Genomic DNA, 72,089 nt, shown 5'->3' on the forward strand with positions numbered 1-72,089 from the left:
CCTGCAGTTAGTACCAATGTACCTGGCAAACACTTCACCATTCTGATTCTTAAACAGTATATAGTTTGCATCAAAGGATTCATCAATGATAATGGGGTTAGCACAAGTGAAGCCAGATAAATTGGATGGATCTGCTGAAGGTTCCTTTGCAGCAACCCACTTGGTTTTGGGGTACTGCTCAGGTTTCCAGTAAGAGCCATCTGCATTTATTTTCCTTACGAACCCAACACCCTCTTTCCTAGGGTTTCGGTTCAGAATCTGCTTCTTGAGGACATCACATAATGTTTGATGTCCTTTAAGACTTTTGTACATCCCTGTTTCAAGCAATGTCTTCAACCTAGCATTCTCATCAGCAATAACAGTGGTATCCTCAGCAGAGGGGTTAGTTACCACATCAACAGTTGAAGATATTGCAACAGCAGTAGCAGTGGAACATTCAGCAACAGAAGTAGCATTATCATGCTCAATGCATTTAAGACATGGTGGTTCAAATCCTTCCTGAGCGGAACTGATCTGTTCGGCGCGAAGTGACTCGTTTTCCTTTTGAAGATCTTCATGAGCCGCTCTCAATTTCTCAAGTTCTTGCTTCCTTTGAAGATAATCATAGGAAAGCTTTTCATGAGTTGTTGAGAGAGTATCAAGACGATCTTCAAGTTCCTGATACTTAACATGAAGATTTTTTATGTCTTCAATTAAGGATTCAGATCGAGTCATTTCAGCACCCAACAGATCATCGCTTCTGTCTAACAGTTTTTGAATATGTTCCATGTCCTTTTGTTGTTCAGTTGCAATTTTAGCAAGTGTTTTGTAGTTGGGTTTTGAATCACAATCAGAGTCATCGTCACTGGAGGTTTGATAGCGAATAGTGCGTGTGTTTACCTTGGCACCGCGTGCCATGAAGCAGTAGGTAGGAGTGGAGTCATCCTTGTCATTTGCATCGGTGTCGGTGATGAAGTCATTGTCTTCAGTGTTCAAGATGGACTTGGCGACGTATGCTGTAGCCAGACTTGCAATGCCAGAATCAGACTCCTCCTCAGACTCCACCTCTGCCTCCTCAGAAGCGGACTCCTCCTCAGAATCCATTTCCTTGCCAACAAACGCACGTGCCTTGCTAGATGAGCTCTTCTTGTGTGATGAAGACTTTGAGGAAGACTTGGAAGAAGACTTTGAGTATTTCTTCTTCTTCTTGTCGTCAGAGTCATATTCCTTGCTCTTCTTCTTCCTTCTGTTCTCATTGTCCCACTGTGGACACTCAGAGATGAAGTGTCCAGTTTTCTTGCACTTGTGGCATGTTTTCTTCTTGTAGTCATGAGCAGAAGCTTCATCATTCCTTGAGCTTGATTGTGAAGACTTTCTGAAGCCTTTCTTCTTGGTGAATTTTTGGAACTTCTTCACTAGCATTGCAAGTTCCCTTCCAATGTCTTCAGGATCATCAGAACTGCTGTCAGATTCTTCTTCAGATGAGGAAACAGCTTTTGCCTTCAAGGCACGAGTTCGCCCATAGTTTGGACCGTAGATATCTCTTTTCTCAAAAAGCTGAAACTCATGTGTGTTGAGCCTCTCAAGTATGTCAGATGGATCGAGTGTCTTGAAATCAGGACGTTCTTGAATCATCAGGGCTAGGATGTCAAACGAACTATCAAGTGATCTCAGCAGCGTCTTGACGACTTCATGTTTGGTGATCTCAGTAGCGCCGAGGGCTTGAAGCTCATTTGTGATGTCAGTGAGTCTGTCAAATGTGTGCTGGACATTCTCATTGTCATTTCGCTTGAAGCGGTTGAAGAGATTGCGAAGGACACTGATTCTTTGATCTCTCTGGGTTGAGATGCCTTCATTGACCTTGGAGAGCCAGTCCTAGACCAGCTTGGATGTCTTCAAAGCACTCACACGGCCATACTGTCCTTTGGTCAGATGACCATAGATGATGTTCTTAGCAGTAGAGTCCAGTTGAACGAATTTCTTGACATCAGCAGCAGTGACACCTTCTCCAGCCTTGGGAACGCCGTTCTCGATGACATACCATAGGTCGACGTCAATGGCTTCAAGATGCATACGCATCTTATTCTTCCAGTAGGGATATTCAGTTCCATCGAAGACGTGGCACGCAGCAGAGACTTTAATTATCCCTGCAGTCGACATAGCTAAAACTCCAGGTGGTTAAACCGAATCACACAGAACAAGGGAGCACCTTGCTCTGATACCAATTGAAAGTGCGTTATATCGACTAGAGGGGGGTGAATAGGCGATTTTTATGAAAGTCTTCAAAACGTGGAAGTTATGAAGACAAACAGTAGAGATATGCCTATTACTATGCAGCGGAAGTTAGACTACACTAGGCAAGCCATGGTCAAGTATCAACAGAGTGAAAGCACAGTGACAAATAGCTGTAGTGTAATTAGGATCAGGTAGGAAGATACTATGAAGCCAAACAGATCATACACTCACGTTGTGAAGATAAACGATAGAACAGACACGCAATGACTTCACAATGAGTGATCAGTAGGTAAAAGGAAGTGAAGATGAAACCAGTGACTCGTTGAAGACAATGATGTGTTGGACCAGTTCCAGTTGCTGTGACAACTGTACGTCTGGTTGGAGCGGCTAGGTATTTAAACCTTAGGACACACAGTCCCGGACACCCAGTCCTGAGCACGCAGCTCAGGACACCAAGTCCTCACCGTATTCTCCTTGAGCTAAGGTCACATAGTCCTCGCCCAATCACTCTGGTAAGTCTTCAAGGTAGACTCCCAAACCTTCACAGACTTCGTTCACTGGCAATCCACAATGTCTCTTGGATGCTCTGAACGCGACGCCTAATCGTCTGGGGATGCACAGTCCTCAAGTGTAATAAGTCTTCAGATCACACAGACAAGAAGACTTAAGTGATGCCCAATGTTCTCTGGCTCTGGGTGGTTAGGGCTTTATCCTCACAAGGAATTCTCTCTCTCAAAGGCTTCGAGGTGGGTTGCTCTCAAACGACAAAAGCCGTACTCTCAATCTAAGCAGCCAACCGTTTATGGTTGTAGGGGGCGGGCTATTTATAGCCACTTGGCAACCCGACCTGATTTGTCCGAAATGACCCTGGGTCACTAAGGAACTGACACGTGTCTCAACGGTCAGATTTCAAACTCTCATGGCAACTTTACTTGGGCTACAAGCAAAGCTGACTTGTCCGGCTCTGGACAAGATTCGCTCTCATTGTCTTCACTCGAAGACATAGGTTTTTGGTTTAGGCATCACTTCAGTCATTCTAACTGGTTCTCCTGGACCCCACTTAACAGTACGGTGGTTCCTATGACTCAACACAAAAGAAAAAGAACTACGAAAGATCTAAGTCTTCGAGCTCCATAGGCTTCATAACGTGTCTTCTTTTGTCATAGTCTTCAATGTGAATATCTTCATATACCACCTTTGACTTCAATGTCTTCATACATTTTTAGGGGTTATCTCTGGTAGTAAAACCGAATCAATGAGGGACTTCTACCTGTGTTATCCTGCAATTCTCACAAACACATTAGTCCCTCAACTAGGTTTGTCGTCAATACTCCAAAACCAATTAGGGGTGGCACTAGATGCACTTACAGGGACGTATACGCGATGGAGCCAGTCGCCCCAAAGTTCAACCCATGGTCCTCCTGCCCGATCACTTTTGATCGAAGGGACCATCCCACTAGCACCCGTCATGGCGGCTTCGCCGCATTGGTTCTCGACCCAATCATCGACGGATTTCATCTCACAAGAGTCCTCATGGACGGCGGCAGTAGCCTGAACCTGCTTTATCAGGATACAGTGCGGAAAATGGGCATAGATCCCTCAAGGATTAAGACCACAAGAACGACCTTTAAAGGCGTTATACCAGGTGTAGAAGCCAACTGTACAGGCTCGGTAACACTTGACGTGGTCTTCGGATCCACGGACAATTTCTGAAGCGAAGAGTTAATCTTCGATATAGTCCCGTTTCGAAGTGGCTATCACACCCTGCTCGAACGAACCGCATTCGCAAAGTTCAATGCGGTGCCGCACTACGCATATCTCAAGCTCAAGATGCCAGGCCCTCAAGGAGTAATTACGGTCAACGGAAACACCGAACGCTCCCTCCATACGGACGAGCATACGGCGGCTCTCGCAGCAGAGGTACAAAGTAGCCTTCTCAGGCAATTCTCCAGTCCGGCCATTAAAAAGCCAGACACTGCCAAGCGCGCCTGGAGTAACCCACAGCAGGACCGCCTGGCACACTCTGAGCAAGCGTACCAATGCGGCCCCAACCCCAGCTTTCACGACATAGCGAAACCAGTACCCCGCGTACATAACTACGCCCTTGAAATACCATGGGCACAGGGGAAGGGGCACAATAAAGGCACGCCCAAAATACGGCTTAAAACATACTAGGGGCTGCCGGATTCTTTTTTTAATTTTTTCTTACTTTCAGGACTCCATACTTCGGACGACCTGTTCGGCAATTCGACTGCCGCACAAACGATGCAAGATCCAGGGAGGCAGACAAGCCATGCCGCATTATGAAACTCCTAGGTGGTCTTTGTTACGAGCGGTATACCTGTTTTAAATACAATTCCGCGGCCTGCCCCTGGTCAGGACATACTGAATAGTCCAATATCTTTTGCTTACCGCACTATTTATATCGTTCGGCTTTGATAAATAGCCTCTCTATAAATAATGCTTAGCTTCTTGTCTATTTTTTGCATTATCTTCTTCTCACATTTATGTTTATTAAATGACATGATTGCACCCGTACACCATGGTACGGCAAACACGCCAGGGGCTTCAGTACCCCTCATAATGGTGTGAGAAGTCCGTACACTTTCACAAGTGCGGCACCCCGAACTTATAGCACTATATGCATCGGCTCCGAATCATGATTTGGGTCAATAGTTGGGTTTGCCCGGCTCCTATGTTTTGGTGCCTTACGTTCCGCTCTATCAGCTAAGGTAGCACTAGGAGAACCACTGTGATTGTGCCCCGGTTCAGCTGGGTTAAGCACCTCAGTGGAGAAAGCTAAAACTGACTGTCATGATGAGGCGAGAGACTGGTCGCTGTTCGAGAGGTTTTTCGAGTCCCTAAAGACTTATGCCGCTTCGAGCGAGGAGCTGGCTTTGTCCGGCCAAGGCATAGATAGCGCCCGAACTCGGTCTTCCGAACTAGGGGCTTCGCCGAAATTTAAAATTATAGAGTTCTATGGCTAAGTGAGAGTGTTCAAGCATTATAGTCTGATTGCCTGGTTCGTTGTGCTGAGCGCCTCCCTCGAAGGACCCAACTATGGGAAAAGAGCGCTCAGGTTTATCCCGAACACCCCAGCACTAGTGGCATGGGGGCAGAAGCCGACGACTGGCCATCTCTCAATTTTTGATAAACGGCCGCACAGAAAGTAATATTTTAAATTCAATAAGCATTTCTTAGCGCATATGAACAAGTTTTCAGCACACAGGATAAACACGAGCAAGTTCATTCAAATATCACATCCTTGGTACATTCATCCGCCACAAGGCGGGCACCTGCAAGAACATCCTTGTAGTAGTTCTCGGGCTTGCGATGCTCCTTCCCCGGCGGTGGCCCGTCCTTCACAAGCTTCTCACCGTCCAGCTTACCCCAGTGCACCTTTGCACGGGCAAGGGCCCGACGGGCACCTTCGATGCAGATGGAGCGCTTAATGACCTCGAGCCTTGGACAGGCCTCCACCAGCCGCCGCACCAGCCCGAAATAGCTCCCAGGCAGGGCCTCTCCGGGCCATGGACAAACTATGAAGCCCTTCATGGCCTGTTCGGCCGCCTTGTGGAGCTCGACCAGCTGTTTCAGCTGGTCGCTCAAAGGCACAGGGTGTCCGGCCTCAGAATACTGAGACCAGAACACCTTCTCCGTTGAGCTGCCCTCTTCAGCTCGGTAGAATGCGGCGGCGTCAGATACGCTGCGGGGAAGATCTGCGAATGCCCTTGGAGAGCTCCGGATTCGGGTAAGTAACAAGTAGTTTACTTTTATATTTCTGCTTTGCATGAAGAATGCCTTACCCGCTGCTATCTTCCTCATCTCCTCCAACTCTTGGAGGGCCTTTTGGGCTTCGGCCTTGGTAGACTTGGCAGTCTCAAGGGCCGTCGCAAGCTCGGATGCTTGCGCCTTTGACTCAAGCTCCAAACTCTCATGTTTTTTCATGAGAGCCTGAAGCTCTTGCTGCACCTCGCCGACTTGAGCCCAAGTCTGTCTCGCTCGGTGCGCTCCGCGGCCGTTTTCTTTTCAGCCTCAGACAGCGCCTGCTTAAGGGTCGCCACCTCAGTCGTGGCCCCTGCAATAAGCAGTACAATCCTGTTATTTTTTTTGCAATCACGCCTTTTTGTAGGCACTTTTTCTGTAAGGTATTTCTTACCTTCTCTCTCCTCGAGCCGCCGCTGGGCAAGGCCGAGCTCTCGCTCGGTCCGCTCGAGGTCCTGCTTCAGGACACCCACCTCCGCAGTCAGTGCGGCGGTGGATAGCAGCGAAGCCTGCATACGCATATTGACTCTTTTTTGTTAGACTCCTGCGATATTTAATAGATCCTCTATTCGGCTTTTCTTTCCAAACGCCAAACAGAGCATCAGGGGCTACTGTCTATGCGGTAATATTTTTACATATTTTTACTTACCTCAAAGCCTGTTAGAAGGCTAGCGCAAGCTTCAGTCAGTCCGCTCTTGGCGGAGTGAACCTTCTGGATCACCATACTCATAATAGTACGATGCCCCTCGTCGATGGAGGCGCCGTCAAGCACCTCCAGCAGATTGTCCGGCACCCGCGGTTGGACGGAGGCCGCCGGCTCAGAAGGCTTGCTCCTCTTGGAAGGAGTTCGCCTACCGCGGTCCGAAACTGTGGAAGATTCCGGCGCGGTGTCCGGCACAAAGCCAGACTTGGAGCCCTGGGGGGCCTTATCCCCTTCACTCCTGGAGTCCGGGAGGTTTCCTTGCGGCTCCTCCGGGACCACCTCCTCCTGCCCCGGAGCTTGTTGCGACGCCACTTCGGCGTCGTCTGCAGTGCGGGGGGAGACAGCGGGCGGAACTGAGTTCACGTTCGATGAGTCCAAGGAGCCGCCCGACGATTTGTTGAATTCGGCCCGGGGCGGGCTGCATAATTACGTTTGACATTAGGGAAAGTTGTGCAACAAAGGAACATCATGAGTTACTCTGATATCCGAACTTACGATTTCGCCGGACGCTTGGCCCTGTTTGGCCACTCCTCTCTGCCCTCTTCGGCATCGGGGGAGTAGTCCGGCGGAGGGGTCTTCCTTTTCCTAGACCCCTTGGCCTCCCCCGTTGGGGCGGCCTTCCTCTTCTCTCCTCCCTCCGCTGGGGGGGAGAGTTTTCTTCTTCCTCCTCGTTTTCACGGGAAGAGGGCGTCTCGGACTCGTCGGATGACGAGTCCGACACCACCATGTTGCGGGCACTCTTTCGAGTCCCCGTGGTCTTCTTCTTCTTGGCCTTCTTCTCCGGCACCACATAAGGCACCGGAACCAGCAGCTTCACTAGTAGAGCTGGGGCTGGGTCTTCGGGCAGCGGAGCCGGACAGTTAATCGGTCCGGATATCGCTCGCCAAGCCTGTCAAAGGTAAGGGAGTTTAGATCCCGCATAGAGTCAAACTATGAAAAAAGCTTAACATCTTGTAAAAGGTGAAGATAGCTTACCTCGCTAGCGTGACGCTGCGAGCTGTATCCGCGGTCCTCGGAAGCGGATGCGGGAGCCTCGGCGCCCTTGAATAGCACCTTCCAGGCATCTTCGTACGTCGTGTCGAAGAGCCTGCTAAGGGTTTGGTGCTGCGCCGGGTCGAACTCCCACAGATTAAAATCCCGTTGTTGGCACGGGAGGATCCGGCGGACGAGCATAACCTGGATTACATTAACAAGCCGGATTGGCTTGTTCACCAGGGACTGGATGCATGTTTGCAATCCGGTCACCTCTTTTTCATCACCCCACGACAAGCCCGTCTCTTTCCAGGACATAAGCCGCGTGGGGGGTCCGGATCGGAACTCGGGGGCTGCGATCCAGTTCGGATCGCGTGGCTTGGTGATGTAAAACCACCCGGATTGCCACCCCTTTAGGGTCTCCACAAAAGAGCCCTCGAACCATAGGACGTTGGCCATCTTGCCCGCCATGGCGCCTCCGCACTCCGCCTGGCTGCCGCGCACCACCTTGGGCTTAACGTTGAAGGTCTTGAGCCAGAGGCCGAAATGAGGGCGGACGCGGAGGAAAGCCTTGCACACGACGATAAACGCCGAGATGTTGAGGATGAAGTTCAGGGCCAGATCGTGGAAATCCAGGCCGTAGTAGAACATGAGCCCCCGGACAAATGGGTGGAGTGGAAAACCCAGTCCGCGGAGGAAGTGGGGAAGAAATACTACGCTCTCATGGGGCCCTGGGGTGGGGAGAAGCTGCCCCTTTTTGGGAAGCCGGTGCGCGATGTCCTTAGACAGGTATCCGGCCTTCCTTAGCTTCTTGACTTGGCCCTCCGTAGCGGAGGAGACCATCCACTTGCCTCCCGCTCCGGACATTGCTGGAGAAGGTTGAGGTGGGAAGTGCGGGCTTGGGCGCTGGAGCTCGAGTGCGCAGGAGATGGATAGGCAAAGGAGGAAGAAGGCGTAGGTAAAAAGGTGGATCCTTATCCCCTTATATGGGCGGATGCGGTTATGCGTCCCCACCAGCCTAGTAAAACTCGCTTGCCTCCCAAGTGTCGTGATAAATGGCGCGGTTGGGTTACCCACGTCCGTATTGATGAGAATCCCGTAAAGGGGGTACACGATCTCTGCTTTGACAAGACGTGCCAAGGAAACCGCCTCGCAAAACATGCTGAGGTGGAAAAGTAAAAACGATTCGAGTAAAGGACTTGGTTGTAGTGTGATGACGCACTGCGGAATACGTCAGCAGATTTGATTTGTGTTTATATCATTCTCTCTATGGCAATATGTGGAAGCTTATTTTGCAGAGCCGGACACTACTCTTGGTGTTTACAATCTTCTATGAAGGACTTGGAGGAGGAACCCGCCTTGCAATGCCGAAGACAATTTGCGCGCCGGACTCATCGTCATTGAAGCCTGGTTCAGGGGCTACTGAGGGAGTCCTGGATTAGGGGGTGTTCGGGTAGCCGGACTACACCTTCAGCCGGACTCCTGGACTATGAAGATACAAGATTGAAGACTTCGTCCCATGTCCGGATGGGACTTTCCTTGGCGTGGAAGGCAAGCTTGGCGATGCGGATATTCAAGATCTCCTACCATTGTAACCGACTCTATGTAACCCTAACCCTATCCGGTGTCTATATAAACCGGAGGGTTGTAGTCCGTAGGCAATCAACTCCATATACAACAATCATACCATAGGCTAGCTTCTAGGGTTTAGCCTCCTTGATCTCGTGGTAGATCTACTCTTGTACTACCCATATCATCAATATTAATCAAGCAGGACGTAGGGTTTTACCTCCATCAAGAGGGCCCGAACCTGGGTAAAACATCGTGTTCCCTGCCTCCTGTTACCATCCATCCTAGACGCACAGTTCGGGACCCACTACTCGAGATCCGCCGGTTTTGACACTGACAACGGTCATCACCGAGAGTGGGCCCGGTTGTTGTCACTCCGGGGTTGCCGGATCATAACCATAGTAGGTGACTATAACTTGCAAGATTGGATCTAGAACATGGATATAATGATGATAACATAAACGATTCAGATCTGAAATCATGGCACCCGGGCCCAAAGTCTCAAGCATTAAGCATGACAAAGTCATAGCAACATCAATCTAAGAACATAATGGATACTAGGGATCAGGCCCTAACAAAACTAACTCGATTACATGATGAATCTCATCCAACTCCTCACCGACCAGCGAGCCTACGATGGAATTACTCACTCCCAGTGGGGAGCATCATGGAATTGGCGATGGAGAAGGGTTGGTGATGACGAAGAACGAAGATCCCCCTCTTTGGAGCCCCAATTGGACTCCAGATTTGCCCTCCCGAGGAAGAACAGGCCTGGCAGCAGCTCCGTCTCGTGGATCGCGATAATTCTTTTTCCTTGATTTTTTCTGGAAATATGTGATTTTATAGTATCAAGGGGGTCGTCAGCGGGGCCACCAGGTGGGTACAACCCACCTGGGCGCGCCAAGAGAGGGGGGCGCGCCCTGGTGGGTTGTGCCCACCCAGGGGCCCCTCTCTAGTGGGTCTTGGCTCCAGAAATTCTTATTATTGATATAAAAAAATCCTTGCAAAGTTTATCATGAGTGTTCTCGGTCATCTAGTCAAGCACCCATGAATTGACATCAGCCACATTTCCAGTGAGGTGCAGAGTTGCATAGAATTGAAGAATTAGCTCTTCATTCCAGTGATAGATATCAGCATAGAAATTTAGGAGCCCAGCTTCATGAAGAACATTCAAGATAGGTTGGAAGCAAGGAATGGACTCCATATCCACATGAGGAATTTGACGGTGCTGAAATACCTTGTCCTTATCAAAGAGAAGCGATGCATAGAAATTCATCTGGCTAGCAGTCCAGAACCTCTTGCGCCTAAGTCTTGCTGAGTCATATGGATTTGCATCAATGAAGAAATGATGCTTAGCGAAGAAATCACCGGCCTTGAATTTTGGCCTCTTTGCATGAGGATTTTGTGGCTTGGGCTAAAGATTTGCAGTTGACGGTCTCACAACTTCTTGAGTCACAACCTCTGGTGCTGCTGATTGAGGGATTGAAGCTTCGGGTTCTTTAGCAGCAGTCTGGTTCTCCATTTCTTCAGGTATGGACTAAAGTGAAGCTTGACGTCCTTCAGATCTTGTTAGAATTTCTCCAGTCCACACAGGGGACTGACGAATTGGATGCAGAGGTGTGGTAATTGGAAAATTGGGGTGAAGATTTTCCCAATAGTCATCATTCAGCACAGGAGTTGTTGAGCCAATATCCACATCTTCAATTTCCTCAATGTCGGCCTCTTCAGCTATGAACTGAGGCACAGGCAATGATACCAGTGGTGTGGAAACAACGTCTCCCACATTGATTTCTTCATCCAATTGCTGTAAGGAAGCAGCAGAAGGATTCTCTTCATCAGTGTCATCTGGAATGACATATTCTTCACCAAATGGAATGAGTTCCTTTGATGGCACTATTGATATTGGAACAACATCAATAGGTTCCGTGAAAGAGCTCGTCAAAGTACTCACTTTCTTGGGAGCTGAGGACTCTGCAGAGGTTGATGCTTTCCTCTTCCTTGTGGCTTCCTTCTCTGCAGCTTTTGTTTTCTTCACTTCTGATGCAGAATGAAGAGTGATTTTCTTCACCGTTGAAGATTTTCCCGAAGGAGCAGATGAAGTTGGTGCAGTTTCTTCAGGCACGACTGATGCTGTCACCCTGGCATGTTCTTCGGGAGCTGAAATTTATTCAGCAATCCTGGTAGCTTCAGTTTCTTTAGCAGCCTAATTTTCATCAGCCGCACTTTCATTTTCTTCAGTTTGCTGAGCATATGCTTTAGCCTGAGGAATTTGCTGTTGCGATGATGCTGCAACGTCTGCCTTGAGATTCTTGGCAGTCTTGACGAATCTGACTTTGGCACCGAGCCAATCAGCATGATATCTGTCAAATTCATCACTAAGGTCTCTGATCTCCCTCTGAACAGTTACAAGTTCTTCAGGAGCCAATGTAAGAACGTTGTTCCTCATGAATCTCTCCTTCTTGTAATGGGCCTTCTTCACTTGTTTGGCCTTCTGAAACTTCCACTTTTCCTTGCCTATGAAGGCGTTCAGCATGTGACTTTGACCAGGAGTGAGGTTAAAGTCAGGAAGTGGAGTGTTGGGATCTTTGTGCCATAAGTCAATGAAATCGAGGATCTTCTTTAGATCCAGCATAAGAGGCATGATACGTCTCCAACATATCTATAATTTTTTATTATTCCATGTTGTTATATTATCATTCTTGAATGTTTTATAATCATTTTATAACCATTTTATATCATTTTTTGGTACTAACCTATTGACATAGTGCCAAGTGTCAGTTGCTGTTTTCTGCATGTTTTTTACATCGCAGGAAATCAATACCAAACAGAGTCCAAACGCAGCAAAACTTTTTGAAGATTTTTTTGGACCAGAAGACATCTAGTGGGCCGAAGAAGTGCCTGGGGGTGCTCCGAGGGGAGCACAACCCATCAGGGCGCGTCAGGAGGCCCAGGCGCACCCTGGTGGGTTGTGCCCATGGAAACTTTGCGAATCTCGATTACAGAAACTTTTCAACAAAAATAATTATCCCCTTGTACAACTCCACTGTATTATAAAAATAATGTGCCAATATTTGCCTTTAGGATGATTAGATTGATTGTTTGGTGTGTGCAGTGCAAAAACAGAAACTTTGGCTGTAGTGCGTGAATTTTCATTTTTTACTGGAATGTTGAATGTTTCTGAAACTTTTTGCACAATACTTCTATACAAATTTTTGTCCTAATTTTTTAGAATTTTTGGAGTTACAGAAGTATGGTAGATGTTCAGATTGCTATAGATTATCCTGTTTAAGACATATTCTGTTTTTGATGCATTGTTTTACTAGTTTTGATGAAACTATCATTTTTATCGGTGGTGTAAGCCATGGAGAAGTTATAATACAGTAGCAATAATACAAAAATAAAACATGAATGGGTTTGCAACAGTACTTGAAGTGGTGATTTGCTTTATTATACTAACAGATCTCATGAGGGTTTTGTTAAGTTTTGTGTGATTGAAGTTTTCAGTTTTGGGTGAGATCACGATGGATGAAGGAATAAGGAGTGGCAAGAGCCTAAGCTTGGGGATGCCCCGGAAGGCATCCACTCTTTCTTCTAACAACTATCGGTAATTTTACTTGAAGCTATTTTTTTATTCGTCACATGATATGCGTAAATCTCGGAGCGTCGTGTGCTTTTTATTTTTCCTTTTTTGTTTAATGCACCATGCTGGTATGAGATAGTCCTTGGTTGATTTATAAAATGCGCTTCGCACTTCATTTATATCTTTTGAGTATGGCTTTATAGAATGCTTCACTAGATCATTGATGGCGCGCGTTGCCGCGCCCGTCTAATTTTGCTCTATATTTTTTAGGGACATGAAGTAATCTGTATATCATTGTTTGCAAAGCTTTGGAGTGGTGTTGTGCTTTCTTGCATATCGTGATTCTCTGCTTCATTTTACAAATCATGGTATGTAATTGAAGAGAGGAGTCATATTGGATTGCAAGAAAGTTGTGTGTTGATCTTTTTTCTTAGGTCTGATGAACTTGTAGTTGGTTCATGTTTGGGTCTCAAGTGTATTAGAGCAACTCTAGCAGACCCCGCATCCCGCCGGCCCGCAAAACGCAACAGTTCGCGCAAAACCGCTTTTGCGGGCCGGCGTGGGCTGGCACAAATGCAGACCCCGCATAATGGACCCGTAAAAAAGCATATTCGCGGAATATGCTTTTTTACGAGTCGGCTTCTGCGGGTTCTGATCTGGCACAGCTCCTCCCGGCCCGCAAAACTTAGATTTGCAACTTAAATTGATCTAGCGTAATGCATTTCTTTGCTTTTGCAACAACATTAGATACAAAATATATCACCAAATCTTGGCTAGAATAGCAAAACCAAAGAAAAGAAGAACCACAAGTATGCATTTCAGAAGATTTTCAACTTCCATAACTGCTCCCACAAGTTGGACTAATATCTTCTCCATGCATCCATTGTTGATCTGCGGATTCTTGATTTTGCATTCTTCGTTCTTCATTTTTGGTTCAAAAGAAGTAGACGTTGCTTCCCCTCTAATTCCACATGCAGCCACATCATTGCCTTCGATTGTACTAAAGAGTGCACTAACATCTATTAAGTTTCTTTCTATCAACAAATCAATGTATTGGCCTTCCCAATACCAAAATGAGCATCCATCGTCCTACACAAAAGAATGAGCAATCTCGAAGTGAGCTACCGCAATTGAACTAAAGAATGAGCTATGAAACGAGCTACCGCAAGTGCACGTACCCCGTCATTTTTGCATTTGTAGAACACCCATCCGGGGTGCTTCGGCGTGCCCGAAGTGAGCCGCAGCACTTTCCGCGGGCAGTCGTCGCACTCTATGAGCGGCATCGGCAAGCCACAAAGACGTTGCGCGAGCGCCGAGCCCGGTGGACGGCCGGACGAGTCCTTGCCCGCAAACCTTCGGCAGCGGCGGGCAGACGAACCCGTGCCTGCATGCGGCGATGCGCCCTTGCCTGGGCTGCGGGAGAGGCTCCCCGACCACTCCATCGCCTGGGGCAGCAACCGGCGGCCGAAAAAGCCAAATCCGACAGCCCGCCGATGCAGGGGGAAGGGAGGGGAGGCCTCATGTGCGTGGCGGCCTTCCGGCGTGCTCCTACCGGCTGCTGTCGCCGGAATCTTGGGCGGCGGCCGGCGGCGGCACGAGGGGGGAGAGGAGAGGTGGTTGGTGGGAGAAAGCGCGGGATGAAATGTCTCCGTACCAACCGCTTCCGCGGGAAACCCGCGTTTTTCCGGATTAGGGTTGGGATTTTACCGCGCCCCCTAAATTTTTTTACAAGACGGGGCGGGATTGGCGGTTATTTTACGGGTCGGGGCGGGATGCGGGGTGCTAGAGTTGCTCTTAGTCTCTAGGATGGTTGATAGATAGTTGGATACATGTTGTGATTTATCGTGACCACTTTTGGCTCCTAGAAAGAGTTCTCTCGGAAAGGCCCCCGCCATAAAATCTCAAAAGTAGAAATATTGAGGAAAAATGATATATTTGAGTAAATAAATAGGCACTACAAATACTTCGGGAAATTTGTACAACACATTCTCGCCGGCAAGAGAATTCTACATTTAGTCTATCACAATAATCCTACAAGCTCCAACAAAGAGGTAAGCACAAAATGTCAAATTTAATCGTATTTGGTGTGAAATTGCTTCGCATTGAGGAATTTAAATGCCGATTGTATAGTACCTATAGTATTGGTTTCATGCAATAATACAACATTCAAACCTGAAATTTGATGTGTACCGGAAAAAAATTTGTTTGCTAAGTATTTTACCATGTGTTTTAAGATTTATAATTCGAGTTTAATTGCTAATTACCGCACTGCCTACAAGGGCTAAGTGGCAGAGAGATTGCACTGCTCCACATTGTTGGCTTCTTCTACCAAGGTTGATCAGATCCAGGAGACATGATCAAATATGTACATATATTGCATGGATCCATGGAATCCCAATCATCAGCATTGACCATCAAGCTGTTGAATCTAAGAACAGAAAAGCTAACCATTTTAGCTCCAGTATAAAACCATTGATGAAAATCAGCGATGTAGTATCTGATGGTCTAATCAATTATGAAGAAGCTAAGAAATGATCAGGTTACACTGACCAAAATGTTAAAGCCTGGAGAGCTGGAGAGTACAATAATCAGCGTGCTAATTTCACCGATTAGATAATAAGCTTCAGATAACAGTATATTTGGTTTCTAAACTATATGTTCACAAAGCTAAGAAATTATCGGGATACACCTATCAAAATGCTCAAGCGTGGTGAATTGGAGAGTATGTACGTATAAATTACTAATATGAGCAGTGCTTCTACTAATATAATTGTGAAGTGCACATGCTACCAAAATGTAAGTACACTGGGGAGATCATAAGTTTCAGACAAGTCATTTTGTCTCCAAAAGTATCTACTCGGTCGATCAAGAATCTAAGAAATAATATAAAATGGCGTACTCACAATAATATTTGAGTACAAAGAAGACAAGATAAGCTTCAGATAACTGCATTCTGAAGTGGTGACGCGAATGCTGATCAAGAAATGAAACGGAAAATGAACAACAAAAAGCGTAAGGCATTACCTGCTTGCTCACCTTCCCAACTGACGAATGCTTTGCCGGCGATGGGACGAATGTGCAGCGCGACCCGCATGGCGAAGTCGAGCTGGATGCCTCACTTGTGGCCTCCTTGGCCTCCTGTGGTAATCCAATCGGCACAACAGATTCAGAGGCAACGGACAAAGGAAAAGAATTGCAAGATGCAGAAGAATAGGAGTGGTAAATCGTCGTACCTGCATGGCCGCTCGCCCTTTTCTACACTCCGTGGCCCTTACTAACTGACGCCTCCACGGCCTCGATGGGACGCGGGCGGGCCACGTCGTCGCTGAGAGCTCTGGTCGTCGACAGCGACATCCTCGGAGATGCAAAGGCTCTCGCTGACGCGGTCGCTCAGGGAGTTGTGGCGACCCACTGGTTTGGGGCCTGCATCGGTGGCGGCTAATCGTCCGCCATCTCCTTCTTTCTCTTGCAGTCGACCCTCGTCGTGCGTGTCCGACATGTACCCGCCGTCTCGGGATAGGGCCGCCGCCGCGCCGTGCGCCTTTGCCATCCCCTCGGTAGACTGGGTGGGTGCCTCCTCCGTTAGGGTTGACGAGAGGCACCGTGGAGATGATTACAATGGGAACGTGGGCTTCACCTGATGGCCGGCCCAATTCACGAGAGTGCAGCGATTTTTCCATCGGAGTAGCAGTGCTTCAGTTATATCATTTGAAGTTTGGATTGCCTGTTTCTCTATATATAAAAAACCGTCATTTGTAGAATGCTCTTTTACTTCATTTATATTTGTTAGAGCGCGGTCATATATTTTGTAAAAAGAATTAAATTCTCTTGCTTCACTAATATCTATTTAGAGAGTCATCAGGAATTGGTCATTCACATGATTAGTCATAAAATCCTACATGCAACTTGTAGATCATTGAATATGATATGTTTGATTCCTTGCAATAGTTTTGCGATATAAAGATGGTGATATTAGAGTCATGCTTGTGAGTAATTGTGGATTGGTAGAAATACTTGTGTTAAGGTTTGTGATTCCCGAAGCATGCACGTATGATGGACCGTTATGTGATAAAGTCGGAGCATGGTTTATTTTTGATTGTCTTCCTTATGAGTGGCGGTCGGGGACGAGCGATGGTTTTTTCCTACCAATCTATCCCCCTAGGGGCATGCGTGTAGTACTTTGTTTCGATAGCTAATAAATTTTTGCAATAAGTATGTGAGTTCTTTATAACTAATGTTGAGTTCATGGATTATACGCACTCTCATCCTTCCATCATTGCTAGCCTCTTCGGTATCGTGCATTGCCCTTTCTCACCTCGAGAGCTGGTGCAAACTTCGCCGGTGCATCCAAACCACATGATATGATACGCTCTATCACACATAAGCCTCCTTATATCTTCCTCAAAACAGCCACCATACCTACCTATCATGTCATTTTCATAGTCATTCCGAGATATATTGCCATGCAACTTCCATCATCATATACATGACTTGAGCATTCATTGTCATATTGCTTTGCATGATCGTAAGATAGCTAGCATGATATTTCCATAGCTTGTCTGTTTTTTTTTAATCTTTGCTACGCTAGATCATTCACATCCCGGTACACCGCCAACGGCATTGATATAGAGTCATATTTTGTTCTAGTATCGAGTTGTAATATTGAGTTGTAATATTGAGTTGTAAGTAAATACAAGTGTGATAATCATCATTATTAGAGCATTGTCCCAGTGAGGAAAGGATGATGGAGACTATGATTCCCCCACAAGTCGGGATGAGACTCCGGATGAAAAAAAGAGGACAAAAAAAGAGAGAAAAAAATGAGAGAAAAAGAGAGAAGGGGCAATGCTACTATCCTTTTACCACACTTGTACTTCAGAGTAGCGCCATGTTCTTCACATAGAGAGTCTCTTGAGTTATCACTTTCATATACTAGTGAGAATTTTCATTATAGAACTTGGCTTGTATATTTCGATGATGGGCTTCCTCAAATGCCCAAGGTCTTCATGAGCAAGCAAGTTGGATGCACATCCACTTAGTTTTCAGTTTGAGCTTTCATACACTTATAGCTCTTAGTGCATTCGTTGCATCGCAATCCCTACTCCTCGCATTGACATCAATTGATGGGCATCTCCATAGCCCGTTGATTAGCCGCGTCGATGTGAGACTTTCTTCCCTTTTGTCTTCTCCACATAACCTCCACCATCATATTCTATTCAACCTATAGTGTTATATCCATGGCTCATGCTCATGTATTGCGTGAAAGTTGAAAAGATTTGAGAACATTAAAAGTATGAAACAATTGCTTGGCTTGTCATCGGGTTTGTGCATGATGAAATACTTTGTGTATGAAGATGGAGCATAGCCAGACTATATGATTTTGTAGGGATAACTTTTTTTGGCCATGTTATTTTGAGAATACATGATTGCTTTATTAGTATACTTGAAGTATTATTGTCTTAATGTCAAATGATAGACTATTGCTTTGAATCACTCGTGTCTTAATATTCATGCCATGATTAGATTATATGATCAAAATTATGCTAGGTAGCTTTCCACATCAAAAATTATCTTTTTTATCATTTATCTATTCAGGGATGAGCAGGAATTAAGCTTGGGGATGCTGATACGTCTCCGTCGTATCTATAATTTTTGATTGTTCCATGCCAATATTCTACAAATTTTACATAGTTTTGGCAACAATTTATATGATTTTCTTGGACTAACATATTGATTAAGTGCCTAGTGTCAGTTCCTGTTTGTTGCATGTTTTTTGTTTCGCAGAAAATCCATATCAAACAGAGTCCAGATGCGATAAAAACTTACGGAGATTTTTTTTGGACTATATGTGAATTTTGGGAAAAAGAATCAACGCGAGACAATGCCCGAGGGGGCCACAAGGGTGAGGGGCGCGCCCTGGGCCCTTGTGGCCATCCCGTAAGGCGGTTGGTGCCCTTCTTTCGCCGCAAGAAAGCTAATATCCAGATAAAAATTGTGTTAAAATTTCAGCCCAATCAGAGTTAGGGATCTTCGAGAATTTAAGAAACGATGAAAGGTCAGAATCAGGGAGCGCAGAAAAAGAAAGAAACACACAGAGAGAGAGAGATATCCAATCTCCGAAGGGCTCCTGCCCCTCCACCGCCATGGAGGCCATGGACCAGAGGGGAAACCCTTCTCCCATCTAATGGAAGGTCAAGGAAGAAGAAGGAGGAGGGGGGCTCTCTCCCCCTCTCTCCCGGTGGCGCCAGAACGCCGCCGGGGCCATCATCGTGACGACAATCTACACCAACAACTTCGCCGCCATCATCACCAACTCTCTCCCCCTCTATGCAGTAGTGTAAAACCTCTTCTCCCCACTGTAATCTCTACTTAAACACGGTGCTCAACGCTATATATTATTGTCCAATGATGTATGGCTATCCTATGATGTTTGAGTAGATCCGTTTTGTCCTATGGGTTAATTGATGATCGTCCTCCTTTCCTCTTTGGTGCAAAGGGAGCAAGCGCAGCCACGGAGTACCGAGGCATCAAGCAAATGTTGCCATTTCGGTGCAACAAGACCAAGACCAGGAGGACTGCAAGACGGAGGTCATTGTGGAGCCCAAGACGGCGTCATCACCAGAGCTTTGTGCAGGCGAAGACTACTTTTGTCAGGATAGCTGGTACTAGCTGTTCCCCTTCAAATTAGCCCGCCATTGTTGGCTCCCTTCCCGTTCGATATTTGGGAAGAGGACCAAGGCCTTTATAAATAGGACCAGCCACCCACAGAGTGGACGGACAGCAAGAGATCTGGTAGAACCCTAGCAGAGAGAGAGAAGGGAGACTGAACTCCTCCCAGCAGTTCATCGCCCCAGCCAAGAGCAAACCCTCGCGAGGCTGTTCTTTCTTGTATTGTTCATCATCATCAGCCCAAGAGGCAATCCACCACACCACACACTGGAGTAGGGTATTACATCACAACGGTGGCCCGAACCAGTATAAACCCTGTGTCATTCGTGTTGTTCTTTCCATTGCTTAGATCTTAGCGAGGCGGAGGGGCGCAGTTAGGTAGGAGGCGAAATCTCCGCGCGCACCCTAGTGTTCGAACCTCAAGGGTCTGCCGAAACCCAAAATCCGACACCGGTCTAGTTATCGATTGCCTAAGGACAAATAACTTTCTTGTGACAAAAATCTCTCTACTAAAACTAACTTAGTTGTTTCTTTATCTAAACATCCCCTAGTTTTTATTTACGTGCTCTTTATTATCTTGCAAACCTATCCTACAACACCTTCAAAGTACTTCCGGTTTCATACTTGTTCTAGGTAAAGCGAACGTAAAGCGTGCGTAGAGTTGTATCGGTGGTCGATAGAACTTGAGGGAACATTTGTTCTACCTTTAGCTCCTCGTTGGGTTTGACACTCTTACTTAACGAAAGAGGCTACAACTGATCCTCTATACTTGTGGGTTATCGGACAACAATTGACACCTTCATCCACAATGCACAAGACCCCTTGTTCTGCCACAAGCTTGGCAAGAAATGGGGAGAAGGCAACCTAACCTCCATGGCAACACTCATGAAGGTCGCCACAAATACGCTATCGGGGAGGAAACAACTCGCACAGGTCGGCGACCCATGCCAGCAGCAGAATAACAGGAGCCCGCCGATGGTGACAGCTCTAGGGGAAGAAACAAGAATTGCAACAGAGACCACCAGTGCAAAGAGGAGCAAGATCCAAAACTTGTGGCAGTAACACACAGCGTTAGCCAGGCCAGCAACAAGAAGAGGGGATGGGAAAATAGGCCCCCGACGGCCAACACGCACGTATGAGGATATCTTGAGCGACCCCTGCCAGCACCACAATCATGGGATGTACATGGCAAATTCACTCATCCAGAGAGTGCTAGCTCAACGACTAGCTCACAAAAGAGAAGAATGAGAAAACCGGCAACGGAGAAGTCACCAATGACGATCAGAGCCCTCCACCTCCGCTAGCCTGGCCCGGATCCCAGGCCTACGACACCATATGTAGTCATTGACACCATGTGTCATAGGCCTGCTAACCACCTAAGCTTTTCCTCATGATTTTTTCGTTGTTGTCGACTAGAGCCCTGGGTGATTAGTCCAGTGGAGCCATGTACCTAGGGTTCTTACTTAGGTCGTCTTTTGATGTCTCCATAGAAAATGATAATAAATTGAAAGTTACATCAAACTTATTCAAAGTCATTGTCTGAAGTTTCACCTTTTGCATATCGACTTTCCATCATGATTCATGTGAGTAATTCAGTTGAGTAAACTTGCACAAGTTTGATTAACCTCGAAGGTCTTGACGACATGGTATATGGGCAATCAAACTTTGGTAAGAATCTCAAAGGTTTTGAAAGACCAATAAAGCCGCAACCCCACTAGGTGACCAAAGTTCCGCATCACTCTAAAAGGGGTTGAAGCGCCAGATGACATTTGGCCAAATCTTAAACCTCGTTTTGCGTAACCAAAATGCCACATGCTCTAGGTGCATGTCCAACAATGACCCAATGATTTGGTGCCCTAAAATGGTTTTAGAGGAGGGGGAGAAGGTTTTGGTCACCAGAAAAGTTATGCTTTTCCAGCAGACCAAAAACTAGGGCCCTAAAATTTGGCCTTCTTTTTCTCTACTCCAAAATTGCACACATATTAAAAAAACTATGACATGGCAATTAACACATTGCAACCTCACAACACATATAATCAACAACATTTCAAATTCAAGTTCAAATCCAAAATATTCCAAATTAAACTTTGAAGTTAAGCATAAAATCAAAAGCATTGTGCATCATAAACACAATCAAAAGTGCATAGAACATGAATGCACAGAGCTCTCAAATGTCATTGCCTTTACTGTCATGAGTAATGCTTGCATTCTCTTCATTTACCCCATTCTCTCAATTGCCACCATTGTTTCCATTTCCACTCATTTAACCCATGCCTCTTCTCATGAATCATCCAAAAGCCTCCAAAACCTTCTCAGAAAGCCTCCCATTGACCTCATCGTCGTCACTTGATCGTGACAAAGCTCCAACCATGTTCTTACCTTCTCATCGAGAGTACTTGTGCCCATGAAGTCATGAACATGAGCTTTTGCTCGTTTTCGATGTTCTTGATTATTTCTTTGTAGCCTAGCTTCCTCTCCTCGACCTCGACCACCGACCTCCACACAAGTGTATTTCCCCCAAAAAATCCAGCATCCATGCCACATACATCAAATTTGAAGTAAATACACACACATCACATGACAACTACATACAAACTGTAAAATCCCATAAAAATAGTTGAAAAACCAAAAAGGAATTTTTTAGCTCCGATCATTTCACTAAACACGTTGGGGACATCGGGGGTTGTGGCGACGAGTGATGTCAACTTGTCCGCATATGACGGTGAGATGGGAGGGGAAGAGGCCCCAAGCGGTGCCGGAGGAGTCACTGCCGTCGTGGAAGGGATCGGTGGCGGCGGGGCCATTGCTGTTGTCTTCTTCTTAACCATGCCCGATGGTTCCCGTGGCGACCTCTTCCCGATGACCTTCTTCGTGTACGCCGGAGCCTTAGCGGCGACGATGGGGGTCCTTAGGCGCATCCCCGCTGACTACGACGGTGATTCGCGACGGCGCAAGCTTGCAGCGGATGACCTTCAGCTTGTTGCACTGCCACCGGGAACCACATGAGGGACGATTCCGGGTGCGACGAGGGCAACGGGAGGTCGGCGGTTTTGACGGTCGAGTTGGAGATGCGTTCCATGATGAACTGGTGGCCTGCGGTGGTCGCGTCGGAGATGCCTTCCACGACGTATTAGTTGTTGGCAGCGGTCGTGGCGGGAGGCGATTCAGTGACAACAATTTTCAGTTTCAACGGTTGAGGCTCTTCTGGCGTCATTTCTGATTTTGCGTCGGCGGCTAGCGGTGATGCAAATATGCATCACTCGTAGCAGTTTTTTGGGCAGGACCTAAACTTTTTCGATATAACTATAGGGCTGCTGCTGGAGCCTTTTTTTATCTAAATGATTTTTTTTTGCACAGGTGTGCTTTAGGGCTGCCGTTGAAGATGTTCTAAGCGTCGGCAAGCAAATCAGGCAATTTTATCGAGCTAAACAGAGTTCAGATCAAAGTAGGTCAGTTATGCGAGGTTATCTTTTTGGAAAATAGTGATAATAATAATCTGGAATCAGTATTAAGAACCTCCGGACGGAGCTCAGTTGCACAAGCAAAGGACTTGCTGCAAACAAAAACAGTTTACAGTTAGCGTAATACTATTCTGATGCCATTTCTCTTCGCCCGGAGTCCTTACCTAGCAACGCGGCTCCAAATCTCTCCTGCAGCTGCCGCCGTGCCGGACCTCAGCGTCACCGCCGACGCCTCAATCCCGCTCCGCCTCGCACCCGACGGCTCAGTCCCACGCCCCCCTCCCCGACGCCTTCTCCCCACCTCCGACACCCCGGCCTCTCACGCGCGTCGCTGCCATCGCCGTTCCCGTTCTTCCTCGAGGGGACATCGCGTCTCCACCCCGTCCACAGTTTCGCCCATTGAGTTTTCAGGTACGTGGTTGTTTTCATCCAGCGATTGGTTAAATCCAACCGACCTTCATAACTTCTGGCTGCGCAGGTGCATACCCGGCGCACCATCTAGATCCGCCCCTGTCCCCGTCTCGTCGTAGCTGTGAATAAAAATGGAGAGCAGTCAGACCGAGAACCTCACAGACACTAAACAAGATGACGATGCGCGCCAAAGCAAACAGGAAGATGAGGTAATCCTGACACGCCACTGCCAGCAATATCTTTTGCGAGGAACCTCTGTTTAGTATTGAGATTTGGCGAGGTTGTTATTTACCAACAGAAATTATCCACGCCGTGAAACGCAGTTTACTCAGCACTGCACACACAATTGCTACTTTGCTACTTGGTAGGTTTCTAGTTTCTATAACTCGAAATTGTTTCTTCAAATTGATTATTCGTACAGTTCTGGTGGTATGTTTCCTAGGGTTTTGTGACAGATCTTATTCGAAGATTCATAACTCATATTTGATTCTTTACATTGGGTATCTTAGCTTTCTTACTTTGCAAGTCACTGTGTGCAGGAGGCCCGCATTGAAGAATACAAAAGACTAATGGATCAAAAGATTGCCCTTCGCCGAAACAATCAAAATCCTGAGAGACCAGGTAGTCATCGTTTTCTCCCATTAATGGCCATTCCATAGAAGTTGTGATGAAAGTTACGTTTTTATTTTTTTGTTTTGTTTGAGAAAGTGCAAAGGCTTTGCGTCTCGTTGTATTGAATGGCAGGAACAAAGTATTTTACATGCCCAAGCAAGTTCTGTTCCATTTGAACACGTGAAATTTATCTGCTTAAAGTCATATAGATGTATAGCATGTGCACTGCACAAAAGAGGTCAAGTGAAGTGCCACAAACATTCTTTGTTCTTATTCTTGCTAGCAGTTAAGTACTATATTCTTGAGTGATAGTGTAGATGTTGCAGAGTGCAGACACTGAGTTTCCTGCCATTGTCTCCTTGCACTTCAATTGCTAGACCAGTGCCGTACCAAACTACCAATTAAATTATATTTCGAGCCCTATGTAGTAGTGTTCAAGACTATTATAGTAAACCAAGGTTCCTTTTGACATTGTGTTGGATTCCTAGAAGCACTTCTCTATCCCTGCTTCTGGATAAGGCAATTAGTTTAAACTATCTTCTTTTATAACCGTGATAGCAAAAACTTACCCCAGTTAGTATGCATTGAGACTCTATAACTAACTAGATGGCACAACGGAACAACACAACAAACCAACTGCAAGTTGTCCATGAAGCTCTGCTTAAGGGCAATTTCATGTGCATGAAGAGGGTGAGTGGGATGAGGCTGTTCAATACCTGTTGCGCTTTGCTACACCCCCCTTTAAAAAGTTTACAGTTTTCGAGGCAAATCGACGACGGAGATTAGAACTTACCCCTTTGTTAAAAAGGGGTATTTTGTTACATGAAAATATCATATATATGGAAAGCCTGATCATCTGTTTGATTGCCCATGGGTATTCCTCTCCCAAATCCACCGCTGATCTAAATACAACATGCTTCGTCGCCATTGACGTCGTCCACGATGCCTACGTTGGCTTTGACATTATCCATGGCGCCCGTGGCCTCACGATGGTCTCCGGATTCACTGTCGGCATGGACTCTGTCATGCGCGCAGCTGCCGCCATTCATGACGCCCATGGCCTCGCCGCGTGGCTGACCGCGTTGCCCGGGTCCGGGACGCACTGTGGACCCTGGGATGTGTGTTTGCATCATCTGGCTTGCCGCGTTAGGCATGACACAAATGCGCCACGGCCTTCCCTGGTGGCAGGCATCGGATAGCCAGGCCACTTGCCGTTCTTGCCTCGGTGTCTGTAGGCTGCTGCCGCCGGACACGCAGCCTACTTACAGCCCTCCGCCATGACGCTCGTGAGATTGCCTATGTCCGGGACGCTCGCCTGGGATGTTGAGGAGCATGCGGCCGGCTGTTGGCCAAGCGCTGGCGAATTTTTTTTTTTTTTGCATTCACTCGATCACAGTGACCCAGTCCCAGACGACACACGTGGACCCCAGTGGCAGCGGCATCGTCGCAATCATGGTTTTGGAGACGATGAGTTGTTCTGGGGTAGCGACTTGGAAAAAGTCGAGCCTGCAGTTGCGACTAGTCGCGACTCGAGTCACGAGTCGATATTTTTTTGCGACTAGTCGTGCGACTTGAGAACCATGGTCGCAATGGCCGTTCTGGTGGCAGGATCGCAAAGATACCCCATTGGGTGGTTACCCAACCGTTTCAATTAGGACAAAAGGACAAAAATACTTTTTTTGTGTGTGCGCGCGCGCAACTTCAAAGGCATATGGACGTAGGAGGAACTCTGTGAATTTATGTCCAAAGCAGATGCAGATGTATATGTATATTGTAGGTAGAACACGACTAAATTAAGTAATATAACTGCATCTCAGTCCCAGGTTGAACAAGCCTATTTTGTTACCTCTCTACTTGCCTTTCAGCCATGTTGATAAAGGAAGTTGTTCCCCCAATCTCACTCTTACAACTTGTATAATTTATGTGTATCATCTATTAGCTTAGCTATTCTTATTTGATCACATGTTAATTTTGTTATTTTTTTGGTTCTAATTTTCTCTACAACAAACATCTCAGTATGAGCTTCTGTTGCAGATGGGGCATCAGAAAATCTCTGTAGTTTATATGCATAGCTTTTTGAGCCATATAGCAATAAAAATAAGCTAGTAGTTACTCAGCTGCTCCATTTTCATAGTCAAGTTTTTCCTTTTTACTTAATTTCATTCCATTCTTGGTTCTTCAGATTAATATTTATAATTTTGAGTAGACAATTTCTGATCTTGACAAGTCATGCACATGTTTCTGCGGCAACATTATGATCTGACATTATTCATTAATTTCAGATGCAAACTACCTGAGGACTCTTGACTCAAGTATTAAACGAAATACAACAGTTATAAAGAAGCTCAAAACAATAAATGATGAACAAAAGGATGGATTAATGGATGAGTTGAAAAGTGTGAACTTGAGCAAATTTGTCAGTGAAGCAGTTTCTTATATTTGTGAGGCTAAACTTCGTTCTGCTGATATACAAGCTGCAGTTCAGGTAATTGATGATTGTAATGTGCATTCGCCTCAGTACATAAGCAAATATGCCAGTGTCATAGAGCCGGCCCCTGTGCTTGAGCAAGATCTTTTGTTTATTGGACTTGTCTGTTTCAAGCCTCTGGGTTACATAATAGGACATGTTCCTGCTTTAGTGATATCTTTTACACTGTGTTGCTGCATATGTTCTCAGTCATTTCATTTGGACTTATTGGTCAACGTCGTGCTGTTGCATATTGTGGAATGGAAAGAGCTCACCACACTGTAGCTCGAACATTCCGGCGGCTCTGTTCTCTGTTGCCTGGAGCTCGACCTGATATGGGCCTGGGCCTCCTGGGTCAGCAGTACATGGTCATTTAGCACTCCCCCTCAAGAGGGGCGCCATCTTGTCACACGTATTGCATTCTTTAGTCTCCAATCCTTTAGTCAAGCAGTCTGCAATCTGTTGTCCTGATCATCTAGGCAACTTTCCCAATCTGCATTACAGCACCCATCCACCACGAGATGCCTGTTACTCTCAAATAATAGTCCCTTTCCTGGAGTCACCTTCAAGTACCTCAGAATTTTGTACACCGCTTCAAGATGATCACTCCTAAGTTCATGCATGTATCTGCTTACCACACTTACTGCAAAAGCAATGTCAGGGCGTGTATGACATAAGTACAATAACCTCCCAACTAATCTTTGATATTTCTCCTAATCTACTGACTCACCTGACTGAGCTATCACTTTGTGGTTTTGATCAATTGGTGTTGAGGCTGCCCGACATCCTAGCATTCCTACATTGCCTAAGAGATCTAAAGTATACTTCCTCTGTGATAGCGCAATCCCCTTGGCAGACCTGGCTACTCTGTTTCCGCGAAGTATTTGAGTCGGCCCAGATCTTTGACTTTGAAGGCCTTACCCAAAGACTCTTTCATTCTTGTAATTTCTTATTTGTCATCCTCTTTGATAATAATATCATCCACATATACTGCAAGTATAGTGATTTTCCCTATTCCATGTTGTAGAATAGTGTATGATCACCATTACACTGCCCATATCCCATATTACGTACATCATGTCTGAACTTGTCGAACCATGCTCTCGGGGACTGTTTCAAACCATAAATAGCTTTCTTTAACCCGCATACCTTGCCAGCAGTCTCAGACCTAGAGAACCTAGGTGGGATCTCCATGTAGTCCTCCTCCTGCAGGTCCCTATGCAAGAAGCATTCTTCACATCAAGTTGATGTGAAGACCACCCGAAATTCGTAGCGCAGGAGATCAAATCCTCACAGTGTTCATCTTTGCTAATGGAGCAAAGGTCTTATCATAGTCAATGCCGTAGGTCTGGCTGTACCCCCCGCCACAAACCTTGCTTTGTACATATCAATCTTTCCTTTTACATTCTGCTTCAGAATGTATACCCACTTGCAGCTGACTACCTTCTTTCCTGTTGGAAGAGGTGTTAGTACCCATGTCTTGTTCTTGCAAAAAGCCTTCAGCTCCTCCACCATGACCATGCACCATTCTTAGTCCTTCTTTGCCTTCTTATTTTTAGTCGGAATTGAAACAGACTGAAGAGAAGCAACAAATACTTTGTAGGCTGGAGATAATGCTTCATAGGAGACATTTTCCAATATCACTGGCATCGAACCCATATCGTTCCTCTGGTATCCCTGCTTTTGCTCGACTACCTTATCTCAAAGCAATTGGCAAATCAATTAACCCTTCTGTAGCCACTGACTCATGTTCAGCCTGATCCCCATCAGAGGAGCTTGAAATCACGTCAGTAATACCCTGTTGTTCCGCCTGTGGCTGATCTAGTTGCTGCCCATGATGTGCAACACCATCACCTCGCCTCCGTGAATACACTTTAGCTGTGGCTGATCTAGTTGCTACCCCCTAATGCGCAACACCAGTACCTCACTTCCTCAAATACACCTTGAGCTGCTCCTCTTGTTCTGCTGTCCACCTCGGCAAACTACCGATCCAGGCGGGAGCACTGCCTGCCTGTCTGGGCACTCCATCAGTCACAAACCGGCCCTTAGCTCGGTGGCGTTATCAATTGCTGAGACTGTTGCTTGCTTCGCTGTACCAGAATATCACCCTCAATTAGTTGCTGCAACACCAAATCGGCACCACCACAGCGACCGTAACTCTCCCCATCTTCAGTCTGGGTATGGTCAAGACTGAAATAAGCCACTAAGACCAGTTTTCTCACCATAAAATGGTTCGGATTCCCTGAAGGTGACATCCATGCTCACAAATGTCCTCCGTTCAGAAGGACTCCAAGTCTCCAACACTTGTTGCCTCGCTGCCCAGAAGAATACCCAATGAAGTTACACTTGACAGCCTATGGATCCAGTTTGCCCACAGATGGCCTGTGATCCCTGGCAAAGCAGACAACTGAACAACTTGGGAGGAACCTAGAGATCATTCTTTCCCAGTAGTAGCCCATGAGGTAACTTCATACCCAGTACTCTCGATGATGTGTGATTGATCAGGTATGTCGCAGTCATCACAGCCTCACTCCACAAGAACTTCAGCACATTCATAGTGAACATCAGCGATCGAGCAACCTCTAGAATATGTCGATTCTTCCTTTCTGCCACTCCATTCCGAGGAGTGTGAGTACACGAGGTTTGATGCAAAATCCTTTGCTATGATAAGAAAGTCCCAAACACTTTGTTCACATACTCAGTGCCATTATCAGTTATTATCATTTGTACTTGAACATTGAAGTGATTTTTCACATAGGCGTAGAAATTCTTGAAGCATTGGAAAGTTTCATCCTTGTGACACATCAAATAGACCCATGTCATACGTGAGTGGCAGTCAATAAAGGTCACAAAATACTTTGCACCACTAACCGACACCACATGATGTTATGACCGGCTTGGTCTATTCTAGGAAGAGGCCCACCGGGCATTACTATTAGGGGCTTGGCCCACAAGTTATCTTAGGCAAGTTATCTTAGGAAAGTTATCTTAGGCTAAAGTTATAAATACTCATGTAAGACATCGTTTTGATGCAGGCAATAAAGACTATTATTATCTTTTGTTGCCCGGCTCCTAGAGGAGCCGGAAACCCTAGCCGCCGCAGCCAAGCCGCCGCCGCCCTCAACCCTAGCCGCGACGGCGCCCTGCCGCCGGCGCGCCCGTTCCTTGCCGCGTCCACTCCCTCCTTGCCCCTACAACCTTCGCAATAGAGCCGGTAGGAACCCTAGCCCTACCAATTTGGTATCCAGAGACACTAGGCCGATCATGTCCCAATCTCCATCACCGCCGCTACCATCCACCTCCACCCCGCTCTCGCTGCCGCCGGCCACTGCCACCGCGATGGCGGAGATTGCATCCGGCACCACCATCACCACCGCGCCCATCACCATCACGCCGGACCCGCCTCCGCTCCTCTCGCCCGAGGAGATGTCGGGCACCCTGCGGGAGCTTGTCCAGGCGGTCAAGGGTATTACCCTCTACCTCGCCGGGAACCAGCCCCCGCCACCGAGCACCGGCACCACCGCCTACGGGCCACCGCCGCTACAGTGGCCCGCCCCGGCCTTCCAGGCGCCCTACGGAGGGGCGTCCCAGCCGCCGCTGCTGCTGCTGCCGCACTACTCGGCTGCGGGACAGCCGTGGCCAGCATGGCCGACCTCCACCGCGCCGCTGGGGGGCCAGACCCAGCAGCTTCTTCCGGCGTCACTGCCGGCCCCCTCGCCGCAGGCGCCGGTGCAGTAGCTCCACCAGGCGCCGCCGTCATCGACAGTACCACCACCCGCGCCTAGGGCTATGGGTCGGCCCCTGCACCAGGTGCAGTTTCCACCGTCACCATCGCCGATTCCCGCTTGGGCGACCGGCTTGTCTCTGGGCCCGGTCTACTCCACGGCGCCGGAACGCCGGACGCCCTCTCTGCGGTTTGATCACCCCTCCAGCTCGGCGAACTACGCCCCAGCGTTTCCCGACCCAGCATACGCACCGGCGGCGACTGCGGCCGCCCCCGGGCACGGCGGGCCGACACCCCCTCGCTTCGCCAAACTGGACTTCGCCACCTACGAGGGCACGAAGGACCCCCTCAATTGGCTCAACCAGTGCGAGCAGTTCTTTCGAGGGCAGCGGACGCTCGCTTCGGATCGCACCTGGCTCGCGTCCTATCATCTTCGAGGCACAGCGCAGACCTGGTACTACGCCCTCGAGCAGGACGAGGGCGGCATGCCACCTTGGGAGCGCTTCCGGGAGCTCTGCCTCCTCCGTTTTGGGCCTCCTATCCGCGGGAGCCGCCTGGCGGCCCTCGGCCGTTTACCATTCACATCTACGGTGCAGGACTACGCCGACCGCTTCCAGGCCCTGGCGTGCCACGCGCCGGGCGTCTCCGCGACCCAGCGCGCCGAGCTCTTTGTGGGCGGTCTGCCGGACCATATCCGCGTGGACGTCGAGCTCCGGGATCCCTCCGACCTCCAGACGGCCATGTACTACGCCCGGGCCTTCGAGCAGCGGGCCCAGGCACTGCAGCAGCCACTTGGACGGAGCGGCCGCCAGCCCAGTCGGCCAGCACCGACTTCCTCAGCCCCGGGTCGGCTTCTCCCAGCCGCGACGGCCACACCCCCGGCCGCCACACGGCCCTTCTGTCGGCTGTCACCGGCCGAGCAGCAGGAGCGTCGCCGTCAGGGTCTCTGCTTCAACTGCGATGAGCCCTACACGCCGACCCATGTCTGCCCCCGCCTCTTTTATTTAGAGACGGTCGACTACACCAAGGAGGACGACTCGCCCGACCCGTTACATCCGCCTGCGGCGCCCGAGGACGCGGCCGCGGATTCCGCAGCGACGGCGTGTGTCGTCTCCCTTCATGCCCTGGCCGGCATCCGGGGCGAGCGGACCATGCTGCTGCCCGTGACGATCCATGGCGAGCGACTGGTGGCCCTGCTGGATACGGGCTCCACACACAACTTTCTGCCCGAGTCGACCATGCGTCGGCTAGCCCTCCCGACGACGGGCGGGGAGCGCCTGCGGATCACAGTGGCGAACGGCGATCGCCTCCGGTGCCATGGGCTAGCCCGCAACGTTCCCATCTCCATCGGTGGCGAACACTTATCCATCACCTGTGCAGGGATCGATCTGGGCTGCTTCGACTTCATCCTCGGGGTGGACTTTCTCCGGACCCTCGGCCCCATCCTGTGGGAATTCGACGCGCTCACGATGACATTCTGGCGGCAGGGCCGCCGCATCCGGTGGGAGGGCATTGGGGGTGCCGCGCCTGCCGTGCCACACCTCCAGCTGGCTGCCGCGTCTTCGGAGGCCGAGCACCCCCTGCTGGATTCTCTTCTGCAGCAGCACAGCGACCTCTTCGACGATCCGCAGGGTCTTCCGCCTGCTCGGGTGTACGACCATCATATTCACCTCGTACCAGGCTCCACTCCGGTGGCGGTGCGACCCTACCGCTACCCCCAGCTGCAGAAGGATGAGTTGGAGCGCCAGTGTGCCCTGATGCTCGTCGCAGGCATCATTCGGATCTCCACGTCGCCCTTCACGGCGCCGGTGCTTCTCGTCCGTAAGTCAGACGGCACATGGCGCTTCTGCATCGACTACCGCGCCCTCAACGCACTCACGCTCAAGGACAAGTTCCCTATACCGATGGTCGACGAGCTCTTGGATGAGCTCCATGGGGCACGCTTCTTCACCAAGCTCGATCTCCGGTCGAGCTATCATCAGGTGCGCATGCATCCGGATGACATCGCCAAGACGGCGTTTCGCACCCACCATGGCCACTTCGAGTTCTTGGTGATGCCTTTCGGCCTCGCCAACGCCCCGGCGACGTTCCAGGCCCTGATGAACGACGTACTTCGACCCTTCTTACGGCAGTTTGTGCTTGTTTTCTTTGATGACATCCTTATCTACAGCGCCACCTGGGCCGAACATCTCCAGCACGTCGCCATCGTCTTCAACGAGCTTCGGGCGCACCACCTCCACCTTAAGCGCTCGAAGTGCTCGTTCGGGACGCCTACCGTCGCCTACCTCGGCCATGTCATCTCGGCCGACGGGGTGGCTATGGACGCCGATAAGGTGGCGGCCGTCTTCGCCTGGCCGACGCCTCACTCGTCGCGGGCCCTCGGCGGGTTCCTCGGACTCGCCGGCTACTACCGGAAATTTATCCGGGAGTTCGGACTCATCGCGGCGCCCCTCACGCGGTTGCTTCGCCGCTACGCCTTCGCCTGGGACGACGAGGCGACGACGGCGTTCGAGGCCCTCAAGGGGGCCCTCACGACGGGCCCCGTCCTCCAGATGCCCGACTTCGACCGGCCGTTCGTGGTGGACTGTGACGCCTCGGGCGCCGGGTTCGGCGCCATACTTCATCAGGGCGATGGGCCCCTCGCTTTCTTCAGCCGGCCTTTCGCTCCGCGCCATCTTAAGTTGGCAGCTTACGAGCGGGAGCTCATTGGCCTCGTCCAGGCCGTGCGTCATTGGCGGCCATACTTGTGGGGGCGGACCTTCCACATTCGCACGGACCACTACAGCCTGAAGTTCTTGCTGGATCAACGGCTGTCGACCGTTCCGCAGCACCAGTGGATCAGCAAGCTCTTCGGCTTCGACTTCTCCGTCGAGTATCGGCCGGGCCGTCTTAACACCGTGGCCGACGCGCTGTCCCGTCGTGACTCCGACCTCGCGCCATCCGCCGACGCGTCCGCCGGGATGGCCTTGTGCATCCGCTTCGGGCCATCGTTCGGTCTCTTCACCGACATTCGACGCGCCACTGCGACGGCAGATGACGCCGCACGTCTTCAGCAGCAGCTCGCGTCCGGCGACTTGGAGGAGCCCTGGCGCTTCTCTGACGGACTGCTCCTCCATGGGCGCCGGATCTTTGTTCCGGCGCATGATGATCTCCGTCACCAGGTGTTGCAGCTCGCCCACTCGGCGGGCCATGAGGGTGTGTAGAAAACCCTCCATCGTCTTCACGCCGACTTCTACATCCCTGGTGATCGTGCCCTGATCCGCGACTGGGTTCGGTCTTGTCAGACTTGCCAGCGCAACAAGACAGAGACCCTGAGGCCGGCGGGGCTCCTTCAGCCCTTGGAGGTGCCGTCTCAGGTTTGGGCGGATATCTCCTTAGACTTCATCGAGGGCCTTCCCAAGGTGGGGGGCAAGTCCGTCATCCTCACGGTGGTCGATCGCTTCTCTAAGTACGCCCACTTCATCGCGCTGGGCCATCCATACACGGCGGCATCCGTGGCCCGGGCCTTCTTCGACGGCATAGTCCGTCTACACGGGTTCCCGACGTCGATCATCAGTGATCGGGACCCAGTCTTCACGGGCCATGTCTGGCGCGACCTCTTCAGGATGGCGGGTGTCCAGCTCCGCCTGAGTACGGCGTTCCATCCTCAGACGGACGGTCAGTCTGAGGTGGTTAACAAGGTCATTGCCATGTATTTGCGTTGTGTGACAGGTGATCGGCCTCGCGCTTGGGTGGACTGGCTCTCTTGGGCGGAGTACTGCTACAACACTTCTTATCACTCCGCCCTGCGCGCGACGCCATTTGAGGTGGTCTATGGTCGACCACCCCCGCCTATACTTCCGGTCGACCCGGAGACGGCTCGGACGGCGGTTGCGGGTGACCTTATCCGCACCCGTGATGAGATGCTGGCTGAGGTCCGTTAGTGTCTCCTTCAGGCCCAGCAGACGGCCAAGCACTACTACGACAATCATCATCGCGAGGCGGAGTTCGCAGTTGGTGACTGGGTGTGGCTGCGTCTTCTCCACCGCTCTACGCAGTCACTGGACCCGCGCGCGAAGCGCAAGCTTGGCCCTTCCCTGTCGTGGAGCGCATTGGGAAGGTGGCCTATCGTCTTCAGCTTCCAGCCCGCGCCCGCATCCACGACGTGTTCCATGTGGGGCTGCTCAAGCCTTTCCGTGGCGAGCCACCGGCGGCTCCTCCGGCGCTTCCTCCAACCGCCGATGGTCGCATTCTTCCAGAGCCAGCAAAGGTGTTGCAGGCCCAGCTCCGTCGTGGCGTCTGGTTCGTCCTAATTCAGTGGGCGGGCCTTCCGGAGGAGGAGGCTACTTGGGAGCAGCGTGAAGATTTCCGTCAGCACTATCCAGACTTTCAGCTCGAGGACGAGCTGTTTGCGCAGGCGGGGAGAGATGTTATGACCGGCTTGGTCTATTCTAGGAAGAGGCCCACCGGGCATTAGTATTAGGGGCTTGGCCCACAAGTTATCTTAGGCAAGTTATCTTAGGAAAGTTATCTTAGGCTAAAGTTATAAATACTCATGTAAGACATCGTTTTGAGGCAGGCAATAAAGACTATTATTATCTTTTGTTGCCCGGCTCCTAGAGGAGCCGGAAACCCTAGCCGCCGCAGCCAAGCCGCCGCCGCCCTCAACCCTAGCCGCGACGGCGCCCTGCCGCCGGCGCGCCCGTTCCTCGCCGCGTCCACTCCCTCCTTGCCCCTACAACCTTCGCAATAGAGCCGGTAGGAACCCTAGTCCTACCACTTGTCCACACATCCGAGTGAATAAGCATGAATGAGGATATACTCCCAAGTCCCTTACTCACATAAGACGTTCTCGTGTGTTTTCCAAACTCACACACATTACATTTCAGCTTGTTCTTATCTACTCCATTCATTACATCAGGAAACAACTTGTACATTTTATCAAACAATACATGCCCCATTCTACAGTGATGTTTCATCACCGAGGATTCTTTTTTTTCCACAATTGCCACAAACACAAAGCTGCCAATCTGACCAAGCCTCTCACGGTCCCTGAACGACAAGCCCCCTACGCCTTTTTCCAGTCCCCGTCCTCCTTCCAGTCAGCCTGTCCTGAATCAAGCACAGTCCTCTGTCAAGTGTTATCCTACAGTCCACCTAGTCGATCAGAGCACTCATAGACAGCATATTGACCAGGAAAACTGGCACATGTAGGACTGAAGATAACTTAATAGCAGGTGTGCCTCTTCTGCCATGTCAGCCGATGCCAGCACCGCCGCCACCGCGTGGCAGAATAGCCCCGCTGATCGCTCTGCCTCCTCTGTCGCCCTGTCCTTTGATACCATGTGGAACGGGTGAGGAGCTCAACACACTGTAGCTCGATGGTTCTGGCGGCTCTCTTCTCTGTTGCCTGGAGCTCGACCTGAACTAGGTCAGCCACCACTCTGGTGTGGGCCTGGGGCTCCTGGGCCAGTAGTACATGAGCCACTCATTCAACACATATGTTTTCAGTTTTTTTTGGCTTATTGTCATCTTGCTGTTACATGGCTTCATCACGGCACTTTAGAATTTGAGGTTTATTTGATGATGAACATGTCAAGTTCCAAATACATCACTTCTATGCAGCTTTATGTGTTTTATAACCCTTCTAGCAATGTAATGTAGGTTTGCTCATTGCTTCATCAAAGATACAAGGACTTCTCTCCTTGTCTTATACAAGGTTTACTGAAGGTCTTCTTGCCTGGTAAATCTGGAGATGATTTGGATACAGACAAAAACTCAAGAGCTATGAAGAAGAGAAGCACCCTGAAACTACTGATTGAACTGTACTTTGTTGGAATAGTTGAAGATGCTAGTATCTTTGTAAACATTATAAAAGATCTTACATCACTGGAGCATTTGAAGGACCGGGAAGCAACTCAGACAAATCTGTCTCTTCTCTCTTCCTTTGTTCGTCAAGGGAGGTTATTTATAGGGTTACGGTCTCATGGTCATGAATATTACGATGAGGTAAGAGATTGAAGTGCCAAAATAATTTTATTAGGTATAAAATGGTCTCAGTAAAAATGATCATGACATTCGACTTCAACTGTAATAAGTAGAGCTAGCTGCTTTTACTGAGTTCTAGGCACATCCTTTAGCCGAAAGTTACATTTGTTTTTTGTTTTGAGTAAGTGCACATGATGTTTGCAGCCTTTAAAAATGATCAGTGAACACTTAAATTGACGAGTCTCCAACTAATGTCAAAGTGGGCTAACACAGATCAGGCTTTTAAAAAGCAGATGGCTGCCTTAAGTGAAAAATGGTTGGGAACTTCAGGTACTTTAATTGATTCATTGGTGCACAAGCCTAAGCATGGGATGGACCTGCATGCATGAAAGTATGAGTGTGATAAATGTGCCTGCTCTCACCATCCTATGCTGTTCTATATACTATTCTCAGGAGTCTACCAGTGCAGCATTCCTGCACTTATATGCCACCTATTGGTCAGAAGACTGATATGTTTCATTGCCCATACTGAGCTAACCTACCTATAAAATGTTGATTGATGCAGTTCTTTAAGGACTTAAATGTTACTGCTGATCAGAAGAAATTCTTCAAGAAAGCCTTGAACTCTTACTATGATGCTGTGTCTGAACTACTACAATCAGAAAATGCGGTAACTACTACACCCTTTCTGTTTATTACTTTGTACTTTTCTATTTGTTATCCTTTAACTATCTTCTGATATCTCTATGCATGTACGCAACCATACACTATATCCAGTCTCTTCGTCTGATGGAGGCAGAGAATGCAAAAGTTTTGAGTGCCAAAGGTGAATTAAGTGATGAGAACACAGCTTCATATGAGAAGCTCCGAAAGTCTTTTGATCAGTTACTACGTGGTGTATCCTCGTGAGTATCTATTCGAGAATGCTATTATTAACCTCTCTGTTCACTCGTAGCAGCATAATTTGCAGTTTGTCTAGTTCTGGTATTTGTAGGTTGAACACTGTGGCATATGCCCTTTTTGTAAGGGATGTATGGTTATCGAACACATAAGCACATGTCTGACCCTTGTAATTTACTAGCTGAATTTGTTGTTCCAGCAATACTATGCCACCACTGGGTTCTTACCTCTCATGCCCTATAGCCTTGATAATGTAACAAAATAATATGGTTATGGGAATATTGTATTTACTAAAACGGGAGTCATCCATGCTTACTGCAACTAGGAGACAACATTAGCTGTGTTGATAGGGTCGGCTTCCCTCGTACGTACCTGAGAAGTTCAGCGGAGATTTCCTTTTGATTCTGTAGTCTACTATCGGTTCTTTCTTTATGAAAATTCAAACAATATTTTCTTCCTAGTTCATATTTCCTTCTAAGGAAACACCTGAAAAACTGAAAACAAGTATTAAGCAAATGAGGACACATCTCGACTAATTTAAAGCTAATACTATTTTATGTTCAGCTTTGCAAAAGACCATAGATGTTCAGTTAGCTGTATCTTTTAGATGTGTTAGAAATGAATAATTGTTAACGCTTTGCCTAATAGTATGTCAATTTTTTCATTCGAATATGTATTTACTATTTATGTATGATTAATGAGGATCTGCAACCTTTTCCTTTGCAGGTTAGCTGAAGCTATTGACTTGCAGCCTCCGGTGATGCCAGATGATGGGAATACAACAAGGGTTACTACGGGAACTGATGTCACCCCCTCTTCGGGAAAAGAACCATCTGTGCTGGAACCTATTTGGGATGATGACGATACCAAGACTTTTTATGAATCTTTACCTGATCTAAGGTTCCTCTTCATTTTATCGCCAATTCTCTAGCTTGCCAATTATGTTATTTTACTAGATTCTTCTTCTGAAACTACATAGTCTACTTTCTGAGCAGAGCATTTGTACCTGCTGTCTTATTGGGAGAGGCTGAACAGAAGTTGAATGAGCAACATGCTAAGGGCCGTGAACAATCTAGTGTAAGATTCTGATACCTTAAAAGCAGTTCATTCTGCCAGTTCACTTGGCACTGTCCGAGAAGATTTTATAATACCTTCCTTTCTTTTATAAACTGAACTGTTTTTGAAGCGGTGTAAACTGGATTGTTAGATGCCATATGTCATTCTGTGATTATATTGCTTGTTTGCAACATATCAGCAGTTAAGAACTGATCTTTTCCTTTTTGGATAATTGTCTGACATTTTGAGTACATCCTCTTCTCATTTCTTCTGGATAGTAAGTATGAATAACATATAGTTTGTTTTTGAAGTGGTGTAAAGATAATTTCTATTTTCTTTTGGTAAGCATTATTCTTTTCTTTGGGTTCAGCAGTAAATCATTGTATGCATCTTCTTTTTGAAGGAGTCGAATGCGGAACAAGAGACTGAAGTGCATGATAATGCTCAGACTTCTTCTGCCACTGAAGATCAACTTGAGGGAAAGGCAGATGATGTAGCGAAAGATAGTGAAGAAAAAGAAAAGGATAAGGGAAAAGAGGCAGAAAAATCGAAAGAGAAGGATTTGGACAGGAAAACTGAAAAAGATAAAGAGAAAGTAAGAGCCTTGGATGGTGGAAGTTTGGACAACCTGCTACAGAGGTTGCCAGGATGTGTGAGCCGTGATCTTATAGATCAATTGACGGTATTTACTCCTGCTGTATTGTCTGTCCTTTTCACAGAGGCTCATTATCATTCTCAAGCTACTTTGGTTTCACCAGGTTGAGTTTTGCTACCTGAATTCTAAAGCAAGCCGGAAAAAACTTGTGCGGGCCTTATTCAGTGTTCCAAGGACTTCTCTGGAGCTTTTACCTTATTATTCTCGAATGATTGCCACATTGTCATCATGTATGAAAGATGTCCCTACTATGCTTCTCCCCATGCTTGAAGAGGAGTTCAACTTCTTAATAAATAAAAAGGTATGATCATAGTAACTCTTAGTTTCTTTGCTTTTTCTTCTTCTCATTGCTAAGTTCTTGTTTCCTATCATACTGATTTGTCTTTCTATCCCTGACAATATTTGCGATTTATTGTTAAGTCTAGAACCTAAGCTAAGATACTAACATCATTATAAACAGTAATTCATGGATCAAACATCTCCAGGACCTCCCTCACATCCTTTAAATTAGGAGAATCTTGGAGTTTAAATCCAGGGGGACAGGATATCTACATAAACTGATGTACTGTGACTAACTATTCTTCTCTGTTCTGTTTACAGGATCAGATCAACATTGAAACAAAAATAAAGAATATAAGATTTATTGGAGAATTGTGCAAATTCAAAATTGCACCAGCGGCTCTTGTTTTTAGTTGTTTGAAGGTATTGTCTTATACATGGAGTAGTAATTTCTAGGCTTTTTGCACTTCCACCTGTTGCTTAGAGAAAGCTTATTGTTTAATGTTGCAGGCGTGCCTAGATGATTTCAATCATCATAATATTGACGTGGCCTGCAACCTTCTCGAGACATGCGGACGTTTTTTATATCGTTCACCTGAAACTACAATCCGCATGGCTAACATGCTGGAGATACTGATGAGATTGAAAAATGTTAAGAATCTGGATCCGCGCCACAGTACACTTGTAGAAAATGCCTACTACCTTTGTAAACCACCTGAAAGATCTGCGAGAGTTTCAAAAGTTCGCCCACCTTTGTATCAAGTAAGATTTTACTTCTTCTCTGACCCTTTAAATTCACTTATCTATTGAGTGCAATAATGAACAATGCTTCTTTTTCTTCCTATGCAGTACATAAGGAAGCTGCTTTTCTCAGATCTCGACAAATCAAGTGTTGAGCATGTTCTTCGCCAGTTACGAAAGCTACCTTGGGTAGAGTGCCAGCAATACCTTGTAAAGTGCTTTCTAAAGGTTCACAAGGGAAAGTACAGCCAAGTTCACCTGATTGCTCTTCTCACTGCTGGGCTTAGCCGTTATCATGATGACTTTGCTGTTGCAGTGGTAGATGAGGTCAGTTCCTATAATTGATGCCTTAAATGATGTTTTTGACCCCAAAAGAAAAATCTGGTTGATATAATTTACATTCATTGCACAAGCATATATGTGACAAACTCATAAATGTCAATGGCAGGCAAAGTTACCTATTTTCGAGAGTTACCTATTGACCTATGAGAATGGCTGTATCTAGTTTATTTTGGAGAAGGTGCAATCAGCTAGCATCCAATTGAGTTAATTTATTTATCTAATTTGATTTAGGTTTTGGAAGAGATAAGGGTTGGGTTGGAGTTGAATGACTATGCGACGCAACAAAGACGACTTGCACACATGCGATTTCTTGGAGAGCTGTACAGCTACAAGCATATTGACTCATCAGTTGTATTTGAGACATTATACCTTATCATTATGTTTGGTCATGGGACTTATGAAGTAAGCACTTACATCCTTTAGTAAGATTGAAACTTTTGCTAACCTTAATTCATTTTCCGGTGCTAGTCCTTATCATCGTTGAAATGTGGTTCAGATGCTGGCATGTAAAGACGTGTGTGATTCTCGTAATAATTTTAGATGTTAATAGAAGTGTTACTTAGATTTATTGGGTTTGGCTATAAGTCGGTATATCCTCTGCAGTTACCCTTCATGTAATTGCTTTTGGTTCAGACACCAAAATCATTTCCCCCAAAGGTTTCTAAATGCACTTCTCAAATTAGTGTATCTATGTGTAAAATTTAAAGTCAAATCCATTCTTTTTTAAGGGTACAAAAAATGAGAAAAACTATTCACAGCAAACTTGCCTCCTTTCCTGGCTAAGACATTTATATTTGATGTTGTATTTTAATAGTGCTAGAATACTAAAAGTGGCATCAATTTTTACTAAATTTCATGTTGATTTAGTGCTCAAATCAAAGTGCAAAAAGTGATTGCATGTTATGTACGGCACGATCTAAAATTGTCAATTATAAAGAACTGTTAAATTATTTCTTATGTGTGATACCTATTTGCACCCTAGAAATTTGATGACATTAACCTTAATTCCTCTTTTTTATCATACTCCCTCTGTCCGAAAATAAGTGATTCAACTTTGTACTAACTTTGTACTAAAGGTACAAAGTTAGTACAAAGTTGAGTCACTTATTTTGGGACGGAGGGAGTATTACTTATTGCAAGCGTATGTCTGAGAATGATCAATCACTCTTAATTTCTTTCTTGCACAGCAAGATGTGTTGGATCCACCAGAAGATTGCTTCAGGATCAGGTTGATCATAACACTTCTGCAGACTTGTGGCCACTATTTCACTAGAGGCTCGTCCAAAAGAAAGCTTGACAAGTTCTTGCTACATTTTCAAAGATACATTATTATGAAAGGGCCCTTACCACTTGACATAGAGTTTGACATTCAGGTTAGTTTCTTTCTCATGTATAACTTCACAACATGCATAAATACTTCTGTCAGTTTCTTTCTCGTGTGAACAGTTTGCCAACATGCATAAATATTCTGTGAGTTTACTCTATTATAAATGCCAATGTTCAGGAAATCATTAACTGGTAACTGCACTGGCGAGTAGGGGATTAATAGGTGAATCGGCCAATAAATTGGTTAACTGGCTGATTAAATCGGACGAGATTTTTAACAGTGATAATTGCTGAGCTATAAAGTAAAGAAATAACCATTCCCTCTAAGATGGATACAGTTAAATTTCTTTTCGCAAAAAAAGGATACAGTTAAATTTCTATTGTTGGTAGACGAGAATATTTATCTTGTGAGTTTTTTTGCCTTGATAACCCCCCCCCCCCCCCCCCCTCTCTTAAAATTCGAAAATGCTAAAAGTCTGATGTCAGATTCTTAGACATGGTAAATTGAATGTTTTTCATGGCAATTTATATTGACACGAGTATGGCAAATTTAGTTTGCAAGCACGGCAATTCCCTGGAAAAAAATTAAACTGAGACGGATTTGCCATGCTCGCCAACTAAACTTGTCATCCTCGAGGAACATAATTTGCCATGAAAAACGTTCGATTTGCCATGTCTAAAAATCTGACGTTTGCTGGATATTCGGGTCCTAAAAGTTTGCATGAATCTTAAAGTTACTTAAAAAGGCTATCACCATATTAGCCTGCAGATCAAACGTATTGGATAGACTGATTTGGATACAAAAGCCTATATTACCCTTTTTTTATTAAAGGGATACCTTCTAATCTCTACCTTTAATCTGCATCAAAATCCATAAACTTTTCTAGTGGGTGTCTACCGAAGCAAAGTTCCTATCTTGTAGGTTCTACATTTTGATAATGAGAGAGAAAGATTCGATCCTTTGAGTCAAAAGACTTTACTGTAGCAATCGTAGCATTCACATTTGTAATAGTTAACCAAAGGAATGTTTTCGACGTGCATCTGAAGATCAGTGGAGCTGTTGATAGTTGAATATATTTTGATGGGCATCTGAAGATCCATGCACTTACCAATAGGAGAATATTCAGGACTTGCATTTTTACATTCACAATGTTGCATGCTTATAAATATCATCATGCTTCTGAAGATCAGTGGACTTGTTGATCGTCAAATATAGGTTACAACTTTATACCTAGTAGATGATGCAACCCTTTTGCTTCTGAGAATCAGGGAACCATGTGGGTCTCGCTCCTTTGTGACTTTGCTTTTTCTGAATTGGTGGAGCTAATCCAAAAAGAAGAAGGAATAGGAGGAACTAAATTAGTATACCCATATTACTGAAACCTTATTTTTCATTGAAAAACAGCGGCAAAACGGATTTTACTGAGCTAAAACTTGACTGTCTCAACCCAGGCTAGCACATAACCAATACTTAACAAGTCTCTATCAACCATCTATCCCACTCCCACAACTAGCTGATGAAAGGTAGCTCAAATGTTTAAGTAGGGAAAAAGACCTCCCAAGTCCCATGAGGTGGATTACGGATTAAAATATCTCATAGAACAAAACACAGCAGCACTGAGCTAGCGACAACATGGGGCCCACTGCTTATGTTTGAGCTTGGCGACAGCCAGCCCTCGTTCTGAAAGCCAGCTCCACCTTGTTGAAAATTATAAGAGTGCACACATATATCAAACGACGTGTGTTCAAACATTATCGTATTGCATGCTATATTTGATATTCCTTTTGCAACCAGGCAGCAAAGACCTGAACCATTCAAAATATTCATACCAGTGCACTAGGCCGTTTTTTGCCCTTAGAGAATGTCGAACAACACTCTACAAAAGCTTTTGGCTTCTGGATGCTATTAATCTTTTAAAAATAGAATGAGTAAAAGAAAATAAACAACGATAAATGTATGGTGTCGAGCCTTGACTTTTGTAGCAGCAGCAAGGCACATGGCACATGTTCCAAAGTAAATGCTATACAAAAGAAACAGGGCAATATCTTAGATGAACCTATTATTTTTGTAATAAGGCAATAAATACTGTTTTATTGCTGTTGTTTTTGTATTAGGAGTTAAAAGAAAAGTCAACATGATAGTTTTAATGTAGAATCGAATATATTCCATAGCTCTACTTGCACAACCCTTCAGTGAGCTCATCCATATGTTCTTTCAGGATTTGTTTGCTGAGCTACGACCAAACATGACCAGATATTCATCAATAGATGAACTTAACTCTGCATTAGCTGAACTCGAAGAACACGAGCGTGCGGCCTCAGTAGAGAAACCTGAGAGTGAAAGGCACTCGGACAATGAATCTCAGAAAAGGCAGCCACATGATGATGGCAGGGGTTCAGCGAATGGAGCTGAGGGAAATGGTAAGGATCATGGAGAAGGCGCAGATAGTGAGAGCTATTCAGATAGTGGCAGCATTGGTGGTCATGAAGATGAAGAAGATCTTCTGTCTGAGGAGAAATCAAATGATGCATCGGAGAACGAAGGTGATGATGAGGATGATGGGATGCCTGTTGGTTCTGATGAAGATGAGGGTGTTGAGGTTAGGCAAAAGGTCGTGCAGGTTGATCCCAAGGAGCAAGAAGACTTTGACCGAGAGCTGAAAGCCCTTCTACAGGAGAGTTTGGAGTCACGTAAATCGGAGGTGCGTTCCAGGTCCAGTTTGAACATGAAGGTACCAATGAATGTCCTTGAAGGTTCAAAGGATGCAAGGGCTGTGGAGTCAGAGAGTGGAGAAGAAACTGTGGATGAAGAGGGTGGTAATGCTGGTGGTGGCAGCAAGGTGCGTGTTAAGGTGCTAATGAAGAAAGGGCACAAGCAACAGACGAAGCAGATGTTCGTCCCTGGCGACTGCTCTCTTGTACAGAGCACAAAGCAGCAAGAAGCTGCCGAGCTTGAGGAGAAGCAGAACATTAAGCGGAGGATCCTTGAATACAACGAGAGGGAGGAGGAAGAAATGAATGGCGGATCGTCACAAATGGGGAACTGGGGCCAAGGAGGGAGCAATACCAGCAGCAGTATTAGATCAGGTGGGCGGGGCAATTGGGATGGTTGGATCAGGGGAGGCGCTCGGCGTCACCACGCCGCTGGTGGTTTCTACCAAGGATATGGCAGGAGAAGATGAATGCTAGTTGTCCTGAGGTTTTTGACAGGGCAACGGTGTCGAACTCCTAATGGAGAAGAGGATGCCTTGAATTTGTTTGACAGGACATGAACAAGATGATAGAAAGGCTTTTCACCTCTGAATATGAGTGTTGCGTCGACTATAGAGCCGACCCCAGTTGACAATAAAACGACAATACTGCCGACGAAGGAGCAGAATGTCTGAAGAGGCTTTCTTCTGTTGAAGTTGTTCAGTTGGGCTGGTTTGTGAATGTGTACATGAAGGTTTTCTTTATCTTGGAGGGACACCTTGCTTCAGCTGTAAACTTAGAGCGTGCATATCTACCTGAATGTAGATGTGGTGCTGCTATTTGCAAATCTTCCATGTACCAGAATTGTTGCTTGGATGCTTGTTAGTGTGTTTGTATAAACAATAGATGAGAATAAACACCCTGCCTTAATGTGCAACATTTGACATTGTATAGAGGCTGCGTCATTTAATTCGGATGATTTGACTTTGTATAGAGGCTGCGTCGTTTAATTTGGATCGGAGGGAGGGAGTAGTTATGTAAACAGGATATATAGTTCCCTGCAGACAGTAGTGGTGTAGCTGCAATATATGTGGCACTTTGAGTGGCCCAATAAAAATCAGAAACTGGGAGCGATCATATCGACAAGCTAGTTCCTCCTGATGTGATGGAATGATCAGTCCGCTCGCCACCTCCTGGCGCACTCGCGGCTCTCCTCACTTCCATGACCGTTGGCGTTCATCTGTCTGCCACGAGCTGGTTGCTGCTTTACGAGGAATAATTGCGACGGAGAAACCTTACCGAGTGACCGGCATGCCCGATCAAGCATTTCTACGTAGCGGTAGCGTAGCAACAGCCAGAGAGTCGGGGTGAGGAACAAACTACCCTGGCCGTCCATAGTCGCGGCTAGCTAGCCCTAGCCATGATCTCTATTCTCTTTAGGGAGCTATAGCACTGAGAGAGGGAAAGAAGCAGTTTGCCGGTGGCATCGATCGATACGGCCGGAATCTCTGAGCATCGTGTCGCCTCCCCGCAGCCTCCGCGAAGAATCTCGCGCGTGTGGGTGGGTGGACGGGGAACCTTTGACTCCCTCGCCGCAATCAGTGCTTAGATTCTGCATCCGCATCGCATTACCGGTCCGGTGGTGGCCTAGCTAGCCAGTATCCCGTCTAGTTGCTGTCCGGCCGTCTTCTTTTTCGTTTCAGTGCGTGCCTAGCCTTCTTTCGGGCGCATGTGTTGCCGTCTGCTGCTTTCTGCTCCTGCTCCCGGCCGCCCTCTTCTCCCTAGTTGGATAGAGATGCATTTCCCTCTCACCGGCCCTATTGACGTACGTGGAAAAGCAAGGCTCTGTGCCTTTCTTCGTGTGCAAGCAATCACCATTCACCGGTATATGCATGCATTTCATTTCCCCCTCTTTTACACATGGCCCAAGGGCCAAGGCTCGCCCCTGGATTTTGTTGCAGCAGCTTATCCCCTCCTAGCAGTTTCAGCTTGCACATCTAGCACAAACCATGATCGCGACAGGCCGGGGTATATATAGTTAAACCTAGCTTTGCTTCTTGCATGCATGGATGCTGCTGGATACTATATGCACTACTTGCTGGATTTCCTACAGTGGATGCAAAATGGATGAGCATGCAAGCTGCTGGATACTATATGTACTACTTGCTGGATTTCCTACAGTGGATGCAAAATGGATGAGCATGCACGCGGTGGAAAGCTGGCTCATGTTTGTGGTGGCAAACATTCTTTCGATGGATGATTAAAATGTCGACTGAAAGATCTGCATCACGCACGCACTTGGCACTGCAGGGCGTGGCTCCTTTGCGCGAGGGTTTTGATTTGATCAGTACGTGTATTCAGGTAGGGTCAAGCTCCCACCTTGAAGGGACTTGAAAAACCATGCCTTTTCTCTCTGCTTCTACCTTTGTTCAGCCTTGTGCTTGCTTAGTGGCAACCACTACAGAATTGCAATTCTAATGCACTGATGCAGCGGTTCTGGCAATCGGCTCGGGGTTTTCACCGTCGCCTGACGGAAAGTGAGCTTACATTTTTTAAGTTTATATAGGTACCAAACATGCTCGGGCAGTGAATAAGATCTCTCCTTTCTTGACTACACATGGAGTTCCTTTCTGGTGTCCGAATATAAAACGGAATTTCTTACGTAAGCATACCAGCATAATTAGATATTTATAGATGTAATAACATAACAAAAGGGCTCTCTTTCAGCATCGATCCGAATCAACACATGTTGCTCGACTAAAAATACTGTGAAAACACGTCGGACTGACTAGGGTAGCCGTGGAATAAAGCACTTTTCTCCCTCAGAAGAAAATAGAAGGAAACAAAGTGCTTTAGCTTCACCACCTCTAGTGATGAACACGCATATAGCTATTGCTAGGACGTTGCTAGCTTAGAAAAATCATGAATAAACTTTAGACCGGAGGAAGAAGAACCACTGTTCTAGTTTCAACCATTACTGCAAAAGCAGCAAAGCACTAGATGCCTTGTACCTGCATGCATCATGCATATGCTTGGCTTTCGCGCTCGATCGGCACACCATGTAAAGGTCTCTCGAATTGCGATGAAAAGATCGTTTGTGTGTCCACACTCGTAGTTTTTTCTTTGTAGTAGGGTGGAATTATTCTCATGTTTACTTAGTTTGCAATTATGACGATCTATTACGTAGCTTTGTCACAAATGTTTCTCTTAATGACCATGGAAAGAAATTTAAAACAACAAGTTACGACTAGGGTCTAGGGGCGTTGTATTGTGCGTTGGGTGTGTGCCTTGCTTGGGCTGTTGTAAGTCAGTCCTGTCCCTTCTTGGGGCTTGTAATGACTCTTTTCTCTATCAATGCAATGAAACACAAAGCTTTTGCCCTTTTTAAGAAAAAAAAGAACTAAAAACAAATTGCAACATCCCAAAATTCTAAATTTTGGAATGTATATTAAATAAATGATTCTGATTGTTTGTATGATTGATTGTGTGAAAATAAGTGGGATTTGAAACTTTTTGAAGTTAAATGAGAGGAAATAAAAGGACATTCCCAAACTTTCATATTTGCAATTGGTTTCAATGAATTCGAATTCAGTTCAAATACAAAACCTTAGAGTTGAAGATGACATGACTTCTTACATTGAAGAAATGAAAAAATGGGGGTTGAGAAGATTTGAATTTGATTTGAAATATTTCAAACCAGAAACTTCATGCCACTCAAGGATTTTCATGAGGAAAGATAGATGACTTCCTCAAATTATGAAATAGAGTGGGAAGTGATGAGTACCACTTTCAAAATGTCATTTGAGAAAGTTTCCCATGTCAGTTTCAAAATCATTTCCATATATTCAATTAAAATAATGAGAAAGGAAATATAACTCCTTCAAATATCAGAAATAAAATATGGAAAATAAATTATGAAACCAACATAAAGTGGTTTGAAAAATATTTGAATTTATTTGCATAGCTATTTTCTGGAATTATTGAATACTAATTTTATTAGTTCTATGAAATTTATTTTCTCCTATAGAATAAAAATATGAGAATGAGGGTAAAATGACTCCCTCCCATAAAAAATAGAAGAAATCATTATGAGGCTATTTTGAATATTTCAAAAATCAATTTGGATTATTTAAATAGCCACAAAATGCTTTTGTATTTATTTGAATTTATTTAGATTTTATTTGGCAACAATAAAAAGTGCACAAGGGCCTATGTATGCTAAAAGTAATTATGTGCAAAATTTCAATTTATTTGGATTTGGTTTAATTTTGCTTTGGAGTGTTTTGTGCCGCTATACATAGTAAATAGAAAAAATAAATTAAAAAGAGGCTGGCCAAGCCAGTGAGGCCCAGCACTGCCGTGACCCACCTAGTCCTCGCTCGCACCCGATTTCTTTCCGATCCGCCACCCGCGCCTTCCTTTCTCTCCCTCTCGCTGATAGTGGGGCCCACTGTCCGATCTCGGATCCCACCTTTCCTTTCCTCCCTCCCGTGACTTTCGCCGGAGTCCGCCGCGACATTGAACCCTGTCGCGATTTCCTGCCCTTTTGAGCTCGCACCCTCCCCCACGACACCTCCTCTGTAAAAGCCGAGCTTCCCCGCACTCGTTCCGCCCTAATTGCTCCTCACCCGACGCCTCCCCTCGCCGTAATTCCATGCCGGAGTTCGCTACTGCCGCCGCCGCCATTGACCTCACCCCACTCACCTCGGCCACCCGAACCTCGCCGTCACCACCATCCGCTCCGCCGTTGTCGACTTCATCACCCCGACCGCTTCCTCGATCTCGAAGATAACCAGAGACGCCACCCCATTCGAGCCAAGCCGCCGTCAACGTCGAGCCTCGCCAAAGTTCCTTCCCTCACCTTTGTAAGCCATCGGAGCAATCCTCCCCATCAGTTCTAAATCATACGGCTCAGATTAGATGACTTAAAGTCGCAAACCGTTTTTCTTTTCGGATAGGTCGTCCGCCCGTTTCTCTGTTCGGTCGATCCCTTGCCCATTTCACATCGCGCCACGTAGCAGTAGCCGATCCGTAGCATTTTTTACTTTTTCTGTTTTTATTTCTTTTCCAGATTTAGTTCTGTTTTTTAGAATCTTAATATCCTTTAGAGTTTTAAATGTTTTTGAGTGATTCTTTTGGCACTAGTTTCAGAATTTTATAAAGTTTCTATAGATTCATTTTTTTTTCATATTTGAAGTTTTTAAATTTGAATTTGGTCAAATTTGCTTCAAACCTTGATTTACTTATAATTTTTCAATAAAAATATATTTTGGATTGAAACTTTTTGCTACTGGTTTCTAATGAAATTGATTATCCAGTGGTTTAAATAAATTAATTTGTAATGTTTATTTAGATTCGTTTTAAACATATTCAAAACAATAGCATTTATGCCTAGTTTTGTTAATAAGAAAAATGATTTTGTTTTATTTTAAAAAGTAATTCTTTTGCCACTTTAGATTGATTCTAGTAGGTTTTCACTTTGACACTAGTAGTTTTTCACCAAAAGTATTTTTGTTTTGTTTTAGTTTAGTTTTGAGCTTGTTTGCATAAGATCAATTCTAGTTTCATAATAACTTGTAACTGATTTCTTTGCAAGTATAGTTTTTATTTTCAAAAAATAATAATTTAGTTTTGCAAGTTTTATTTTCTGTTAAGTTTAATTAGACCAGAAACAATTTGTATTGATAGTTGAAATTGGCTTTGGTTTAATTCTAAGTAAATATTGTTTTGATCATAACTAGAATTGTATAATAGCCTTTGAATATATTCTTTTTTCCTAAGAAAACTTAAGAGTAAAATTCTTTCTGTTAATTTAATAAAAATTAATTTTTTTTTCTTCTGTTAAGAACTTATTTACATAACACTATTTCTATTTTGTTTTACAACCAGTGGAGTTTTCCAAAGTGTTTTTTAGAGATTCCTTTAATTTGATCTTTGTGTTTATTTTGGATTTCACTTTTGCTTTACTTGTATATTTCTTTTGATTGCTAGAGTGAATGCTTATATGGGTACAATTATGTGATTAATATAGATCTCCTGAAGAGCGATGAATAGTACTATCAGGACATTTCTGAGAGCGATAAAACTTCATCAACTATAACAGGCAAGTTCACTTTGATCATATTTTGAATACATATGATTTTATTGCATTAGTGCCATTTTTACTCTTGCATCCGATAGGAATATCGAAACTTGTAGCTTCAGTAGAATCATGAGGTAGGAACCCGTACCCTTGTCACCAAGCCCCGGGAATTGTTGTTAAGTTAGTTTAGCTATGCTTCAGTAGACGAGGATTGGTATGAGTGTTTCATGTGAGATGTGAGTGTGATAATAATATCTGGATCAACCTCAAGACTACAAGACTTCAAGATTTCAATACACCTCTAGGTGGACTGCTTGCAAGAAGAGGGGATCCTAGAGATTGACTAGTGATCACACAGTTCTACAGACTCAAGAGGGGATCCTAGGGATTGACTAGTGATCACCCAGTTCTACAGACTCAAGGGGGGATCCTAGGGATTGACCGTGATCACCTAGTGCTACAGACTCAAGAGGGGATTGAGGGAGTCCTGGATTAGGGGGTGTTCGGGTAGCCGGACTATACCTTCGGCCGGACTCTTGGACTATGAAGATACAAGATTGAAGACTTCGTCCCGTGTCCGGATGGGACTTTCCTTGGCGTGGAAGGCAAGCTTGGCAATGCGAATATTCAAGATCTCCTACCATTGTAACCGACTCTGTGTAACCCTAACCCTATCCGGTGTCTATATAAACCGGAGGGTTGTAGTCCGTAGGCAATCAACTCCATACACAACAATCATACCATAGGCTAGCTTCTAGGGTTTAGCCTCCTTGATCTCGTGGTAGATCTACTCTTGTACTACCCATATGATCAATATTAATCAAGCAGGAGTAGGGTATTACCTCCATCAAGAGGGCCCGAACCTGGGTAAAACAAAGTGTCCCCTGTCTCCTGTTACCATCCGGCCTAGACGCACAGTTCGGGACCCCTACCCGAGATCCGCCGGTTTTGACACCGACATTGGTGCTTTCATTGAGAGTTCCTCTGTGCCGTCACAATCAGGAAGGATGCCTTCTCCCGTCTTTAGAGACGGCGCCATTGCTAAGGGAGCCTTGGCTGTCGGCCAAACCCTCTGGCTAGGTGGTTTCCTCATGACCGCTTGTTCGGCTGTTGCGCCGACGGTGACCTCTCGGGTCATCAAAAGCAACCTACACGTCAGCTCGGAGCTCGTCGAGCAACTAGATCCAATGGAGCTCTCTTCCGTAAACGAGCTCTTGGATCGCATCGCCGCCCTGGGGGTCGCTACAGATTACGACCAGGTTGGGCTTAAACCCGATCTAAGAGAAATTAACTCTCCCCAAGTCACCCACCACGTTGCCATGGTAGAGGCGCAGTGCGGCGACCCTTCATCTATTTTAAGGACTAGCTACGTCCGAATTCCCGACTCCTCCAAGCCGGATACCCGCGGAGGGGAGGATGTAACTCAAGACCTGAGCTTAGAATCAGGCAACGGGCTAGATTCGTTGGACAACATCCAAGAATCCGAACTTCAGAGTTCGGAAACTCTTCGGCCTCCGAATCTTGGATTGGGTAAGGTTTCAGATTCAACGACACCCGCCCACCCGAACATAAGAGATCTCTCCCAAATCAGGCAGAAGCCCGAGGAAACAGTACATCATTATTGGGCCAGATTCCTCCTGGTTATGAACAGGATAAAGGATTGCCGCGAGGAAGACGCAATCTCAATTTTCTGCAGTAATTGCATGGACGAGGGAATCCTTAACGCCGTAAGTCGTCGTGATATTACACGCGTCGCTGACTTGGCATCCATAGTACAAAAATATTGTGCAATGGAAAGCGCCTGGAAAACCAAAATAAAATTTTGGGATAATCCGGCCTTGAAGAGTAATCCCGTCCGAACTAAGAGGGTGCATCATCATAGGACACCCGGGATAAACATGAAAAAGCCAAAACCCTCTACAGGGCATGGAACCGTACTAGAAAGGTGGCTTGATGGACCCTGTAGAATTCACAGTACAGAGGACGCCACACCAACTCAGAGCCTTAAAGCATGTTGGATACTCCGGCAGGTGGCCAAAATTGGCGAGGACCTCTTAAAACTGGAGGCCACAGAAAGCCAGCCCGAGGACACCAGTACTGTTCTCACAGTCTTCGAGACTTTCGCATCAAACAATGTGCGAAAAAGAACACTCCGCAGCCTCGCCGAAGTCTATCAAGTCGCAACAAATCCATGGAGTGACACTACTATTACCTTCAACCCAAGTGATGAACCTAAATTCCGAACAGCCCGAGCACCAGCCGCATTGGTCCTCAGTCCCATAGTGGACGGCTTTCGCCTCACCAAGGTGCTCATGGATGGAGGCAGCGGACTGAACCTCATTTATGAGGAAACCCTTCAAAAAATGGAAATAGACTGGAGCCGCGTCGAGCGAAGCAGCACAACCTTTAGAGGAATAATCCCCAGTCGGGAAGCGCGCTGCACAGGAAAAATCACACTAGATGTGGTGTTCGGCACGCCGGATAATTACAGGTCCGAAGAAGTCACGTTTCAAGTGGCCCCGTTTAAGAGCGGACATCACGCTTTACTGGGACAGGAAGCATTCACAATCTTCCAAGCAATACCCCATTACGGGTACATGAAGCTTAAGTTGCCCGGGCCGAACGGAATTATCACTCTAGCTAGTGATCCGGACGTCGCACTCCGCGCCGAAAACAAGACGGCCGCATTAGCCCTTGAGGCACTATCCGAAGCCCTAGCGGCCGAGGAACTGACTGTGCTGTGCTCCACGGTTAACAGGGATGATGTGATACTCGATAAGATATCCAAATCCACACCCTTCAAGCCAGCTGACGAAATAGTCAAATTCCAGGTCCATCCAACAGACCCCAATAAAACAGCTTCCATCGGGGCACGACTGAGCCCTGATGTCGACGCCGCACTGCGAGAGTTCCTACGAGAGAACTGGGACATTTTCGCCTGGCACCCTTCAGACATGCCAGGAATCCCACGCAAGCTGGCCGAACACAGCTTAAATATCCTAAAAGGATTTAAAGCTGTCAAACAAGCCCTTCGGCGTTTTCCGAACCCAAGAGACAGGCTATGGGAGAGGAGCTAGCCAAGCTATTGGAGGCCGGATTCATTAGAGACATAAAACATCCGGACTGGCTAGCAAACTTGGTGATGGTACCAAAGAAGGACAAATCCTGGCGCCTGTGTGTCGATTTTAAAGACCTTAACAAGGCTTGCCCAAAGGATCCCTTCCCCCTCCCCCGTATCGATCAAATTATCGATGCCACCGCAGGACACGAATCGTTGTGTTTCCTCGACGCATACTCCGGTTACCATCAAATCAAGATGGTAGAATCAGACCAAGCTGCAACAGCATTCATCACACCATACAGCCCATTCTGCTTCAACACAATGCCCTTCGGGCTGAAAAACGCCGGCGCAACATATCAGCGCATGATCCAGACATGTCTGGCAAATCAGATCGGCAAAACAGTGGAGGCGTATGTGGATGATGTGGTCGTCAAATCAAGACATGTCGAATCTCTAATAGACGACTTGAGGCTTACATTCGATAACCTCCGAAAATATGACATCAAGCTCAATCCGGAAAAATGCGTCTTCGGTGTTCCAGCTGGAAAGCTCTTGGGCTTCATTGTATCCGGTAGAGGAATTGAAGCAAATCCAGCCAAGATCCGAGCTTTGTCACAATTGGATATCCCAAAGGACCTCAAACAAATACAGAAGTTATCCGGATGCGTGGCGGCTTTAAGCCGCTTCATCTCTCGCTTGGGAGAAAAGGCACTACCCCTCTATCGCCTCCTTCGGCGCACCGAACACTTCGAGTGGACGGAGGCCGCCACGGCCGGACTTGATGAAATAAAAGCCATATTGGCAACAAACCCAGTCCTGGCCGCGCCGAACACCGGCGAACCAATGTTATTGTACATTGCAGCAACACATCAAGTTGTCAGCGCAGTACTCGTTGTCGAGCGGGAAACGGACGGACACAAATTCCCCCTTCAAAGGCCGGTCTACTACGTATCAACTGTCCTCACTCCATGCAAATCACGGTACCCGCATTATCAAAATATTGCATACGCGGTATTCATGGCATCCCGGAAGCTACGACACTACTTTCAAGAGTGTTCCATAACAGTAGCCTCGGAAGTACCACTCAACGATATTATCAACAACCGCGACGCAACGGGCCGGATTGCAAAATGGGCCATCGAGCTTCTCCCGTTCGATATAACCTATAAGCCACGGCGAGCTATTAAATCACAAGTTTTGGCCGACTTCGTCGCAGAATGGACGGAGGCCGAGCTCCCTAAAGAGTACGGCACATATTCAAACTGGATTATGCATTTCGACGGCTCCAAAATGTGGGCCGGACTGGGGGCTGGCGTCGTGCTGACGTCCCCCATAGGAGACACAGTCCAATATGTGCTCCAGATCATGTACATGGATTCCAACAATGCAGCCGAATATGAGGCCCTCCTACATGGTCTCCGAATAGCAGTATCCATGGGTATCCGGCGCCTAGAGGTACGCGGGGATTCAAACCTCGCGATATCCCAAATAAATGGAGACTTCGACGCCAAGGACCCAAAAATGGCAGCTTACCACAACGCCGTCCTAAAAATGTCAGCTCGGTTTGAAGGGCTGGAGTTTCACCATATAGCCCGAGAAAACAATCAAGCAGCGGACGTCCTGGCACGCATCAGAGAAAAACGCGATGCAGTCCCCCCCAACATCTTTTTGGAAAGATTGTTTAAGCCATCTGTAATATGGGAGGGGGAACCCGTAAATAACAGCCCAGACCCAGCCGCACCACTCGACGCCGAACAATCTGACACAATTGGAGGTTCTACCAATGAAATTACTCCTTCAGCCCACGTAGTAATGGCGGTCATCGCCCCGTGGACAGAACCATTCCTAGCCTACCTTACTAGGCAGGAACTCCCGGAGGACCAAAACGAGGCCCGCTGCATAGTGCGGCGATCTAAAGCCTATAGAGTCCATGAGGGAGAGCTTTATAAGAAAAGCACTACTGGAGTCCTTCAAAGGTGCATCTCCGAAGAGGAAGGGCGGAACCTTCTGGCTGAAATTCATGCCGGACTCGGTGGTCACCACGCCGCTGCTCGGTCCCTTGTTAGCAAGGCTTTCCGTACAGGCTTTTATTGGCCGACGGCCCGGGCAGACGCTCAGGACTTAGTCCAACGATGCGCTGGTTGCCAACTTTTTGCCAACCAAAGCCATATGCCACCCACCGCACTCCAAACTATACCCATCACCTGGCCTTTTGCGGTCTGGGGGCTGGACATGGTCGGACCCCTTAAAGGTGGGACCGATAGGAAAAAATACTTACTGGTCATGGTGGACAAATTCACCAAATGGATAGAAGCCAAGCCTGTTAAAACGGCCGAATCCGGACCTGTGATAGACTTCATATCCGGGGTTGTACACCGTTATGGCGTCCCCCACAGCATCATAACCGATAACGGTACAAACTTTACCGCCGACGAGGTAAAACTCTGGTGCAAAAACATGGGCATCAAGCTCGATTATGCTTCCGTCTATCACCCACAAACCAACGGCCAGGTTGAACGTGCAAATGGTCTTATAATGAGCGGCATTAAACCCAGACTGGTGCGGTCCCTCAAGGAATCTAACACGCACTGGGTAGAGGAGCTCGGCTCCGTGCTATGGGGGCTGCGGACCACGCCAAATCGCACCACCGGATACACACCATTTTTTATGGTGTACGGCGCAGAGGCAGTTCTGCCCTGCGACATAATTCATGACTCACCTAGAGTGCGCATGTACGAAGAAAGAGAAGCCGAGCTCGATCGGCAGGACAACTTGGACGCCAGGAGGAGCGTGACGTGGCAAAAGCCCGTTCCGCATTTTATCAACAGCAGGCCCGAAGATATCAAAGCAGAGAAGTACGGGCCAAAAATTACAATGTTGGCGAACTAGTTCTACGCCTGCCGGATAAGAAAAAGGACAAACTAAAGCCCAAGTGGGAAGGTCCATTCATAATCGACCAAGTCCTGACTGGCGGGGCGTACCGCCTGCGAGATGAGTCGGATAACTGACTCGAGCCGAACCCGTGGAACGCCGCCCGTCTCCGAAGATTCTATGCCTAGCGCCGGACTCTGTGTTCGTCTCCTTCCTCTGTCCATTTTTTGCATTTTTCTGTCTTACATTTCTCTCCTTCCCCTCTTTTCTTTTATAGCCCTTAAAGGCTTATCTAGTGACGCGCCACTCGCGCTCATTAAACCTGGGGGCTTCTTTAACAGAAGCTTATTTATACGGGCTTCACGCCCAACACATGCGTCAAACTTCCGCATGTACCTTTTTCTTCACCATTATATGCATCGATATGACTTAAGTTTTGGCCAAGCTGGGTTGCCTGGCTCCTGTGCTTACCCCTACGTTCCCGATTGTTCGGCTAGGTGGTAAAGGGAGCACCTCTGCGATTGTTACTGCCGGGTCAGCCGGATGTGTACTTCAGACTGGGTGAAGCCGAAAGCTAGCGTTCTTAAGGGAATATTCGGTCGGTGAGACAAAAGATGATCTTTTTTCTTTTTTATATATATGCGCCCCCAGATGCTTTTTTCTGCGTCTTTACGCAGTCCGGACATGCACTTTAGGGCATGCCTCCCAGCGAAAGGAACCCCTAACAGAACTATTCTCTCTGGAAGATGTTTATTACTAACCATGTAATATAACATAACTAGTTGGGCACTTGTCTGATAAAGCACTAATGACCCCTACGCCTGGTCTCCATGCATACCACGGTTCTTATATAACTGCTATGGTATTCGGACACACTCCGGACCGTCAGGTCCCGAGGTTGAAGCGAAAAGGTCGGCAACGACAAACGATCTACAATCCGGCTAGAAGGCATTACACATGACAATTCAAAATTACATAGTCATTTTGACTGATTGTATTCCTCTTCTATACCATCTAACAGGCTGTCTAATTTACAGTCCTACTGGGAATACTTTGCGGCCAACTCTACTTGGCCGTATACTAAGCTCACCGGGATCTCCTTCCCGTCAAGCCCCACTGGTCCGACCTCGGCCATGTGGTTTGGGTCAGACTTTGTAAAACGGGTCTTCACCATGGCCCAGGCTTCCCTAGCGCCTTGTCGACAGGCCGATATCTTCCATAACCGGAAGCGCCGCCGAGCTCCCTTCAGCTTCTCCGCAAGCTCTCCAAGGCCCTCGGGCACGGAGTGGGAAGGCCATAAGGCTTGGGCAACACCTCGCATTGCCTGCCGAATTCGCTCGTGCAGCTGCGTGAGTTCGGGAAGAAGGTCACCCATAGAACCAGACATCTCCTCTTCAGGACGACCTGTGAGCATACCTACAGACATTACTCTATTAGTCGACTTCCTCGCCGAACTCTTTTTTCAAAGTTCGTTCAAGCACTTACTAAAAATGTCGCGTCGAAGCCGCTGATTCTCCTTCGTGGAGTCCGACAGCTGGCCATGAACATCTTTAAGTTTGACGTCCAGCTTGGTGTTGGCATCCTGAAGATCATTCTTCTCTCGCCTCACCCTTGTCAACATACTCTCACTGGCCTTTAGCTGGCGTAAGAGTTGTTGTTCGTCCGGATCGAGTCCGGCGCCATCTGCAATATGATTTGTCAGATTTACACTCACACCACACAATACTAATCTTTCGAAGTGTATCTTACCTGAGGGGGTCTCTTTGGACTCCCCTGCTGCGGCTAGTGCGGCCTCTAGTTGGGCCTTGCACTTTTCCAGCTCCCGGGACAGTACAATATTCTTCTTTGTAAGAACCTGCATATTAAAAGATCCTTAAATCAGTTGCTCTAACTGTTTCAAGTCTTCGGGGGCTACTAGTATATATATATTTGACCAAAATTTTCTTACCCGTATGTCTTTCACATACTGCTCCGTGGCTCTGGCTAAACCATTTTGAGCGGCACGGAGGTGCGCATCTCCCGAATTAAAGGCATCTAAAGCCTCTTGGGAGAAACAAGCATCGTGTAGAACTGTCCGGTGACGCCTGTGGTTCATGGCACTCTCCACTTCAGAATTTGTGGCAGACAGCCTGTCCTCATCCTCTGTCGGAGGAGCGTCCGGTATGCGCCTTGTGCTCGCCTCCGCTTCCTGGCCAGCCGTTGGAGCCTGGCTAGTGGAGGCGCGATTGGCAACCTCTCCGGATGTAGTCCGGCGAGGTCTCTTCGTTCTGAAGATAGCACAAACATTAATATGCCCTGACAAAATAACATCAGGAAAACAGAGGGTGCGCTATACCTTTGCGCCGACATCTCAGTCCGGACTTCACTCCTTTTTGCCCCGCGGGGCCTGGCGGCCCCTCGTTGGCTAGCCGCCGCAAGTTCGGCCTCCTGCCTCGGAAAACTCCCCTGCAAAACACGGTTGTCGTCAGAAACACCGGAATACGCGAGAGTGCAATCTCTCTCAAGGGAATGAGACTCCGGTTTCTGTCACCTGGGAGGCCGGAATTAACCCTGGGTAATCAGCCATGATGGCTACCAAGGTATTGTCCTTGCTTAGCTGAGGGAACACCCCGTCGATAAGATCCACCGATATGTCCGGATCCTCTTCGGAGTCCGGATTGAGGGACCGTTCTGGGTCCTCGGGCTGTGGAGGGCGGCTGCTTATGTCCTTCACCTCCTGTCGCAGTTCCTGCATTGAAGTCGTTAGACTACCTATCTAACCATGGGAGTATAAAACAAACGGGCAAGTGCAATTGTTCACTTACCCAACTTGGAGGATCGTACATACTGAATCCGGCCTGCGGATTGACGCAGAGGAATTCCTCCTTTTCTCCCTTATACAAAGAGGATAAGATCTCTACTAAGGCGGCGGATGAGTCCGGCCCCTTACGACCGTAACGTGTGGCGTCATCCTCCCCGTTGAAATCCCACATGGGGTGGCCTCTATATTGAAGCGGTTGCACCCCCCGCATAATGCATGCGGCCATGACTCCAATCATGGTTAGTCCGGAATGAGCCAACAGTCTTATCCGGCCCATCAGGTAAAGGATGTCTCTGTCACTTTCTCTCTGAGAGCTCCGCGGGCGCCAGCTCAAGCGTTTCTTCAATGGAGCACTGTTGAAACTCAGGGAGACCGGCCCGGATAGGGTCCGGTAGCGGGACATCATCTATGTAAAACCATTCCGAAGGCCAGTCCTCGGACGCCTTCTTTGGGGTTCCGGATAGGTATCCGGTCCCGGCGATGCGCCATACTTCAGCTTCGCCCACTTGATATATAGACCCCTTTTCAGAACGGGGCACCAGGCAGAATAACCTCTTCCACAGCGCGAAATGAGCCTCAACACCTAAAAATAGCTCGCAAAGGGCGACGAAACCCGCAATGTGTAATACGGAGGCGGGCGTGAGATTGTGCAGCTGGAGGCCATAGAACTCCAGAAGCCCGCGGAGAAATGGGTGAATTGGAAATCCCAGTCCCCTCATTAGATAAGGGACAAGGCACACCCGCTCTCCTTTAGAAGGATTGGGGGTGCTCTCCGCTTGTTTTCCGCCATTATCGGTGGCGAGACCGGCTCGGACCGGGACCATACATGCCTGAGGGAGGAATCCCTTGGCCTGGAGCGACGCTAACTTGCTGTGCGGGATGGTGCAACTCTCCCAGTCCCCGGGTTTGGGACCGGAGGGGCGAGGGGAGGAGCTGCGACGGCTGGTCATGATGGAATGGACCTTTGCTGGAAGCGCTCTGATGATAACTCGCGGAAAGGAGAAGATGTGGTTTGGACCTAAATCCCCATCCCGTTAAATAGGCGGATCATTTATACGTCTAGGGGTGTGGATGTAAAAATGCCCCGGCTTTTCGCATTTGTTTGAACACGTGGAAGACGGCCATTATTGGATATGGAAGCCGAGGAGCACTACATTACAAAAATCGGACATTATTCCTACAGGTACACAAGATTTGGAGAGGAACCCACCTTGCAATGCCGAACAATCTGCGCGCCGGACTTATCATCATTGAAGCCTGGTTCGGGGGCTACTGAGGGAGTCCTGGATTAGGGGGTGTTCGGGTAGCCGGACTATACCTTCGGCCGGACTCCTGGACTATGAAGATACAAGATTGAAGACTTTGTCCCGTGTCCGGATGGGACTTTCCTTGGCGTGGAAGGCAAGCTTGGCGATGCGGATATTCAAGATCTCCTACCATTGTAACCGACTCTGTGTAACCCTAACCCTATCCGGTGTCTATATAAACCGGAGGGTTGTAGTCCGTAGGCAATCAACTCCATACACAACAATCATACCATAGGCTAGCTTCTAGGGTTTAGCCTCCTTGATCTCGTGGTAGATCTACTCTTGTACTACCCATATGATCAATATTAATCAAGCAGGAGTAGGGTATTACCTCCATCAAGAGGGCCCGAACCTGGGTAAAACAAAGTGTCCCCTGTCTCCTGTTACCATCTGGCCTAGACGCACAGTTCGGGACCCCCTACCCGAGATCCGTCGGTTTTGACACCGACAGGGATCCTGGTGAGGGAGTCCTGGATTAGGGGGTCCCCGGGCGTCCGGGCTATGTGATATGGGCCGGACTGATGGGCCAAGAAGATACAAGATCGAAGGCCTTCCCCCGTGTCCGGATGGGACTCTCCTTTACGTGGATGGCAAGCTTGGCGTTCGGATGTGAAGATTCCTTTCTCTGTAAACCGACTCTGTACAACCCTAGATCCCTTCGGTGTCTATATAAACCAGAGGGTTTAGTCCATAGAGGCAATCATAATCAGATAGGCTAGACATCTAGAGTTTAGCCATTACGATCTCGAGGTAGATCAACTCTTGTAACCCCTATACTCATCAAAGTCAATCAAGCAGGAAGTAGGGTATTATCTCCATCAAGAGGGCCCGAACCTGGGTAAACATCGTGTCCCCTGCCTCCTGTTACCTTCTATCCTCAGACGCACAGTTCGGGACCCCCTACCCGAGATCGGCCGGTTTTGACACCGAAATTGGTGCTTTCATTAAGAGTTCCTCTGTGCTGTCGACAGAAGGTTCGATGGATCGTTCTATCATCTACAACGATGCCGTCTCGGGGGAGACTTTTCTCCCCGGCCAAATTTTTGTATTCGGCGGCTTCGCACTGCGTGCCAACTCAACTGGCCATCTTGAGCAGATCGATAGCTACGCCCCTGGTCATCAAATCAGTTTCAGAAATCTGAACTACATCGCTGATATCCGAGGAGACTTGATCTTCAAAGGGTTCGCGCCCCGACCGCCGCTCTGGCCTTAGATCCAGAGCAGGCTACCAGGTCCGAAGACGGGAGCTTAGAGCCCGCGAGACACCCTGCAATTATGGAACTTGCTATCGGAGATCTGGAGGGGACCGCACCATCGGCAAACATGAAGACGAACCGGGCTCCCCTTGTCGCTAAAGTGCCGGACTCCCCCTCGAACTCCAGATCTGAATTCTCGAGGTCCGCATCAAGTGAGCGTGGCCAGGAGGCTCTCACCCCTGCTGCCCCCATGAACTCTCGCTTCCGTGTCCAAACCTCGCTCCTAAACGATGCTCTAGACTTAATGCGATCCCTCGCCATTACAGAGGAATCGCTTCCAAATTACGCCCAGCCCGGACTAGGGGTTGAGAGTGGGGAATTTTACATCCCACCCACCACCCACTTCATAGCCACTGTCGAATACTTAACCGACATGCTGGATTACACCTCCGAAGACATCGACGGCATGGACGACGATGCCGGAGACGAACAAGGCCAAGACCCCCCGTTTACCGGACGTTGGACGGCAACCTCCACATACGATGTGTACATGGTAGACACACCCAAAGAGGATGACGATGACGGCAAGAAGGATACGGTTGAGGACAAGCCTGCTGAAGCACCTCCAAAGCGTCGACATCAGCGGCGCCGCTCAAAATCGCGTTGCGAAAAAGATAGCAATACCGACACCGAAGACAATAACACTCTGGAGAATGCCGAAGACCCCAAAGCCCCTGCGAGTCAACATCCGAACATGATGATTGGGAGGATGGGCAAGTTAACCCTGACGATCCTGTCGGGAACGAAGACTCGGAGGATAGTAACTACCTACCGATCTCCGGAGAGAATGTGAGCCTCGGTGATGAAGACTTCATCGTGCTAGAGGAACCCCTCGAACAAGAGTGCTTTAAGCGCTGGCTAATCGCCACTATGAGAAGCCTAAAAAAGAAGCAACAACAACTCCAAGCCGATCAGGATACGCTCAATGACAGATGGACTAAAGTTCTGGCAGCCGAGGAATACGGCCTCGAGCGCCCAACAAAGAGCTACCCGAGGCGCAAGCTGCTACCACAATTCGATGACGAGGCCCTTGCGCCAATACCGCCAAAGTATAAACCTGCTGACGAACCTGACCGACCACCGCATGGACGGGACAGACCGTCCACTTACGCCGAACACCAGGCCGCGCCACCCCGCCGTCGAGGCAGGGAGGCAGTGGCCCCGGGCTATACCTATGACCTACGAAAGGACCTGGACAATAAAGCCGGTCAGACAAGATCAATCTATGGGTCAAGGGGGCATGCTCCAGCACGAGAGGACGACCATCAGACCTGGCGCGACTGGCACGACCACACCCAGGCCGAAAACCGCATTCAGACTTCATCTGAACTGCGCCGCGACATCGCCCGATATAGAGGCACCGCACACCCCTTATGCTTCACCGATGAGGTGATGGAGCACCAGTTCCCTGAAGGGTTTAAACCCATGAACATCGCATCATATGATGGTACTACAGATCCCGCATTTTGGATCGAAGATTTTCTTCTCCATATTCACATGGCCCGCGGTGATGATCTTGAAGGAAATATGCCCTAGAGGCAATAATAAAGTTATTATTTATTTCCTCATATCATGATAAATGTTTATTATTCATGCTAGAATTGTATTAACCGGAAACATAATACATGTGTGAATACCTAGACAAACATAGTGTGACTAGTATCCTCTACTTGACTAGCTCATTGATGAAAGATGGCTGAGTTTCCTAGCCATAGACATGAGTTTTCATTTGATTAATGGGATCACATCATTAGGAGAATGATGTGATTGACATGACCCATTCCGTGAGCTTAGCACTTGATCATTTAGTTTACTGCTATTGCTTTCTTCATGACTTATACATGTTCCTATGACTACGAGATTATGCAACTCCCGATTACCGGAAGAACACTTTGTGTGCTACCAAATGTCATAACATAACTGGGTGATTATAAAGGTGCTCTACAGGTGTCTCTGATGGTGTTCGTTGAGTTGACATATATTGAGAATAGGATTTGTCACTTTGATTGTCGGAGAGGTATCTCTGGGCCCTCTCGGTAATGCACATCACTACAAGCCTTGCAAGCAGTGTGACTAATGAGTTAGTTATGGGATGATGCATTACGGAATGAGTAAAGAGACTTGCCGGTAACAAGATTGAACTAGGTATTGAGATACCGCCGATCGAATCTCGGGCAAGTAACATACCGATGAAAAAGGGAGCAATGTATGTTGTTATACGGTTTGATCGATAAAGATCTTCATAGAATATGTAGGAACCAATATGAGCATCCAGGTTTCGCTATTGTTTATTGACCGGAGATGTGTCTCGGTCATGTCTACATAGTTCTCGAACCCGTAGGGTCCGCACACTTAAAGTTCTGTGATGATTGGTATTATGAGTTTTTGTGTTTTGATGTACCGAAGGTAGTTCGGAGTCCTGGATATGATCACGGACATGACGAGGAGTCTCGAAATGGTCGAGATGTAAAAATCAATATATTGTACGACTATGTTCGGACACCGGAAGTGTTCCGGGAGGTTTCAGACATATACCGGAGTACCGGGGGGGTTACCGGAACCCCCCGGGGAGTATATTGGGCCTATTGGGCCTTAGTGGAGAAGAGGAGGGGCGGCCAGGGCAGGCCGCACGCCCCTTCCCCTCTAGTCCGAATTGGACAAGGAGGGGGGGGGGTGCGCCCCCCTTTCCTTCCTCCTCTCTCCTTCCCTCCCCCCTTCTCCTACTCCTACTAGGAAAGAAGGAGTCCTACTCCCGGTGGGAGTAGGACTCCCCCCTTGGCACGCCCTCCTCCTTGGCCGGCCGCCTCCCCCCTAGCTCCTTTATATACGGGGGCAGGGGGCACCTCATAGACACAACAATTGATCATTGATCTTTTAGCCGTGTGTGGTGCCCCCCTCCACCATAATCCACCTCGGTCATATCGTAGCGGTGCTTAGGCGAAGCCCTGCGTCGGTAGCTTCATCAACACCGTCACCATGCCGTCGTGCTGATGAAGCTCTTCCCGGAATCTCTACTGGATCGTGAGTTCGCGGGACATCACCGAGCTGAACATGTGCTGAACGCGGAGGTGCCATACGTTCGGTACTGAGGATCGGTCGATCGTGAAGACATACGACTACATCAACCACGTTGTCATAGCGCTTCCGCTTATGGTCTATGAGGGTACGTAGACGACACTCTCCCCTCTCGTTGCTATGCATCACCATGATCTTGCGTGTGCGTAGGAATTGTTTTGAAATTACTACGTTAGCCAACAGTGGCATCCGAGCCAGGTTTATGCGTAGATGTTATATGCACGAGTAGAACACAAGTGAGTTGTGGGCGATATAAGTCATACTGCTTACCAGCATGTCATACTTTGGTTCGGCGGTATTGTTGGATGAAGCGGCCCGGACCGACATACGCGTACGCTTACGCGAGACTGGTTCTACCGACGTGCTTTGCACACAGGTGGCTGTCGGGTGTCAGTTTTTCCAACTTTAGTTGAACCGAGTGTGATTGCGCCCGGTCCTTGTTGAAGGTTAAAACATCACTAACTTGACGACCTATCGTTGTGGTTTTGATGGGTAGGTAAGAATGGTTCTTTCTCAGCCCGTAGCAGCCATGTAAAACTTGCAACAACAAAGTAGAGGACGTCTAACTTGTTTTTGCAGGGCATGTTGTGATGTGATATGGTCAAGGCATGATGCTATATTTTATTGTATGAGATGATCATGTTTTGTAACAGAGTTATCGGCAACTGGCAGGAGCCATATGGTTGTCGCTTTATTGTATGAAATGCAATAGCCATGTAATTGCTTTACTTTATCACTAAGCGGTAGCGATAGTCGTAGAAGCAATAGTTGGCGAGACGACAACGATGCTACAGTGGAAATCAAGGTGTCGCGCCGGTGACGATGGTGATCATGACGGTGCTTTGGAGATGGAGATCAAAAGGCACAAGATGATGATGGCCATATCATATCACTTATATTGATTGCATGTGATGTTTATCCTTTATGCATCTTATTCTGCTTTGATTGACGGTAGCATTATAAGATGATCTCTCACTAAAAATTTCAAGGTACAAGTGTTCTCCCTGAGTATGCACCGTTGCAAAAGATCGTCGTGCCGAGACACCAGGTGATGATCGGGTGTGATAAGCTCAACGTTCTTATACAACAGGTGCAAGCCAGTTTTGCACACGCAGAATACTCGAGTTAAACTTGACGAGCCTAGCATATGCAGATATGGCCTCGAAACACTGAGACCGAAAGGTCAAGCGTGAATTACATAGTAGATATGATCAACATAGTGATGTTCACCATTGAAAACTACTCCATTTCGCGTGATGATCGGTTATGGTTTAGTTGATTTGGATCACGTGATCACTTAGCTGATTAGAGGGATATCTATCTAAGTGGGAGTTCTTAAGTAATATGATTAATTGAACTTAAATTTATCATGAACTTAGTACGTGATAGTATTTTGCTTGGCTCTGTTGTTGTAGATAGATGGCCCGTGCTATTGTTCCATTGAATTTTAATGCATTCCTTGAGAAAGCAAAGTTGAAAGATGATGGTAGCAATTACACGGTCTGGGTCCGTAATTTGAGGATTATCCTCATTGCTGCACAGAAGAATTACGTCCTAGAAGCACCGCTGGGTGCCAGGCCTGCTGCAGATGCTGCTGATGACGTTAAGAACGTCTGGCAGAGCAAAGCTGATGACTACTCGATAGTTCAGTGTGCCATGCTTTACGGCTTAGAACCAGGACTTCTATGCGTTTTGAACGTCATGGAGCATATGAGATGTTCCAGGAGTTCAAGTTAATATTTCAAGCAAATGCCCGGATTGAGAGATATGAAGTCTCCAATAAGTTCTACAGCTGCAAGATGGAGGAGTATTGTTCTGTCAGTGAACATATACTCAGAATGTCTGGGTACCATAATCACTTGACTCAACTGGGAGTTAATCTTCCTGTTGATAGTGTCATTGACAGAGTTCTTCAATCACTGCCACCAAGCTACAAGAGCTTCGTGATGAACTATAATATGCAAGCGATGGATAAGACAATTCCCGAGCTCTTCGCAACGCTAAAGGCTGCGGAGGTAGAAATCAAGAAGGAGCATCAAGTGTTGATGGTCAACAAGACCACCAGTTTCAAGAAAAAGGGTAAAGGGAAGAAGAAGGGAACTTCAAAAAGAACGGCAAACAAGTTGCTGCTCAGGAGAAGAAACCCAAGTCTGGACCTAAGCCTGAGACTGAGTGCTTCTACTACAAACAGACTAGTCACTGGAAGTGGAACTGCCCCAAGTATTTGGCGGATAAGAAGGATGGCAAAGTGAACAAAGGTATATGTGATATACATGTTATTGATGTGTACCTTACTAGAGCTCGCAGTAGCACCTGGGTATTTGATACTGGTTCTATTGCTAATATTTGCAACTCGAAACAGGGACTACGGATTGAGCGAAGATTGGTTAAGGACGAGGTGACGATGCGTGTGGGAAATGGTTCCAAAGTCGACGTGATCGCCGTCGGCACGCTACCTCTACATCTACCTTCGGGGTTAATTTTAGACCTGAATAATTGTTATTTGGTGCCAGCGTTAAGCATGAACATTATATTTGGATCTTGTTTGATGCGAGACAGTTACTCATTTAAATCTAAGAATAATGGTTGTTCTATTTATATGAATAATATCTTTTATGGTCATGCACCCTTGAAGAGTGGTCTATTTGTGTTAAATCTTGATAGTAGTAATACACATATTCATAATGTTGAAGCCAAAAGATGCAGAGTTGATAATGATAGTGCAAGTTATTTGTGGCACTGTCGTTTAGGTCATATTGGTGTAAAGCGCATGAAGAAACTCCATTTTGATGGACTTTTGGAATCACTTTATTATGAATCACTTGGTACTTGCGAACCATGCCTCATGGGCAAGATTACTAAAACACCGTTCTCCGGAACTATGGAGCGAGCAACAGATTTGTTGGAAATCATACATACCGATGTATGTGGTCCAATGAATATTGAGGCTCGCGGTGGGTATCGTTATTTTCTCACCTTCACAGATGATTTGAGCAGATATGGGTATATCTACTTAATGAAACATAAGTCTGAAACATTTGAAAAGTTCAAAGAATTTCAAAGTGAAGTGGAAAATCATCGTAACAAGAAAATAAAGTTTCTACGATCTGATCGTGGAGGAGAATATTTGAGTTATGAGTTTGGTCTACATTTGAAACAATGCGGAATAGTTTCACAACTCACGCCACCCGGAACACCACAACGTAATGGTGTGTCCGAACGTCGTAATCGTACTTTACTAGATATGGTGCGATCTATGATGTCTTCTACAGATTTACCGCTATCGTTTTGGGGTTATGCTTTAGAGACTGCTGCATTCATGTTAAATAGGGCACCATCGAAATCCGTTGAGACGACGCCTTATGAACTGTGGTTTGGCAAGAAACCAAAGTTGTCATTTCTTAAAGTTTGGGGCTGCGATGCTTATGTGAAAAAGCTTCAACATGATAAGCTCGAACCCAAATCGGAGAAATGTGTCTTCATAGGATACCCAAAGGAAACTATTGGGTACACCTTCTATCACAAATCCGAAGGCAATACATTTGTTGCTAAAAATGGATCCTTTCTAGAGAAGGAGTTTCTCTCGTAAGAAGTGAGTGGGAGGAAAGTAGAACTTGATGAGGTAACTATACTTGCTCCCTTATTGGAAAGTAGTTCATCACAGAAACCGGTTCCTGTGACACCTACACCAATTAGTGAGGAAGCTAATGATGATGATCATGAAACTTCAGATCAAGTTACTACCAAACCTCGTAGGTAAACCAGAGTAAGATCCGCACCAGAGTGGTACCGTAATCCTGATCTGGAAGTCATGTTACTTTACCATGACGAACCTACGAACTATGAAGAGGCGATGGTGAGCCCAGATTCCGCAAAATGGCTTGAGGCCATAAAATCTGAGATGGGATCCATGTACAAGAACAAAGTGTGGACTTTGGTTGACTTGCCCGATGATCGTCAAGCCATCGAGAATAAATGGATCTTCAAGAAGAAGACTGACGCTAACAGTAATGTTACTGTCTACAAAGCTCGACTTGTTGCGAAAGGTTCTCGACAAGTTCAAGCGGTTGACTATGATGAGACTTTCTCACCCGTAGCGATGCTTAAGTTTGTCCGAATCATGTTAGCAATTGCAGCATTTTATGATGATGAAATTTGGAAAATGGGTGTCAAAACTGCATTCATGAATGGATTTCTGGAAGAAGAGTTGTATATGATGCAACCAGAAGGTTTTGTCGATCCAAAGGGTGCTGACAAAGTGTGCAAGCTCCAGCGATCCATTTATGGATTGGTGCAAGCCTCTTGGAGTTGGAATAAACGTTTTGATAGTGTGATCAAAGCATAGGGTTTTATACAGACTTTTGAAGAAGCCTGTATTTACAAGAAAGTGAGTGGGAGCTCTGTAGCATTTCTAATATTATATGTGGATGACATATTGTTGATTGGAAATGATATAGATTTTCTGGATAACATAAAAGGATACTTGAATAAGATTTTTTCAATGAAAGACCTCGGAGAAGCTGCTTGTATATTGGGCATCAAGATCTATAGAGATAGACCAAGAGGCTTAATTGGACTTTCACAAAGCACATACCTTGATAAAGTTTTGAAGAAGTTCAAAATGGATCAAGCAAAGAAAGGGTTCTTGCCTGTGTTACAAGGTATGAAGTTGAGTAAGACTCAATGCCCGACCACTGCAGAAGATAGAGAGAAAATGAAAAGTGTTCCCTATGCTTCAGCCATAGGCTCTATCATGTATGCAATGTTGTGTACCAGACCTGATGTGTGCCTTGCTATTAGTTTAGCAGGGAGGTACCAAAGTAATCCAGGAGTGGATCACTGGACAACGGTCAAGAACATCCTGAAATACCTGAAAAGGACTAAGGATATGTTTCTCGTTTATGGAGGTGACAAAGAGCTCATCGTAAATGGTTACGTCGATGTAAGCTGTGATACTGATCCGGATGATTCTAAATCGCAAACCGGATACGTGTTTATATTGAACGGTGGAGCTATAAGTTGGAGCAGTTCTAAACAAAGCGTCGGGGTGGGATCTACGTGTGAAGCGAAGTACATAGCTGCTTCAGAAGCAGAAAATGAAGGAGTCTAGATGAAGGAGTTCATATCCGATCTAGGTGTCATACCTAGTGCATCGGGTCCAATGAAAATCTTTTGTGACAATACTGGTGCAATTGCCTTGGCAAAGGAATCCAGATTTCACAAAAGAACCAAGCACATCAAGAGATGCTTCAATTCCATCCGGGATCAAGTCCGAGTGGGAGACATAGAGATTTGCAAGATACATACGGATCTGAATGTTGCAGACCCGTTGACTAAGCCTCTTCCACGAGCTAAACATGATCAGCACCAAGACTCCATGGGTCTTAGAATCATTACTGTGTAATCTAGATTATTGACTCTAGTGCAAGTGGGAGACTGAAGGAAATATGCCCTAGAGGCAATAATGAAGTTATTATTTATTTCCTCATATCATGATAAATGTTTATTATTCATGGTAGAATTGTATTAACCGGAAACATAATACGCGTGTGAATACATAGACAAACATAGTGTCACTAGTATGCCTCTACTTGACTAGCTCGTTGACCAAAGATGGTTGAGTTTCCTAGCCATAGACATGAGTTTTCATTTGATCAATGGGATCACATCATTAGGAGAATGATGTGATTGACATGACCCATTCCGTTAGCTTAGCACTTGATCATTTAGTTTACTCTATTGCTTTCTTCATGACTTATACATGTTCCTATGACTATGAGATTATGCAACTCTCGATTACCGGAAGAACACTTTGTGTGCTACCAGACGTCACAACGTAACTGGGTGATTATAAAGGTGCTCTACAGGTGTCTCCGATGGTGTTCGTTGTGTTGACATAGATCGAGAATAGGATTTGTCACTCCGATTGTCGGAGAGGCATCTTTGGGCCCTCTCGGTAATGCACATCACTACAAGCCTTGCAAGCAATGTGACTAATGAGTTAGTTATGGGATGATGCATTACGGAATGAGTAAAGAGACTTGTCGGTAACGAGGTTTAACTAGGTATTGAGATACCGACGATCGAATCTCGGGCAAGTAACATACCGATGACAAAGGGAACAACGTATGTTGTTATGCGGTTTGACCGATAAAGATCTTCGTAGAATATGTAGGAACCAATATGAGCATCCAGGTTTCACTATTGGTTATTGACCGGAGATGTGTCTCGGTCATGTCTACATAGTTCTCGAACCCGTAGGGTCCGCACGCTTAAAGTTCTGTGACGATCGGTATTATGAGTTTTTGTGTTTTGATGTACCGAAGGTAGTTCGGAGTCCCGAATATGATCACGGACATGACGAGGAGTCTGAAAATGGTCGAGATGTAAAAATCAATATATTGTACGACTATGTTCGGACACCGGAAGTGTTCCGGGAGGTTTCAGACATATACCGGAGTACCGGGGGGTTACCGGAACCCCCCGGGGAGTATATTGGGCCTATTGGGCCTTAGTGGAGAAGAGGAGGGGCGGCCAGCGTAGGCTGCGTGCCCCCTCCCCCTCTAGTCCGAATTGGACAAGGAGGGGGGGGGGTGCGCCCCCCTTTCCTTTCTCCTCTCTCCTTCCCTCCCTCCTTCCTACTCCTACTACGAAAGAAGGAGTCCTACTCCCGGTGGGAGTTGGACTCCCCCCTTGGCGCGCCCTCCTCCTTGGCCGACCGCCTCCCCCCTAGCTCCTTTATATACGGGGGAAGGGGGCACCTCATAGACACAACAATTTATCATTGATCTTTTAGCCGTGTGCGGTGCCCCCTCCACCATAATCCACCTCGGTCATATCTTAGCGGTGCTTAGGCGAAGCCCTGCGTCGGTAGCTTCATCAACACCGTCACCACGCTGTCGTGATGAGGAAGCTCTTCCCGGAATCTCTACTGGATCGTGAGTTCGCGGGACGTCACCGAGCTGAACGCGTGCTGGACGCGGAGGTGCCGTATGTTCGGTACTGAGGATCGGTCGATCGTGAAGACGTACGACTACATCAACCGCCTTGTCATAACACTTCAGCTTACGGTCTACGAAGGTATGTAGACGACACTCTCCCCTCTCGTTGCTATGCATCACCATGATCTTGCATGTGCGTAGGTTTTTTTTTGAAATTACTACGTTACCCAACAGATCTCCATGCCACCAAATACCTCCTATTAAAATTAAAGGGACCAGCATGGCACTGGTTAAATAGCCTCCCAGAAAACTCTATTGGCAGCTAGGAAGACTTGGAGGATGCCTTTAGAGACAACTTCCAAGGAACCTATATTCGGCCTCCAGACGCCGATGATCTTAGTCACATAGTCCAGCAACCCAGAGAATCATCCCAGAAGCTATGGACCGGGTTCTTAATTAAAAAGAACCAAATTGTGGGTTGTCCGGACGCCGAAGCCCTCGCGGCCTTTAAACACAACGTCCGAGATGAGTGGCTCGCCCGACACCTCGGCTAAGAAAAACCGAAGTTCATGGCAGCCCTCACCACACTTAT

The 72,089-nt window shown here is 47.0% G+C and overlaps 1 protein-coding gene and 1 pseudogene across 1 annotated transcript; both read left to right on the forward strand.

Moving 5' to 3' along the window:
* The first annotated feature begins 23,028 nt into the window (after positions 1-23,028).
* On the forward strand, positions 23,029-45,097 carry LOC147965519 (regulator of nonsense transcripts UPF2-like). Its single transcript, XM_087528197.1, has 17 exons — positions 23,029-23,344; positions 23,412-23,553; positions 23,884-23,965; positions 26,239-26,441; positions 35,791-36,135; positions 36,680-36,784; positions 36,892-37,019; positions 37,741-37,914; positions 38,010-38,091; positions 38,474-38,752; positions 38,829-39,026; positions 39,326-39,427; positions 39,515-39,766; positions 39,854-40,072; positions 40,319-40,489; positions 41,275-41,460; positions 43,633-45,097. Exons 2-17 carry the CDS (start codon positions 23,476-23,478, stop codon positions 44,593-44,595), a joined length of 3,567 nt encoding a protein of 1,188 aa, XP_087384323.1. The 5' UTR covers positions 23,029-23,344; positions 23,412-23,475; the 3' UTR covers positions 44,596-45,097.
* LOC147965520 (uncharacterized) lies at positions 26,448-34,214 on the forward strand (annotated as a pseudogene).
* Positions 45,098-72,089: the final 26,992 nt, after the last annotated feature.

Source organism: Triticum urartu, chromosome 6A, assembly GCF_056163025.1.
Source record: "Triticum urartu cultivar PI428250 chromosome 6A, HENAU_Tu73, whole genome shotgun sequence".
NCBI classification, from domain to species: Eukaryota; Viridiplantae; Streptophyta; class Magnoliopsida; order Poales; family Poaceae; genus Triticum; species Triticum urartu.

Bases quoted from the DNA above. Each gene is read 5' to 3' on its own strand.
- LOC147965519 (XM_087528197.1), top strand. From the start codon at position 23,476: ATGGAGAGCAGTCAGACCGAGAACCTCACAGACACTAAACAAGATGAC. The intron at 37,020-37,740 runs GTGAGTATCTAT...TTTCCTTTGCAG, and splicing joins TTACTACGTGGTGTATCCTC to GTTAGCTGAAGCTATTGACT. The intron at 39,027-39,325 runs GTATGATCATAG...TTCTGTTTACAG, and splicing joins ACTTCTTAATAAATAAAAAG to GATCAGATCAACATTGAAAC.